A 72,089-nucleotide genomic window follows, 5' to 3' on the forward strand; every position below is an offset into this window, starting at 1 on the left:
TGGGAGTGTAAGCTGAATAAACCCTTTCCTCCCCAACTTGCTTCTTGGTCATGATGTTTGTGCAGGAATAGAAACTCTAAGACAAACATGTAAACATTTTTTTAATGTATAGCTATTACTTTAAATGGGTAAGAAATTACCAAGGAAACATCACCAAAGGATATATTACAAATTTTGGAAATAAAGTGTATGCTTACTGAAATAAAACTAAATTTGCTAGGAACAAATTCACAAAATGTGTTAATTTCTAGACTGATCACACGGAGAAAAATGATATAAAACAAAAATCCAGAAGCGTTTGGGAGATGTCTTAGTAGGTAAGGCATTTGCCCCACAAGTGTGATGACTGGAGGTCTTGTTCCTACAACCCTTGTGAATGCTGGATATCTACAATGGTTGCTTGTAATTCTAGTGCTTGCAAGGCAGAGACAAGATCCTGGAACAAGCTGGCTAAGTAGACTGACTCGGACTGCAAAGCTCTAGCTTTAAGAAAGCTTGCTGTAACATATAATGTGGAGAGTGATCCAGAAAGACAAGCAACATTTACCTCCCCCACATACATAAATGTATCCACACACATTTGAATATATGTAACACATTCACATACTGGGTAAACTTTTTAATATGCTTTTTAATTTGAATCACAGTCTCAAACATTCTATTGAGAATTTTTGTTATCTATGTTCATCAGAGAGATTGGTTTCTAATTTTCTGTTGTTGTTGAATCTTTTGTTTCAGTACCAAGTAATACTTGACTTCAATAAATGAGTTCAAACATTCTTTTTTCTCTATTTTATGGAATAATTTTAAGAGTATTGGCATTTGTTTTTCCTTAAAAGTATTATAGAGTTCTGAATTGTATCCTTTTTGCCCTGGGCTGTTATTAGTTGGTAGATATATTAATCATTACTTCTGTCTCTTGGGTTGATATGAATGCACTTAAACTATTTACTTCATTGTGATTACATTTTGGTAAGTTGTGTATATGTAGAAATCCATATACATGTTTAAAGTAGGCCCTTTTTGTCCAGCCATAGGCATTAATGTTTTCACCAAAAAACTTAAGATAGACAATTTATACTACTTTTGTTCTTGCATGGTAATTATGCAGAGTATAAAATTTTTGAGTAGCCCTTTCCTCATAACTTTGAATATTCTTTCCTGACATCTGTTTGGAAAAGGGAGTGTCTGCTAATAAAGTACTTACTATTACTTAGGCATAATGGCATTAGTCTACAATAACCCTAACAGTGAGAAGATGGAAACAGATGGTTTTCAATGGGTTGGTAGACAGTGAAGCTCCACGTCCAATTAAAGTCTCAAAAATAGGTGAAGTGATTAATAAAGACATCCAAAGACAGTCTTTGGCTTCCACATGCCTATCTATGGGCAACTTCACTGGCACACTCATACACACCCCCCACACACACACATGAGCAACTGGGTCTATTTAGTGTTGTTTGTATATTTGAATATATATGTATATATATATATGTATATATATATACATATATATACACATATATGTTTAGAGCTGACTGTAGAGAATTTTTAATTCAGCAGCATGGGAAGTGAAGTGACTTCTCTGTTTCTTTTCTCACTGTAACTACGCTGAATGAATCTTCTTTTAAATATTCAACTCAGAGTTTGCAATCTCCATAAAACATTATTTATATAAGATAAAATTTTATTTTAAACATTAAAAAATATCAAAATAAAAACCTTATTACATTAAAGAGGCCACTATAGTGAATGGCTGCATAGTAAGAAGAAGATGGAAGCATAGATACAAAGTAGGGATAAAAATCTAGAGAAAATGCAGTGATTTTTAAAAATAAAAATAGAAATAGAACACTTTGGGTAAAGTGTGCTTCAATAAATAAATAAATTTAAATACATTTTTAAATTAAAATTTTAAAAGATAGCTTTAACTTCTTTATTTAAAAATATAAAATTTAAACAATATATATCCAATCAAAATAACTTGATTACAAGAATTTTCTCAGAAATACAAAGTTCTACATTTTACCAATCTTCAAATGACTATTTATGGTTATGTTATACCACAGGCATTGAAACAAGAAAAGAAGAAAATGACCAAACCCATTGTATGAAGCTAGGAGAACATTGATAACAAACATGGAAAAATGAAATAGAAGAAAAGGAATTGATTGAACAAATCTCAGGAAAGGACTTAAACACAAAACTATAAGTGCAGTAAAAAGAGACTGGTAATATTATGGAAGGAATGTAATTTATCAGCTTGTATGTTAGTGAATTGTACAATAAGCAATGTGTGGGTAAGACTTACTGTTCCTTTTTAGATACCAGACACCTGTAGACATCTGCCTGAGCAAGAGTATAGCATGGACTCTTGTCAGCAGCAAGCCTTCTCGTGAAAATCTTTAGTGGACAAAAGTCCATGCTAAAGTGACCATGGTTACTTTTTTCCTATTAAATATAATTAGATTATTATTTCCTTAGTAGATTGGCATATATAGTAAAATAACTAATATAGGAAAGTATATATTTTACCTCTTCTTTTTTGACTATGACAACAATAGATAAATGAATCAAAGAAGTATTTAAACCACAAAAGAAGACATCATTAGTTGTCTCCATTATAGTCCATGAAGATATAAAACATGGTTAGCTTATCTGTAGTTCAGGAAGAAGAGAAAACGGTTATATTGATAGCTTTGGAGAGTTCTTTCTTCCTTTCTGAAATCAAAATCACTAGACAATGAAGTGGAAAAATGTTTTCTGGTGAAAATATTCTTCTCTATTTGTGCCCAGTCAAATTTTACAGAATAATATTTAATAAGTCCCTTTGGGATATTTTATCTACTTTCTTGATTCCTAAACATGCTTCCCAAAGCTGCTGTTGATCTTATTATCTGAACTTATTTTATGAATTATATTCCTTGTGGAGCCTTGAGCTACACACACACCTCTGTTTAAAGGAACAATGTTTGATGTGTATAGAAATGATTGCAACTTCCCATTAAAAACTGTTTAATGTATTTGGATGTTAGTAGGTATGGATGTTTTGAAGATCTTCAAATTATAAGTCAAGTGATTTCATTACATTGAAGGTACCCTGACCTAGAAGTCTTTGTATTGATTCTTGGATCTGTGCTCATAGACCACAGTGATTGAATACGGCATCAGTATCCTCACATCTTGTGATGAGTTTTTCTCCAGGGAAAACCAGAATTTAGCACAGTGACAGCCCTTTTTTTTTCTGAAAGGGCAAGGATGCAGTGTGTGTGGTGAGTGTTTTCTCCTTCCCTTTCCACGTTTTCAGAATATATTAGGAGTTGACTGAATGAATGGGAAAATAAAGTCAGCTCCTTTGAGAGAAAGTCCATCTCCAAGTATCTGCTCAGAAGAAAAGAATTTCCACACTAAGAGCTACTTGCTTCTCTCACTCTGTCTCCAACGTGTCTTCACATTCTTTCTCGTAAGTTTGAGAAAAGTTTCCTATATAGTCTAAACTTTATTTATTACAAAATTTCAGATAAAAAGAAAAAACTACAACTGAAAATGTCACTATTGCTATCTATTCTTTCTGAATTCCTGCTATTTATGAACTTAGTTACCAAGACAATCTGAAGGCTATCAACTCTCTATCAACACCTAATGTGGGTAATCTTTTTTGATGCTGTTGCTTTATTATTATTATTATTACAACTGTTAGGAAGCTTAGCTCTTTGAGAGATATGCTTATAAATTTTCCATTAGCTCATGAAATTCCTGAGAAATGGGCTAATGACACAGAACAAAAGCACCTTGGAGACTTTATTTTTTCATGTAAGACTACTTTTTTTGAAGTAAGCAGGAGAATTAGTGTGTGTGTGTGTGTGTGTGTGTGTGTGTGTGTGTGTGTGTGTGTGTGTGTGTTCGTTCATGCACACTTGTGTATCTTCTAACAAAAAGGTTATCTGTGCTGGCAAGGAGGGATGTCTCCTGTACTTGTTCCCATAACACATAGCAGAATATAGCGGATGTTCAGTAAATGTCTGTGCATTTTACAATTTGTGCTTTGGCCACCTGGAGATAGGAGCAATATAAATAGTGTTCACTGATCATTCTTTTTTATTTGACTCTGCATTCATAGTATAAGAACTTTGAAATATCTTACAATGAAAGTAGCTTACTAAAATATTTTAAACTTTGGGTGAAATTTATTTGAACATAAAAGTAATATTTTATCTTCATTGCTTCCAAAAGTTAAAGAAATACTGTATTGAAATAAATGATCACTGTACTATACACTTGATTAACTGAATCCTCTATTTGAATTAGCAACCCACTTCAACTTCTCCAATGATGCAGGAATCGTTCTTGAATAAGTGGGCAATTAACCTGTTATGCAATCAACCAACTTAAATAAATTTTAATCCTAGTAAAACAATCACCTTTGTGGGAGATGATTCCAGTAATCACAAGTCTGTCTCTTGGACTCAGATGATATTGTCTCTCAGTAATTTCCTGTATTTGACTTAAGGTAAAACAAAAATTTATCCTCTCTTGCTTACAAAACATTTCATATATCAAATATGATTGTGAAACATGTTGCGAGAAATTAAGTCATATTTTTTCTGGGATTACTATTTTAAAGGTGAAATTCACATGAACTCTAGACTAAAGAATGATATAGAGTCAAACAAGAAAGCTGCAGCAATGGTTTAATAGCTGCAGTTCAAAGCTCAGAAAACCTTCTCTCTGTCAAAAGGGATTTAAGCATCTAACCAGCCACAAAAGAAAATATGACTGTGTTAATAAAATAATTAATTTACATTGTCCTTAAGCAGTATACAGAAGATTCTTTAAATATGAATCTACAGTGAAAGCCTAAACTTTAATCTTTGATTCAGTCAACACTTTTAACTGAAAGCTTAAAAATATCATTAAATTATTCACATGGCAATTCTACTAATGAAACTGAGTAGAACAGCACAGAATAAAAGAGAATATGACACATGCACTGAACAATAATAGGATTCTAGAGGATATATATATATCCTCTATATAATTTTCTGAGTGTTCAGGGGACACATGCAGATAAAACAAAGCACAGATACAACAGAAACAATGATAACCCTATGTTTTCTAACCCCATGTTCATCTGTGGGCACAAAAGTGAAAAGACAGTGGTCCCTAGCCTAAATCCAGCTGGGGTTAAAACAAACTGCCAATCTGTCTCTGCCATCCAGTCTTATTCTGTTTCATTAGTACTGAAATCCATGAAAGTAAATATTAAAATTATAACATACTTTGCTTTTGTAAGTAAATTTGATAAAAGGATCATTGATAAACTCCTCACCCTCATTCCACATGAAAATGACTATACATGGCACATGTATACACCTGTCTGCTTCAACTGAACTGTACAGCCACCACCATGATGAGAACTTATTACCATGTTTTGATAAAAATCTGTTTGAACATGAAAGCAGTATTTGCTGAATAATGTATTATGATATTAGCATTTGCCTTATGAAATACCCATTTCCTTCTGATTCATTTGAAACAAATGAAAGCTTTTAATTTAGAGATTAACAAGTCAAGAATATTAGGAGGGTTTTCTTAAAAGCATTAACATAACACAAGTGTACTATCTAAATCCCAGCCTTGAACATTCACACTAGATTCAAACTCTCTTTCACAGGGAAATGGGGGGAAATCAGACCTTGATCACACAGTTCATCCTCCTGGGATTTCCTCTCAGCCCGAGGATGCAGATGCTCCTCTTTGCCCTCTTCTCCCTGTTCTATGCCTTCACCCTGCTGGGAAATGGGACCATCCTGGGACTTATCTGCCTGGACTCCAGACTCCACACTCCCATGTACTTCTTTCTGTCTCACCTGGCCATCGTTGACATTGCCTATGCCTGCAACACAGTGCCCCAGATGCTGGTAAACCTCATGGATCCAGCCAAGCCAATCTCTTTCGCTGGCTGCATGACACAGACCTTTCTCTTTTTGACGTTTGCACACACGGAATGTCTCCTACTGGTGGTGATGTCCTATGATCGATATGTAGCCATCTGCCACCCACTCCGATATACTGCTATCATGAGCTGGAGAGTTTGTGTTATCCTGGTGCTGACTTCCTGGATTTTAGGAGTACTCTTGGCCCTGGTCCATCTAGTATTGTTGTTACCATTACCCTTCTGCGGCTCACAAAAAGTGAATCACTTTTTCTGTGAAATTATAGCTGTTCTCAAACTTGCTTGTTCAGATACCCGCATCAATGAGTTAATGGTTTTGGCTGGGGCTGTGTCTGTGCTTGTCGGACCATTTTCTTCAATTGTAGTCTCTTATGCTCATATTCTGTGTGCCATCCTGAAGATTAAGTCACAGCAGGGGCGCCAGAAAGCCTTCTCCACTTGCTCCTCTCATCTCTGTGTTGTTGGACTCTTTTATGGTACAGCCATTGTCATGTACATTGGGCCTCAACACGGGAAGTCCAATGAGCAGAAGAAATATCTCTTGCTATTCCATAGCCTTTTTAATCCTATGCTCAACCCCCTGATCTATAGTCTGAGGAACAAAGAGGTCAAAAGTGCTCTGAAGAGGACACTCTTAAAGGAGGACACCTCTTGAGGATATTAAAGAGTAATGACCTTGCAAAGATATTAGAATTAGTTTCATTTAATATTGACCAGGACATGTAACTTGTTCATCCTATCCATTTTCTTCCAACAGCCTTCTCACACCTTCCAAGAACCTTCCTGTGTTTTATCTTTTTTACTCTTCAGATTGGTGGAGCACAAGCAACCCAAACATACATGGGCATGACAGTGCACGGGCTTTTAATGTGTCTAAAAGCAATCATCAGGGTTACCCAAGCTACCAACCCTGTGAGCTAAAACAGCTAAGAGCTTGAAAGATATACACACAGGTGCAATAGTGGTACAAAATGCTGCATCAGTCCCTGCAAGAAATGCTGCCTACAGTCTGCCTAGAGATGAAAGGAGGAAACTAGAATGTAATGGGAGTAAAGTGGGAGACAAAGATGCAAATCCGGTACTGTACAGTGCCTGATTTAACTATAGCCAAACACTAGAGGGATAGATTTTTTTCTTTTTAATTTTGTTGAAGATGCACAAAGCATCAGTTCATCAGAGTGAAAAATCCAAGGACAATAACTCCTGGGAGCCTTTCTCAAGATGAGGAATAAGACGTTTCATTACACCCTCTTCCAATGAGTGGGCCTTGCCTTCTCTCACAATGTAAAGTAGTGTGACCCTGACTTCAGTTTGTATTAATGTTGTGTTTTCTTTGACTTGATGCAAATGGATTGTAGATTCTTAAAGTATTCATTGTTTGAATCAACCTTCTTTCAACCATTGTTCTATTTGTCAGAGTTTTCCAGGACGAGTGAGGGCTTTGCTTGTTCATCTCCATTGCATTGTATAAACACATCACAGCATATTGATTCTGTTTGGGGGAGATCTTGGATCTGTCTACAGTGTAAGCTATGATAAATCAATGTTTTGTAAATACTGTTATATACATCTTTCAGAAGGCATTGTGTGTGTGTGTGTGTGTGTGTGTGTGTGTGTGTGAGAGAGAGAGAGAGAGACATGGAAGCACTGGGTAATGTGTACCCCAGACTTGAATCTTCTGTGCTATGAGTGCCCAATTGTCTGCCTATGATAGAATTACTGTCATTTACTCATGGTTTGAAATTGCATCACACTGAGCAGGAATTGGTAATGCAATAATGAGCTGATTGCTGCTTCTACCACATTTGCTGCCCCATTCACATGTCTAACTTTCTTTCAAGCAGAACAAACAAGTATAGGGTATGCATTTGTTGCATTGTGATTGATTTCATCTTCTTAATGAATGACAACAAAAATCTGGGGTACTAAGGAGAGTGAATTTTAAGATATTAAATTATATGTGATAGTGAAAGTATATGCTGGCTAGATTTATGTCATGTCATCTTAACACAAACTAAAGTCGCATGAGAGTAGGGCCTCTCAATTAAGAAAATGCCTTTTATAAGATCCAACTATAGGCAAGTCTGTAGGGCATGTTTTAAAAGTAGAGATTGATGGGGATAGCTAAACCCATTGTGGGTGGTGCCATGCCATTGCTGGTGGTTCTATGTTCTATAAGAAAGCAGGCTGAGCAAGCCAATAAGAAGCACCCCTCCATGTCTTCTGCATCAGATCCTGTCTCCAGGTTCCAGCTCTGTTTGAGTTCATATCCTGACTTCCTTCAATGATGAACAATGCCATTCAAGTACAAGCAAAATAAACACTTTCCTCCCCAACTTGCTATTTGGTCATGGTGCTTTGATGCACTTTGTTGTAAAAATAGAAAACCTAAGACAGTTTTGTTGTTGTTTTTAACATTTAGGTTAACAGTATTTTATCCTTGTTTGATATAATAAGCATGGAGAATAAAACTGGGCCTTGCATGTATGGGGCAAACACTCTACCACTGAGATATGCTCCTAGCTATAATCTCTTTTAAAGCTAACTTTATCCTTATCCCTATATTTATTTCCCTAGAAGATGTATTTGATTTAGATGAGGGTTGAGGGTTTTATGTTAACTTTGATATCTCTGAGCCCATTCTAGGACCTGTCTAGTCCTCTATCCTGTAGCATGCAGCTGTGAAAGTATGTTCTTCTATTGTACTTTGTCAATATCAACTGTACATTGTATAATGTCTGCCCCACCACACCCCTAAGTGACGCTATAAGTCTCTGGCCTCAGGTACAAAGCTTTTTCAATTGCAACTATGGCAATTCCTTTGAAGGGACTACCTTAATTTTCTTGCATGTCCAGTGCCACCTGAGAGCCCATGGGATAGTCTGATTTCCTTTCAGAAAACATAGAAGTAGTGAGAAGCTAGGAAAGCTGTCCCAAGTACTTTAATGTAACTGAAAGAGTTGCCACACCCGTGTGGGTCCTGGCTGGCTTTGTTGTGAAATAGCTTCTTTGCCTATTATCCATTGTCAGGAGTATAACTAGGTAATGGAGGGAAAGACGTCCTGTGCTTTCAAGTCCATTGTCATTATTTGCAGCAATTCTCTGACATTTAAAAACATCATGAGATACTATAATCCTCAGACCCAAAGAAGCTAAGAAACAGGGAAGGCCTTAGGGAGTATGATTGAATCTCACTCAAAAGGAAAATAAAATAAACATCAAAAATTGATGGAGGAAGTGAACAAGGCAGAATAGGGAACAGAGAGGATAACAGGACAGGATCAAGTGTTGGGAGCGGGGTGGGGGGGTGGGGTAGCAAAGGGCTTGGAGAAAACCAGAAATTGGTAAGGGGAGGCATAACTCTGGGTAGATGTGCTAGAGTCCTGGGACAGGGGAGGCTCCTGGGAGTCTATAGAATTGACTCTAGCTAACGCTCCTAGTAGTGGGGGACTAGGAAACTGAAATGGCCACCTCCTGTAGCCATAAGAGATTTTCATTGGTAGGGGGGGGACACAAACCCACCCACAAAACCTTTCACCCAAAATTTGTTCTGCCCACAAGATGGGCAGGAATAAAGATGGAACAGAGATAAAGGGAAGGGCCAATCAAAGATTGACTCACCATGTGATGCTTCCCATGGGAGAAAGTCAACTACTGACACTATTAATGATTCTCTGCTGTGCTTGCAGACAGCAGCCTAGCATAACTGTCCTCTCAGAGTCTTCAGTAGTTGATGGAAACAAGTGGAGAGAAACCACATCCAAACATTAGGCCAAGCTCTAGGAGTCTTGTAAACAAACAAATTCAGGCAAGGACTGAGGAAGTCGGAGGTGTCAAAGACACCACAAGAAGACCTAGAGTTAACTAACTGGGCCCATGGAGGCTCACTGAGAGTGAACCACCAACAAAAGAATATGCACGGCCTAGACCTACGACCCCTATAACTTTGTAGCAGATGTACAATTTGGTCTTCATGTGGGTTCTCTAACAATTGGAGTTGGGGACTGTCTCTGACTCTGTGGCCTGGCTTTGGATTCCATTCCCCTTGTTTGACTGCCTTGTCTGGCCTCAGCAGAAGAGGATGTGCTTAGTCCTGATGTGACTTGATGTGCCAGGGCAGGTTCATACCTGGGGGAGGGGAGCATCCCTTCTCTGAGGATAATGAGGGGAGGGAGTTTGTGAAGGTGGTATTTTGCAACCCCAAAGGAAGAACAACTATACCAACCAATCAGACTCCCCCAAACTCTTAGGGACTAAACCACCAATGAAAGAGTACACATGGAGGGATCCTTGGCTCCAGCTGCATATGTAGCAGAGGATGGCCTTATCATCAATGAGTGGGGACTCCCTTACCCCTGTGGAGGCTCAATGCCCCAACGTAGGGGAATTCTAGGGCACTAAGGCATGGGTGGGTGGGTTGGGGAGCACTCTCATAGAGGCAGGGGGAGGGTAAAGGGATAGGGGGTTTCAGAGGGGAAACTGGGAAGGGAGATAACATTTGAAATGTAAATAAAATAACCAATAAAAAAGGGGAGTGTAGAGTGAAATCAGAGTCAAAGGTCTTTCAGGAGACAAAGATCTCTACCATTAGATACCAGGAAGTATGCTTCATGTTTTGACTATAATTAAGGAATATATAAAGCAATGAAATTATTCTATAAAAGTATTAGCTGACAACATGAATATCATTTAAAATTTAAAGATAAAAGAACAAAGTTTTGAGAAATAAAAGGGAAAAGAGGAGGGGTAGAGATGAGGAAGCAAAAAAGGAGGAAAGACAAGACAAATTTAAAATAAATTAAAAAAATGTAAATTGTAATGCAAAAAGCACTAAAGCAGATTTCCTCTAGCTGAAAGCAGTATCCATGATGGGTATGTGTACCTATGATGCACTCATGATAGACAGTGTTCATTTCTCTTCTGTTTGTTTTGCTTGCAATTTGTGAAGACGTTGGGATCACAGGAAGAGTTTAACCCATCAATTTTTTTTTTTAAGATTCACAGAGAAAACCCTACTTTATCTATTTTCCTTGTTTTGTACTTTTGCTATGTATTAGACTTTTATACTCAGACCACCTGTGTTTCATAATTACCCCACATCTTTCCACTCTTCTATTTGAAACACTTCTACTAGTAGTTTTTACTTAATAATCTTATTTTCTGGACAGTGTGGTCTGCTATTAAATCAATCAATGCTTACCATATTCAAATTTCCTGTGTTGATGCCTTACAGAACCATTTAATTAATTATAAATGCTGAGGCTTTACCAATATATTATAACTTTTTTCAACACTTCTATATTTCTATTTTACTTACCATATCAATCACAGTTGTATTGAAGCTCTTGTATGGAATCTTACTGTTTTGTTATGTTTATTCTTATACCCACTCATGATTAGTTTGGCCATTCAGTCTACAAAAACCACAGTTGATACACCCTACTGGACCTGAAGATTCTCTGGCCACCAGAATCCCAGACTATGGCCCAAAGTCTTTCACAACTTCACATATTTTGAATGTTATGTTGTAAGGGATTTTCTATTGTAATGTCCCTCTTCAGATAGATGAGTCTTTGTTTTCATATTTCATATTTCATATTTCAATTTACAATTGAAGCAGACTGCTCATGTATGTAACACATGAATTTCATTTGTGGAATGTGCTCTTACCAAATTCCTCCATCAATCATGCAACAAGATTATAATTCCAAGTTCTTTTGTTTGTTTGTTTGTTTTTATTTTTGTTTTCTTTTATTACGTATTTTCCTCAATTACATTTCCAATGCTAGCCCAAAATTACTCCATACCATCCCCCCCACTCCCCTACCCACCCATTCCCACTTTTTGGCCCTGGAATTCCCCTGTACTGGGACATAAAAAGTTTGCGTGTCCAATGGGCCTCTCTTTCCAGTGATGGCCAACTAGGCCATTTTTTGATAAATATGCAGCTAGAGTCAAGAACTCCGGAGTACTGGTTAGTTCATAATGTTGTTGCACCTGCAGGGTTGCAAATCTCTTTAGCTCCTTGGAAACTTTCTCTAGCTCCTCCATTGTGGGCCCTGTGATCCATCCAATAGCTGACTGTGAGCATCCACTTCTGTGTTTGCTAGGCCCCGGCATAGTCTCACAAGAGACAGCTATATCAGGGTCCTTTCAGCAAACGCTTGCTAGTGTATGCAATGGTGTCATCGTTTGGAGGCTAATTATGGGATGGATCTCTGGAAATGGCAGTCTCTAGATGGTCCATCCTTTTGTCTCAGATCCAAACTTTGTCTCTGTAATTCCTTCCATGGGTGACTATTTCCAATTCTAAGAAGGGGCAAAGTGTCCACACTTTGGTCTTCATTCTTCTTCAGTTTCATGTGTTTTGCAAATTTTATCTTATATCTCGGGTATACTAAGATTCTGGGCTAATATCCACTTATCAGTGAGTACATATCGTTTGAGTTCTTTTGTGATTGTGTTACCTCACTCAGGATGATGCCCTCCAGGTCCAACCATTTGGCTAGGAATTTCATAAATTCATTCTTTTTAATAGCTGAGTAGTACTCCATTGTGTAAATGAACCACATTTTTGGTATCCATTCCTCTGTTGAGGGGCATCTGGGTTCTTTCCAGCTTCTGGCTATTATAAATAAGGCTGCTATGAACATAGTGGAGCATGTGTCCTTCTTACCGGTTGGGACATCTTCTGGATATATACCCAGGAGAGGTATTGCTGGATCCTCTGGTAGTACTATGTCCAATTTTCTGAGGAACCACCAGACTGATTTCCAGAGTGGTTGTACAAGCTTCCAATCCCACCAACAATTGAGGAGTGTTCCTCTTTCTCCACATCCTCGCCAGCATCTGCTGTCACCTGAATTTTTGATCTTAGCCATTCTGACTGGTGTGAGATGGACTCTCAGGGTTGTTTTGATTTGCATTTCTATGATGATTAAGGATGCTGAACATTTTTTCAGCTGCTTCTCAGCTATTCAGTATTCCTCAGGTGAGAATTCTTTGATTAGCTCTGAGCCACATTTTTTAATGGGGTTATTTGATTTTCTGGAGTCCACCTTCTTGAGTTCTTTATATATATTGGATATTAGTCCCTTATCTGATTAGGATAGGTAAAGATCCTTTCCCAATCTGTTGGTGGCCTTTTTGTCTTATTGACAGTGTCTTTTGCCTTGCAGAAGCTTTGCAGTTTCATGAGGTCCCATTTGTCATTTTTCGATCTTACAGCACAAGTCCTTGCTGTTCTATTCAGGAATTTTTCCCCTGTGCCCATCTCTTCGAGGCTTTTCCCCACTTTCTCCTCTATAAGTTTCAGTGTCTCTGGTTTTATGTGGAGTTCCTTGATCCACTTAGATTTGACCTTAGTACAAGGAGATAGGAATGGATTGTTTTGCATTCTTCTACATGATAACCACCAGTTGTGCCAGCAGCATTTGTTGAAAATGCTGTCTTTCTTCCACTGGATGGTTTTAGCTCCCTTGTCGAAGATCAAGTGATCATAGGTGTGTGGGTTCATTTCTGGGTCTTAAATTCTATTCCATTGGTCTACTTGTCTGTCACTATACCAGTACCATGCAGTTTTTATCACAATTGCTCTGTAGTACAGCTTTAGATCAGGCATGGTAATTCCACCAGAGGTTCTTTTATCCTTGAGAAGAGTTTTTGAGATCCTAGGTTTTTTGTTATTCCAGATGAATTTGCAAATTGCTCTTTCTAATTCGTTGAAGGTAATTCCAATTTCTAATTCACATCTCAGCCTGACTGAGAACCACCATGATCAGAACCACAAACGTTGTTGGCTCTCTCTTCAGGATTCATTGCATCTTTGATGAAAATACCACTTATGCTGATGGACTGGGAAGATTTTTATTGTTGAAAAATTAATGCTGTAAGATTTTAGTGAAAGACCAAGTATCATCCTCATAAAGTTTCTCTTTTTTGTTTTCACAGAATCTGACATGCTGAGGGATTATTATTATTAAAATATAATTATATCATATCCTCCTCCCTCCTTCCACTTTTCTACCACCAATCCTCCTATGCAACACTACTGGCTCTCTTTCTCTCAAACTCATACCATCTGGCTTCTTTTTCTTTAATTATTGTTATGCAAACACACACACACACACACACACACACACACACACACACACACACACACCAGACTGAGAATATTTGTACTTATATGCTATTTAAATTAATATGGACATGGGACCATCCAAGAAGAGCAAACTAACTTGAAACAATACAATTTAAAAGAGTTCTAAATTCTGATTTTAAACTTTGTACAAAGCCCAGCTATGGAAACTCTGTGGTATGTCACAGAGTAGATGTAGAGATCCGTGGCAAAGGACTGAAACAATAAAATTAAACTTGTCTACTTACAACCAGTGGATTTTCAGTTGTGAAGGATAATTTTACATATTGATTTGACTTGGCTAAATGGTACTAGAGAAATAGTTTTTCAGAGAGTATTTGTGAAGATGGGTCCCTATTAGATTAATAATTGAATTACTAGACTGAATAAACCCACAATATGAGTGAACCTCATCCAGTCCTTTCAGTAGGCAAGAGTATGTCAGAAAAGGTTGAGATTTTTCTGCCTGATGATGTTGGAGACATGGGTCTTCTCCAGCTTTTGGACTGACTCTGAGGACAAGATCTACAAGATTAGCTCCCCATGTCTACAGTAACTTATTCTTAAAAATCATGTCAGTTTCTGATAACCACTCATACTCTCCTAATGATAGATGATACATAGATAGATAGATAATAGATAGATAAAATGATAGATATAAGATAAATTGATAGATGATAGATGATTGATAGATAGATAGATAGATAGATAGATAGATAGATAGATAGATAGATAGATTAGATAGATAGATTATAGATGTCAGAGAGGTAATTAGATAGATAATTGACACATACTGAACTTCAAAATTACTTTTATAGAGATTGTCCTAGTATTGTTTTCTTTTTGCTGTTTTATTTTGTCTATTTGTTGGGGGGGGCATAACATACTCATGAAGTCAAAAGAAAACTTTGGGGAGTCAGTTCTCTTCTGCCATTTGGGAAAGTATCTAATTCAAGTCATCAGGCTTGACAAAAAGTGGCTTTACCTGTTGGGCCATCTCCTTAGCCCCAATCATTTATTAAGGACTCAATTAATGTGAACATTTGTGAATTTAAAATGTTCTCAGACATTGTTGCTGGGTTTTAACATGTTCTTTGTCATGTAATTTTGATCTAATATTGAAATGCTTACAATAGGTAAATTCAACACTGTAGCATAAATCTGCATATATACATCAGGGAAGGAAGGCAGAAACAATGTTTTAAAAGTGGGGCCAATCAAAAGAAAAATAAAAAAGCAAGCCTCCAAGTAGGAAATAAAACCCAATCTTTTTGATCTTTGAATAGAAATAAATATATGTGAAATGGAAACTTTTGATAATTGATGTGTCAATTAAACTTTTCATCAAGCTAAGTTTTCATTCTCCCAAGGGAGAACACAACCCTGCTATTGCCACCTTAACAAGCTCCATTGAGACACGTTTGTCACCCAGGAGATCTCAGCCTTCACAAAGATGGAATGGCAATGAAAGAGATGTGTAGGGGTGTTACAACTTCAGAGCCAGCAGGAACGAGTACAGTTTTGTACCACTGTTAGGGAAGGTATAGAATGGCAGGAAAATGCTCTGTGCTTTGCTGCCTCTACACCACAGGTATATTTCTGAGGATGGGCTAGTTGAGAAAGTTCAGTGGTGGAAAAGCTCTTAGGTGGAAAAGCTGCCAGTGTTCCTGCATCCCAGCACAGGCCACAGGCTGGGAGAACATCTAGGTCTCCTTTTTCTCCAGCCTGCGTCAGGAATAGCAATTTGGCTACAACTTCCTGTCTTTGTGAGTTTTCTGATTTTCAAGCCTAATGTGAAGAAAATACTGAGAATATTGTCTTCTTTTGTGTGAATCATTGTCTAGACACTGATGAAGATTTACAAGAAGGCAAAGCAGACAGTGGACAAGTTTTCAGATTTAGAAAAGACAAGGTGGTGCTCTTGGGAGCATGATGAGTCCCGCCCACAGTGAGAGCTGGTCCTACAGCCAAACAGAACATAGATTTGAGAGTTTATTTGTCTTGGTCACACTTAGAGGGATAGCTGGGCATGGTAGTGGTACCTGGATCAAGCTCCAAACTTAAAGTGCCTTAGAAGCAGCTCTTCTTGCTGCATCATCTGACAAATGAAGAGAGTCAATCTGAGGTGTTTTATAACTTCTTTTAAGTCATGTCTCTCATTTCTTCTATATAGACATTTTTCTCTACTCCATCTTAGAAATTTCTTCCAGACAGCAAAGTGAGAAAAAAGTAGGTCTCATTGCCCAGAAGGGTAGTATCAGTCAGTGCCCAAGAAACTTTTGTCACAATTTAATAAAAATATTCTTATTATTTCTTCTGGCAGCAGACTAGCCTACACAGGTGTCAGCTGAGCCAAACTGACTTCCTCCAGTGTCCCAGGTTTACTGTCCTACGTGAATGTCTTCATCCTGTGCAGAGCCTTAGAAGGTTAGTTCGGGTCCCCAAATCATTACCCCCATTTCTTAAACCCACAGAGTATGGCTGATGGCAATGTGCTCTATGACAGCATCAGTCTTTCCGATACATATTAAAATATTTTTTCTTTAAGTTCATTAAAATTCAAATGAATTTTTATTCTTTTAAGATTTATTTCTTCTTAATTTTTTATTATTTAAATGCATTTTGATAAATCAAACATAATAATTATTTTGAGAATCAAATAATACATTAAAATTGTTCAAATTTTATGTTCATATCCTTTTATACCCTAAAAACATCATTAATGAATATTACTATCCACAACTGAGGATCTTATATCTAATGTTAAATACAAAATTGTTTCAAAATATCCAAAATGTTCTTTTGGAGTTAAGCATAGTAAAAGAGCATTAAATATTTAAAATGAATCATTAAGAAATATATTCAAAAGCCCTTATATTATATCACCTGACATAGTGAGGTAGTATTTAAAATGTGTTATATATCTATGGACATTGTCTAATAATAAGTTTACTTTAAAAAAATCAGTGTTTCTAGGAGAGAAATTACTTTATCAGTGAGTATTTTAAAAGTTTCAAAATAGCAAAAACTCTTTGAAGTTAAACATTAAGAAAATGCTAATTTTAAGCACAGTAAGAAAGAGTACCAATAATATTTCCATGATGTCTGTAGACCATGATTTTAATATTTTCAGCTGTTTATATTCAAGAAACAGAACAGTTATTTTAGATATACTTCATTGTTATGTCTCCCTTTTCATTTCTTATTATATTAATTTGGATACTGTCTCTGAACACTCTGGTTAGTCTGGCTAAGGGTTATCTATTTTGTTGATTTTCTCAAAGAAATAGCTCCTGGCTTTGTTGATTGTTTGGTTCTTTTGTTTCTATTTGATTTGATTATTTCCTATGTCTACTCCTCTTGGGTGTATTTGCTTTTTATGTTCTAGAGCTTTCAGGTGTGTTGTCAAGATGCTCCTGTAAGCTCTCTTCAGTTTCTTTTTGGAGGCACTTAGAGCTATAAGTTTTCCTCCTACCTCTGCTTTCATTGTGTCTCATAAGTTTCAGTATGATGTGTCTTCATTTTCATTAAAATTTAAAAGGTCTCTAATTTATTTCTTTATTTCTTCCTTGACCAAGTTATCATTGAGTAGACCATTGTTTAGTTTTCATATGTATGTGTGCTTACCATTGTTTTGGTTGATATTTAAGACAAGACTTAGTCCATGGTGATCTGGGATTATTTCAATCTTTTTGTATCTGTTGAGGCCTGATTTATGACCGATTTTATGGTCAATTTTGGAGAAGATACCATGAGGTGCTGAGAAGAAGGTATATCCTTTTGCTTTAGGATGAAATGTTCTATAAATATCTGTTGGACCAATTTGTTTCATAACTTCTGTGTGTTTCACTGTGTCTCTGTTTAGTTTCTGTTTCCATGATCTGTCCATTGCTGAGAGTGGGGTGCTGAAGTCTCCCACTATTATTGTTTGGGGTATGATGTGTGCTTTTAGCTTTAGTAAGGTTTCTTTTAAGAATGTGCGTGTCTTTGCATTTGGAGCATAGAAATCCAGAATTTAGAGTTCATCTTGGTAGATTTTTCCTTTGATCAGAACGAAGTGTCCTTCCTTAACTTTTCTTGATAACTTTTGGTTGAGAGTTGATTTTATTCAATATTAGAATGGGTACTCCAGTTTGTTTCTTGGGACCATTTGCTTGGAAAATTGTTTTTCAACCATTTACTCTGAGGTAGTGTCTGCCTTTGTCACTGAGGTAGGTTTCCTGTATGCAGCAAAATGCTGGATCCTGTTTACATATCCAGTCTGATAGTCTACATATTTTTTTGGGAATTGAGTCCATTGATAGTTAGAGATATTAAGGAATAGTGATTGTTGCTTCTTGTTATTTTTGTTATTAGGAGTAGAATTATGTTTATGTGGTTATCTTATTTTGGGTTTGTTAAAAGATTACTTTCATGCTTTTTCTAGGGTGTAGTTTCCCTCCTTGTGTTGGTGTTTTCAATCTATTATCCTTTGTAGGGCTGGATTTATGGAAAGATTTTGACATGGTATATATTGTTTTTGCCATCTATGGTAATAGATGCTAGGTATAGTAGCCTGGGCTGGCATTTATGTTCTCTTGGGGTCTGTATGACATCTGCCTAGGATATTCTAGCTTTCATCGTCTCTGGTGAGAAGTCTGGTGTAGTTTTGATAGCTCTGCATTTATATGTTACTTGACCTTTTCCACTTACTGCTTTTAATATTCTCTTTGTTTAGTGCATTTGGTGTTTTGATTATTATGTGATGGGAGAAATTTTTTTTTCTGGCCCAGTCTATTTGGAGTTCTGTGGGCTTCTTATATGTTCATAGGCATCTCTTTCTTTAGGTTAGTAAAGTTTTCTTCTATAATTTTGTTGGAGATATTTACTGGCATTTGCGTTGGCAATTTTCCTTCCTTCTATACCTACTATTCCTAGGTTTGCTCTTCTCATTATGCTCTGGATTTCCTGGATGTTTTTGATTACGAACTTTTTGCTTTTTGCATTTTTTTAACTGTTGTGTCAATGTTTTCTATGGTATCTTCTGCACCTGAGATTCTCTCTTCTATTTCTTGTATTCTGTCGGTGATGTTTGCATCTATGACTCCTGTTCTCTTTCCTAGGTTTTCTAACTCCAGGGTTGTCTCTCTTTGTGATTGCTTCATTGTTTCTATTTCCATTTTTTTTATCTTGTATGGTTTTGTTCATTTCCTTTGCCTGTTTGATTGTGTTTGCCTGTAATTCTTTAAGGGATTTTTGTTTCCTCTTTAAGGGCTTCTAGCTTTTTACCTGGGTTCTCCTGTATTTCTTTAAGGGAGTTATTTATGTCCTTCTTAAAGTCCTCTATCACCATCATGAGACGTGATTTTAGATCTGAGTCTTGTTTTTTCTGGTATGATGGTGTATCCAGGACTTGTTATGGTGAGAGAATTGGGTTCTGATGATGCTAAGGAGCCTTGGTTTCTTTTGCTTATGGTCTTATGCTTGCCTCCTGCAATCTGATTCTCTCTAGTGCTACCTGCCTTGACTATATCTGACTGGAGGCTGTCTTTCATGTGATACAGGTTGTATCAGAACTCCTCAGAGTCAAACTGTCTGTGATTGTGTGATTCTGTAATCCTGTGATCTTGAGATTCTAGGTGTATCCAAGCTCCTGGGAGTCAAGCTGCCTCTGGGACCCTGAGATCCTGGTGTGACTAAGCTCCTGGGATCCTGTGGACCTGGGCGTGCGTGGTAGAGCACTTGGGAGTGGAGCTTTCTCTGGATGTTGTGGGACTGGCTGTGAAGTTGGTACCCAAAGTCTGCTGAGGGCACCTCTGATCCTATAATCCTGGGCCTGTTAGAGTGCCTGGGAGTGGGGCTTCCTCTGGGTGTTGTGGGACTGGATGTTGAGTTTGCGCCCAAGGTTGGCTCAGGGCACCAGTTGAAATCAGAAGGAACCTATGCCACTGGTTGGGTGGAGCTCCTGGGTGCCTGAGTCCCACTGGTCCCAGTTACTTCCAGTGTTGGGGCAGATGTTGTGTCCTGATCACCTCTGACCCTATGATCCTGGGTGTGTGTTAGAGCACTTGGGACTAGAGTTTCCTCTTGGGACTAGAGTTTCCTCTAAGTGTTGTGGGACTGGGTGAGGAGTTCGTGCCCAAGATCTGCTCAGGGCACTAGCCCAGATAAGAAGCATTTTTAGTTTTCTTTAAAGTAATCTTTGAAAAATATATACTGACAAATTAAATTAAAATATTATTCTTAGGATTTTCAAAGTGCAAAATGAGAATTCTGTCACCATTTGAAACATTATAGGGATAAGATATTTTCTATTTGAATTGTGTAAAATAAATGTTTGCTATTCTAGCATCTTAAAAATATATCACTTAGACAAGTTTGTGAGGGTTTGTTTTATTTACCAGAAATTTGTGTTTGTGTGGTGTTAGGTAGAGGCCAATTTAGTGTTCTTCCACATGAATTGTCAACTGGACATGTATTATAGTGATCATTTAGTACACAGAAGTCACTTTATTTGCAATTTAAAGACATTCATTTTACAGATAGGTTTTTTTGAGGAAATCTCTTCATTGTTTTTTCACCATTTCTCAATATGTAGTCCACATCTCCTCCTGTGGTCAACACCAGCCCCTGGCTTCAGGTAACCACATAATCCCCTGTTCTCAACAATCATCTGGACTCTGAAAGCTGAGCTCTAGGGGTCAGATCCCACTCACTTTCAAATCCACATTTGATGTTAGGAGGGGCTGTCTTACTCGAAATTCCTCTTCAACCGAGTGCTTGTTCTTTATCTAATACCCATGTTTCTGAAGCCAAGAAAAGTCAGAGATTATCTTGATCACTAATTCTCTTTCTTCCTACAACACTGTATTTAGTAGTATAAGTACCGTGAGAAAGCCTGGGAAGCGCTCCCAAAGCTTTCATTTCTGTGATGAACAGAGACCAGTGTTGGTAGCAATTGAAATAGACGTGTCTCCTTCTCTTCCCTTAGTTAGAGCCAATCCTTAAATTATTATGAAAATATTGTTATTATTATAAAATCTATAAAGAAAGACGGTATCATGGTTTTTCTGTGAAACAAGATAAATATTTTATAATGCTCAAAAGCTACCATTTTGAAATATCCCTAGAAACCAAATTTGCAAGTCAACATAAGAGATTGAACTAGAACTATGAATTACTGATTTTCACATCTGACATAATTCAAAATCAAAAATGAAAAATCCCTTTCTTTTGTCTTCCTTCTCGCTCTTTCAGCTCTGGAATTTCCTGTCTGACTACATTATAGGATTCATCTGTCATAAGAAGGTGAGGATGAACCAGACATGGATCACTGAGGTCATTCTACTGGGATTCCAGGTTGACCCCTCTCTGGAGATGCTCCTGTTTGGGCTGTTTTTGCTGTTCTACTGCCTCACGTTGATGGGAAATGGGATTATCCTGGGGCTCATCTGCCTGGATGCTAGGCTGCACACTCCCATGTACTTCTTCCTCTCACATCTGGCCATAGTTGACATGTCCTACGCCTCCAGCACTGCCCCTAAGATGCTGACAAATATGGTGATGCACCAAAAAAGCATCTCCTTTGCTTCATGCATACTTCAGACATTTTTGTATCTGGCTTTTGCAGTGACAGAGTGTTTGATTCTGGTAGTGATGTCATATGATCGCTTTGTAGCTATCTGTCATCCTTTGAAATACACACTGATCATGAGCTGGAGAGTATGCTCCATCCTGGCTGCTACTTGCTGGGTGTTTAGCTTCCTCTTGGCCTCACTCCATATCACGCTCATTCTAAGACTCCCATTCTGTGGGCCACAAAAAGTCAACCATTTTTTCTGTCAAATCATGTCAGTATTCAGATTAGCCTGTGCAGACACAAGACTCAATCAAGTCGTTCTTTTTGCAGGCTCTGTGATGGTCTTACTGGGGCCCCTGTGCTTGGTGTTAGTCTCCTATACACGAATCCTGGTGGCCATTCTCGGAATCCACTCAGGGGAGGGTCGCAGAAAGGCCTTCTCCACCTGTTCTTCCCACCTCTGTGTGGTTGGGCTCTTTTTTGGCTGTGCTATCGCCATGTACATGGCCCCCAAATCCAAGCATTCCCAAGAACAGAGAAAGATCCTGTCTTTGTTTTACAGCCTTTTCAACCCTATGCTCAACCCTCTGATCTACAGTTTGAGGAACACAGAGGTAAAAGGTGCCTTGAGACGAGTTCTTTGGAAACAGAGATCACTGTGAGGCTGTTTAAAAATTTTCCATGTCAGGCTAGTCAGTGGTGGTACTCACCTTCAATCCCAGTACTCAGGAGGCAGAGGCAGGCAGATCTGAATTTGAAGCTAGCCTGGTCCACAGAGTGAGTGCACAGACAGTCAAGGAGTCAAGGCTATACAAAGAGACACAAACATCAAAGATTTTTAAATCCTTTTAAGCCTTTTTAAGACTATGATGAACATGTACACTCAAACGCCTGTTCGTCTGCCACAGACCACCCCAGTCAGGTATGGCGGTCCCTGGAATGAGGGTCCTCGAAGCTAGGTGAGTAAGGATTCAGCGGTGACAAACAGAAACAAACACAGGCAGTTTGAATCTGAGTGGATTTTGCAGGTCTTAAGCAGGGGATTTTATACATTAAAAAACCAAACATTACATCTCTTAGAAACTATCCAGTGAAACTATCACAAATACCAACAAAAATCATTTGGCACGGAAAAGCACAAAAATCATCCAATCATTACAAATCTGAAACTATGTATTCAGTGACTCACAAACAAAACAGGTAACATCATTATAAATCATCAAAATATAACAATTCTAAAAGGATGTATTCAGTGGGGGCTGTCGTCTAAAGCTAGTTGCATATTTCTAGGAGCAGATAACTAAATCTTTAACAGTGCTCTTAACTGCTGAACTAACAATCTAGCCCCATGGTCAATTATTATTTAACATCTAGTGCCTGATTGTTTTATAAATCTTCAATATATAAATTTAAACTACTTTAATTTTTTTTAATTGAGGCTTTCTTTACCATATACCAAAACCCACCTCCCATGACACACGTGTAGCCATATAAAATTTTATTGTTTGGGAAAATCATAATAGTTTTGTAAAGTGTTGGTTTCCCTGGGGATAAGGTCATGTTAGTGGCCCCATATCTAGGGATGGTTTCTTACTCATTATTCTTACTTAAGATCTTGGCCTAGGCTACCAGAAACATGTAAATAAGAAAAGGAATAAGAGAAAACAAAACAGATAGATTGCCATGAGAACTATGGCTCAATATTTTTTCCCCAGCGAAGAGTTTCACAACCGGTTCCAGAAGGACTTCCTCTTTTGAGGTCAATCACCTCAGTCTGTGGAACTTGTCACACAGATCCTACTGGAGGTGGTCTGACATTATTCCTCGATTTCACTTTTCCCAGCCATTCTAATGAGTCTAGTTTAAAAAGACAGGAAGAAAAAAAGAAAACCTGTGAGCAAGCACACATTTGAGAACAAAGAAAAGTTGTAATTATGTACAAATGATATGATTGTACAATTATAATAAATCTGAAAGTATCTTCTGATAATTTACCAATATATAAAAAAATTAACAAAGTCACTTAATATAAAATTGAGGTCACTCCTTAGAACTTGATGCCGACAGCCTATTGCTGGACATCACATCGTTATGCCATAGAACACAGAAAACCAGGCTGGTGCTCACCTTCAAGCTTCATCCTTAGTGGGTGACTTTCATAGTACTGGAAGGTGCTATGCATGCTAATGAAGGATAAAAATGATCATCAGTCTCATCAGGATATGAGCCTTGAAAGTTACAGAAATACCAGACTGAATGGTGGCAAGTAATTTTATGATAGGAAAAAGGAAACTTTTTTTTATTGGATTTAAGGCTAAATATGAAATCACGCTTGGGAACTATAATCAGAGAATACTGTAGCCACAGCCATGTTTTTTGTTTTGTTTTGTTTTGTTTTTGGTTTTTGGTTTTTTTTTTGTTTGTTTGTTTTTGTTTTTGTTTTTGTTTGTTTTTTGTTTTGTTTTTTTTTTGCCAAAAGAAAAAAATCCACACCTGATGGGGCCATCAAGACCAAGAGCTTTTGGCTCTATACAGCATAAGCCTTAGGGAAAGCCTACCATTCTTATTCTATTAAATGGACATCGTGTTTTACAACTCCTATTGTCTTATTGCTATACCCATAGAACAGTCCCATTGCTCAATGCTCATCAAAGTTTCTTCTTGGAGAAGACGGTGATTATCACAGAGACTCACAATTGATTAATGTACAGAGAATAAGAGAGTATAGGATACTTAGTCCTAAGTCTCACATCTATATCAGAACCTTTGCATAGAAAAGAAATCATGTGAAAGTATAGGTAGGAATCATACATGACAGAGGTGTGATAGACTATTAGGGAACAGTGTTTTCTGGCAAAGCCACTGAGTTGTACACAGCAGTTAACAGCTGCTAGACAGCATGTAGAAGATCTTGGAAGACAAGTTAAAAAAATGCTCTCATGGAGAGAGAAGATGGGAGCTAACTAGATAGATAGGGAGCTATTTGCAGTTATTAGCAGCTGGGAGACAGAGTCAATTTTCTTTATGGTAAGTTGACCACCAAACAGTAAAGTACTCACATCCAAGGATATATGAGCAATACATAATGTACTACACAAATTTGGGTGGAAAGGGAAGGGGAAATAAATCTGTGGGAGTGGAAAAAGTGGGACATTTGATCAAAAGGCATTGTAAAAAAATTCTCAAAAAACTAATAAAAATGAGACTCTTGCAGTGAAATGAATTTTGTATATATGATACCTAAAAAATGACAAAGAACAAAATGTTAGTTCTTTATCCTGACCTGAAGCTCTCTTCCATCAGAAAGGAGCTTTTCCCAGAAGCCTCCCTCTCAGCATAGCTTTCCTTTAATTCCATTGCCTAAAGCAAAATGCAATGACAGTCTGTCACCCTAAATCACTTACCATCAAAGAAAATGAAAGCAAATAATTGGCATGGCTCTACCATGGTTTAAAACCCCTTTCTCCAGGCTCAGAGAGAAACATTTCTTTGATGACTACCTTACCCCTTTAGAAAATGAGTACAGAATCAATAAGAAAGTAGATGACCAGAGTGCAGACAGATGTCCATCAGCCTGTTAGTCCATAGAAGTCTTACTAAATTTTGTAAAGAAACAGCACCTTTAAATGAACAAACTTTCCCTTCCCTCAGTCATAGGGGCTGAATCAACAATCTCAACACAGGACACAACGGAGCTGTGGAGATGAGTTTATTCTTAAAAGTGCTTGGCACTTAAAAACATACACTGCTCTTTTGAAAGACCAGAGTTCACTTCTCAACACCCAACTCAAGTAGCTCATGGTTGCCTGTAATTCCATCTCAAGGTGATCATGGACTGGTTTTACCTTTCACAGGCACCTGAACTCAAGAGAACAGGCATTGTGTTTTAAAATCTCTGAATAGAAAAGTCACAGAGAAGGATGAGTGTGGGGACTCACACTTGTAATCTGGAGGCCTAGCAAAGGAGGATTACTGCAAATTTGAGGGCAGTCTTGGCTATAACGTGAGAGCCTGTCTAAAATATAACAGCAAAAAGTGAAACACAATGTTTTAAATTGTAATGGCTGCCCTCTCTGATTTAATGAAAGAAAGGTTTAATCAAGTCTATCTCTTTTAAATTTTACTCAGACTTTAAAATGGACTATGAATAAGAAAAATTTAATTAGAGCAAATATTCTTTCTCTGCTGTATTTATATACATATGTAGTTTCAAAATAATATGAAAAGTATTAAACTGTTCTTTTTTACAAAACATAAACTATCAATTTCTGTTGCATGTCTGATATTTCTTGAATGTCATGGAGATTTCTGGAATTCAGTTAGCCAAATACATGAGTTATCTGTTTAATTGCATAATTTACTGTCAAATGTGGAAAATGTGCTTTATATACCTCAAAGGAAAATTGTTTTCCAAAAATATTGTTGGATTGCCTATCTTTTAGCTGACTGTACTATTAAGTCTGTGTTTGGAGTAGTCTAAGATATTAAGTTTCAGTCTTGATATCTATTTCCTGGTATAGAGATCTGAATAAATCTTTAGGTATTTTGCTATACTGTGATGACTGTCTGTCAACCTGACTGGATTGAAAGATGCATAGAACACTACAGAATCACACTTCTGGGGGTATCAGAAGGGTGTCATTTCTACACATAATTAGATCATGAGGGTCTAACCTTAGCAATGGGTTGATACCTTGATATGGTCATATGATAGCATGACTGCAGGTGGTGAAGATTAGGTGGGAGGGCAACTAAAGGATGTGGGTCACTACAGATTAATTCTGGAAGTTGCATCTGATGTTGATTCAGCTTCACTCTCTGAATTCAGTTCCATGATATGAAGTCCTAACCTACCACACTTCTCCTGACACAAAGAACCTTAAATGAAACCTTTATCATTCTGTTGGATATTTAGTCACAGCAATGCAAAAGTAAGTGCTGTAATACTTCCCAGAATTCTGCCATGTGTATGTATTAAGAGGCCATTAAAAAATATTTTCCTAAATGTCGGTAGGTACAATGAGTATGCTAAAGGAGAGCTGAATCTTGGGAAAGAAATAGTGAGGAGCACAGCTTTCCTGCTAAGAGTGGAATATGGACAAAGAGAATATCTCTGTCAGTTGCACACTGGCTTATCCTCATAATGTAAACTGTGCCTAACCCTTCTTGGGCTGTGATAAACCTGTCAGGGATTCTACAGATGGCCAGTGTGAATAAGTCAACGCAGCAGCACAGCAAGGATGTGCTGTGGCCTTAATACAAATCTTACCTGTAGATAGGTACACTCTGGAAATGACTGATGCTATAGAAAGTGTCATGCCCTTGACATCCTTTAGTGTATAACAGATCACGCTTGGGAACTATGATCAGAGAATACTGTAGCCACAGCCATGGTTTCAATCTGAAATGTTCTAAAGGCTTGTGTTGTGAATATTTGTTCTCTAAATGGTGGAATTACTTGGATAGATTGTAGAACCTGTTTTGATATGATTTGGTGTTTGTTTTGATTTGTTATGTTTTTCAAGACATAATTTTTCTGTATACTCCTGACTTTTCTGGAACATGCACCGTAGACCATGCTGCCTCTCCGTCCAAGTCCTGGAATTAAATGATTAAACCAAAACCACCCCATAAATTTTTTTTCTTTTCTTTTCTTTTCTTTTCTTTTCTTTTCTTTTCTTTTCTTTTCTTTTCTTTTCTTTTCTTTTCTTTTCTTTTCTCTCCTCTCCTCTCCTCTCCTCCCCTCCCCTCCCCTCCCCTCCCCTCCCCTCCCCTCTCCTCTCCTCTCCTCTCCTCTCCTCTCCTCTCCTCTCCTCTCCTCTCCTCTCCTCTCCTCTCCTCCCTTCTCCTTTCCTCTCCTCTTCTTTCCCTTTCCTTTCCTTTCTTTTCTTTTTTTTTTTATTTTTATTTATTTATTTTTTTATTATTAGGTATTTTCCTCGTTTACATTTTTAATGCTATCCCAAAGGTCCCCCATACCCACCCCACCCAATCCCCTACCCACCCACTCCCCCTTTTTGGCCCTGGCGTTAACCTGTACTGGGGCATATAAAGTTTGCAAGTCCAATGGGCCTCTCTTTGCAGTGTAGGCCGACTAGGCCATCTTTTGATACATATGCAGCTAGAGTTAAGAGCTCCGGGGTACTGGTTAGTTCATAATGTTGTTCCACCTATAGGGTTGCAGATCCCTTTAGCTCCTTGGATACTTTCTCAAGCTCCTCCATTGGGGGCCCTGTGATCCATCCAATAGCTGACTGTGAGCATCTACTTATGTGTTTGCTAGGCCCCGGCATAGTCTCACAAGAGAGAGCTATATCTGGGTCCTCTCCCCTCCCCTCCCCTCCCCTCCCCTCCCCTCCCCTCCCCTCCCCTCCCCTCTCCTCTCCTCTTCTTTCCCTTTCCTTTCCTTTCTTTTCTTTTTTTCCTTCTTTGTTTCTTCCTCTATTCGTCCTCCCTACTATCCTCTTTTTTTCTTTTTTCTTTCTCTCTTCTCTCTCTCTTCCTTCCTTCTTTCTTTCTTTCTCTCTCTTTCTTCCTGTCTTTCTTAATTTCTTTCTTTCTTTCTTCCTTTCTGTATAGTGGATTTCTCTGTATAACACAGCTGTCCTGGAGAATGTGGAGACTTTAGGAATTGGGACTACATGGTAGAAGTAGGTTTTGGAGTCAAGCATTAGAAAGCCTTTGGTCAAAGCACACTGTTGCATGGTGTGCCACAACATGAGGAGCTATTGCAGGAACCCTGTACCCACAGCTGGACTGCCAACTTCATCTATCTCCTGTCATCATGTTTACTTGCTGTGCCTTTGTGGTACAGAACATTTTACAAAACATCATCAGGTTTCTCATCCATAAAAATAGACCTGTAAATAGGAAAGGCAGTTCTCAGCATTGCAGCATCCCCATTGTTGTTTATAATGTTTATTGTTTTCAAATATTCCACTGAAATACCTGTTGGTGAGTGTAATTTTAAAAGAAAAGGAAAAATAAAAAAAAAATGACTCAAGAACTACAAAGAAAGTGTGTGTATCACTATTTTTTTTTACCAGTTTGTAGAAATCTTGACCACATATAATCCCAAGATAACACTTTAAAACACAACTTAGTGGGACCACTGGGCTTGGTACTGGTCTCCTATACATGAATCCTGGTGGCCGCCCTGAGGATTCAGTCAGAAGAAGGACCCAGAAAATCCTCCTCCACCTCTTTCGCCCACCTCTGTGTGGTCAGGTTCCTCTTTGGTAATGGCATCATCATTTACCTGGCCCCCAAGATTCGGCGCCTTGAGGAGCAGCAGAAGACTCTTGCCCTGTTTTACAGCCTTTTTAATCCCATGCTGAACTCCCTAATCTACAGCCTGACAAATGCTGATGTCAAGGGTGCTGTGAAAAGATGCAGGGGAAGTAGAAGCACTGTGAGACACATCCTGGGAAGGAAATCCTTATAAAATTTGGTGCCCCTTATTTACTTTGCCCTTTAGTAGAATGAATGTTACCAGAAAATGGAACATTATGTACTCTTATTTAAAACCGAAGAACATGTAAAACTGAAGTTAGAAAAAAAGAAAGAAAGAGAGATACAAGAAAGAAATAGATAAATGAGTATGTTAATCATTTACTACACATGCATTCATAGAAAAGCATTTTTAAGCTTTAGAGGTAGGATCATGTTTGTGTGGCTATCTTCTTTTGGGTTTGTGGAAAGATTAATTTCTTGCTTTTTCTTGAGTATACCTTGTGTTGGACTTTTCCTTCAGTTATCCTCTGTAGGGTTGGATTAGTGGAAAAATATTGTTTAAATGTAGTTTAGTTAAGGAATATCTTAGTTTCTTCATCTATAGTAATTAAGAGTTTTGCTGGGCTGGCATTTTTGTTCAGTTAGGGTCTGTATAACATTTGCTCAAGATCTTTTGGTTTTTAAAGTCTCTGTTCAGAAGTCTGGTGTAAATCTGATAGACCTGCCTTTATATGTTACTTGACCCTTTTTCTCTTACCGTTTTTGATGTTCTTTCTTTGTTCTGTGCATTTGGTGTTTTAATTATTATATGACCTGAGGAATTTCTTTTCTGGTATGATCTGTTTGGTGTTCTGTAGGCTTCTTGTTTGTTTGTGGGCATCTCTTTCTTTTGGTTAGGGAAGTTTCCTTCTATAATTTTGTTGAAGATGTTTACTGGTCCTTTCAGTTGGGAATCTTTGCTTTCTTCTATACCTATTACTCTTGGGTTTGGTCTTTTTGTTGTATCCTGGATTTCGTTTTTGAGTTAGAAGCTTTTTGCTTTTTGTATTTTCTTTAACTGTTGTGTCAATGTCTTCTATGGTGTATTTTATGCTTGAGATTCTCTCTTCTATCTCTTGTATTCCGTTGTTGGTGATACTTGCTTCTTTGACTCCTGCTCTTTTTCCTAGGTTTCCCGTCGCCAGGGTTTCTCCCTTTGTATTTTCTTTCTATTATTATGTTTCTATTTCTATATTTTAGATCCTGTACAGTTCTATTTAATTCCTTCTCTTCTTTGATTATGTTTTCCTGTAAATTTTAAAGATATTTATGTATTTCTTCTTTAAGGCCTTCTACTTGTTAACCTGTGTTCTCCAGAATTTCTTTAGGGAAGCTAGTTATATCTTTATTGAAGTTCTCTATTATCTTCATGATAATTTCCTAGGGCTTAATTCATCATGAAATGTGTATACATAACTCCAATTATTGGGAAACAATCTACACTACTCAATAATAAATACTACAAATGTATTTATTTACCTATTAAATGCACACAATCACAAAATACACAAAAGTACCTTTATATTTTTTGCAGTTATTTTTAAGATTTATTTTAGAAAAATCTTATTAACAATACTTGCTATTAATATTTGTTTTGCAACTGGATAAAATATTACATTCCTTAACCTTAACAATTAAAGCTAGTTTACTGGTATAGTGGAAGAAAGAATTTACTCTGATAACAGATCAACATGCTCAACTATAAACCTTGTTATAAGATGGCAATCTTGAAGTGGTGCATGAAAATATGATGTGTAGAAGAAAAATATGGCAATGAAGGAAGAATGCTGACATTGTAAATATACTTTCTTAAACTGCATACAAAAACAAATAAATGAGGAAGCAGAAATAAAATTTTACTTTTGAGAGATAGAAAAAAGAAAGGTTTTTGAACACTTATCAGAGAAATTTCAACTCAAGATCAAATACATAACAAAACTGAGTTGCTTTTGAAAGTTGCTGATTATAGAACAGCAATGGCTTGTGCTGTAAGATCGAGAATCGATAAATGGGACCTCATAAAATTGCAAAGCTTCTGCAAGGCAAAAGACACCGTCAATAAGACAAAAAGACCACCAACAGATTGAGAAAGGATCTTTACCTATCCCAAATCTGATAGGGGACTAATATCCAATATATATAAAGAACTCAAGAAGGTGGACTCCAGAAAAATCAAATAACCCCATTAAAAATGGGCCTCAGAACTGAACAAAGAATTCTCACCTGAGGAATACCGAATGGCAGAGAAGCACCTGAAAAAATGTTCAACATCCTTAATCATCAGGGAAATGCAAATCAAAACAACCCTGAGATTCCACGTCACACCAGTCAGAATGGCTAAGATCAAAAATTCAGGTGACAGCAGATGCTGGCGAGGATGTGGAGAAAGAGGAACACTCCTCCATTGTTGGTGGGATTGCAAGCTTGTACAACCACTCTGGAAATCAGTCTGGTGGTTCCTCAGAAAATTGGACATAGTACTACCGGAGGATCCAGCAACACCTCTCCTGGGCATATATCCAGAAGCTGTCCCAACTGTTAAGGACACATGATCTGCTATGTTCATAGCAGCCTTATTTATAATAGCCAGAAGCTGGAAAGAACCCAGATGCCCCTCAACAGAGGAATGGATACAGAAAATGTGGTACATTTACACAATGGAGTACTACTCAGCTATTAAAAAGAATGAATTTATGAAATTCCTAGGCAAATGGATGGACCTGGAGGGCATCATCCTGAGTGAGGTAACCCAATCACAAAGGAACTCACACAATATGTACTCACTGATAAGTGGATATTAGCCCAGAAACTTAGGATACCAAAGATATAAGATACAATTTGCTAAACACATGAAACTCAAGAAGGACCAAGACCAAAGTGTGGACACTTTGCCTCTTCTTAAAATTGGGGACAAAACACCCATGGAAGGAGTTACAGAGACAAAATTTGGAGCTGTGACGAAAGGATGGACCAACTAGTGATTGCCATATCCAGGGATCCATCCCATAATCAGCTTCCAAACACTGACACCATTGCATATACTAGCAAGATTTTGCTGAAAGGACCCAGATATAGCTGTCTCTTGTGAGACTATGCTGGGGCCTAGCAAACACAGAAGTGGATGCTCACAGTCAGCTATTGGATGGGTCACAGGGCCCGCAAAGGAGGAGCTAGGGAAAGCACCCAAGGAGCTAAAGGGAACTGCAACCCTATAGGTGAAACAACAATATGAACTAACCAGTACCTTGGAGCTCTTGTCTCTAGCTGCATATGTATCAAAAGATGGCCTAGTCGGCCATCACTGCAAAGAGAGGCCCATTGGACTTGCAAACTTTATATGCCCCAGGGGAACTCCAGGGCCAAAAAGGGGGAGTGGGTGGGTAGTGGAGTAGGGGGGTGGGTATGGGGGACTTTTGGGATAGCATTGAAAATGTAAATGAGGAAAATACCTAATTAAAAAAAAGAAAGTTGCTGATTGTTTTGCTTCATATGGCCTCACCTCACTGTAGCTTTGGTTCTGAACACACAGTATGGTACATGCCATTACACCAAAAACATGTCAGTGAGAGCTTCCTGAATCCACAGATCTGAGACTATCATACATCATGTGTTACGGTTTTTATACTGTACAATATTTCAGCTCTTAGATTTTTTGTCTAAATATAGAAAAACTTAATCAGCATCTAAGTATCTCATTACTCAGTATCTAAGTATCAAATAAATATATCTTTGAATATTATCATGTTAGAATAAAAGTCTAAAATTTCTATTTTAGTTGCTTGCTTGAGTTTCATAAAAATAGTTACATAAACTTTGGCTTGAAACTAGAACAAAATTTCGAATGATTACTGGAATTATTCTGAACATGTATCTTCCAGTTTTGTACACATTTACAAAAAGCTATATTCTCAGTGAAGCCAACTGCAAAATCAAAATGCTAGTGAGCTCTTAAAAATATTGAAAAGCTCTGTGTTTTATGGTATCAAATATCCCAAGATTGAATTCTGTAATTTTTTTAAAAAAAATCTAATTAGTAATCAAATTTAGTTTTGTCTTTAAATAATGTAAGATTATATTTAAAATTTGTTTTAACCAATGTTTTCTATGATTTCTTATCAGTATATGTTTTATTTATGTAACTATTTTATGCACCAATTCACTGGATCATAAAATTTCTTAGATGCAAAGGAATAAAAGTGGAAAAGGTTCAATGAATCCAACTCTAGATCAGCTCAATTTTTCTGTAAACACACAAAGAAATGCACAAGTTTAAGAACTCCATTTTATGTCATAATTCATTTCTGGAGAAGTCATCTATAGGTATCATGTGAGTGAATGGGTGTGAATCTATTCTAATAAACCCTTTTTACAAAACAAATCTAATGGGACAGAAATATAAATTTTGGAGATAACCCTAGATTTAAAATCTAGTCTTGCCCCTCTTAATTCAAGTGAGATTCCATTATCACTCAGAAGAGCAAAGATAATCAGCGTCATTAAGAATGAATAAAGATTCACTTATCAATTATCACTTTGAAGCCACTCTGGTCTGGGGATTCTTTCCTTCAGATAACTTCTAAAACTTAACTGAATTTAATGGCCTATTTATTCACTGTACATGTATGTTGTTCATCTATTGTATTCTTCTTATTACCTAGCATAATAAATTTGACAGAATATCATATTTCATTTATTTTGTAATTTTAAACTTTTGCTATTTTTCTTCTTTTCTTATTATTTTTTTTTTAGATCCACTGACTTTAACTAGGACCGTTTACATGACCATGAACATGGAGTTATCTAATAGAGTCTGGTAGGGTCACTAGTGAGAAGTTATTTGAAGACACTGACTACTCTCTCCTTATAGTCTTTCATTAGCCAATAATTCAACTTGGATAGGTAGGTTCTCATTAGAAGTAGGTAATTATGAGCTCCCCTCCTATCTAAAACTGACTGTCGATAGGTCCAGTCTTAGACAAGCCCAGTGCAGGAAACTGAAACTGTTATAAGTTCATGACTACAGTGGCTGTATTATACTCAGAGACAGAACTTCACCTCTCTATGTTAAAGGTATTACTCCTTTTACACTCCTTGTGCAATTTTCCCTGAGTCTCTTGAAGGTGGCCTGTCTCTTTTTCTCTGCACCTCAGGCAGCTAAGAATCTTTTTTTTCTTTCTTTTTATTAGATATTTTCTTTATTTACATTTCAAATGTTCTCCCCTTTCTTTGTTTCCCCTCCAAAAATCCCCTCCCCCTCTCCCCTCCTGCTGCTCCCCAACCCACCAACTCTCATTTACAGTCCTGGCATTCCCTTATACTGGGGCATGGAACCTTCACAGGACCTTGAGCCTCTCCTCCCATTGATGACCGACTAGGCCATCCTCTGCTAAATAGACTGCTACAACCTCAAGTTCTACCATGTGTTCTATTTGATTGGTGGTTTAGTTCTAAGGAGCTCTGGGGGTACTGGTTAGTTCATATTGGTGTTCCTCCTATGGGGCTGCAGACCCGTTAACTCCTTGGGTACTTTCTCTAGCTCCATCATTGGGGCCCCAGTGCTCCATCCAATGGATGATTGTGAGCATCCACCTCTGTATTTGCCAGGCACTGGCAGAGGCTCTCAGGAGATAGCTATATCAGACTCCTGTCAGTAGGCTCTTGTTGGCATCTGCCATAGGTACTGGGTTTGGAGGTTGTTTATGGGATGGATCCCCAAGTGAGGCAGTCTCTGGATGGTCATTCCTTCAGTCACTTCTCTGAACTTTGTCTCTGTAAGTCCTCCCATGGGTATTTTGTTCCCCCTTCTAAGAAAGATTCTGAGCTTCTGGGCTCATATCCACTTATCAGTGAGTGAATATCATGTGTGTTCTTTTGTGATTAGGTTACCTCACTCAAGATGATATCCTCCAGATCCATCCATTTGTCTAAGAATTTCACAAATTCATTGTTTTTAATAGCTGAGAAGAATCCATTATATAAATGTACCATATTTTCTGTATCCATTCCTCTGTTGAGGGACATCTGGGTTCATTTCAGCTGCTTCCTATTATTAATAAGTGCTATGAACATAGTGGAGCATGTATTCTTATTATATTTTAGAGCACCTTCTGGTTATATGCACAGGAGATATATTGCTAGATCTTCCAGTAATACTATGTCCAATTTTCTGAGGAACTTCCAGACTTATTTCCAGAGTGGTTGTGCCAGCTTGCAATCCCACCAACAATGGAGGAGTGTTCCTCTTTCCCCACATACTCGACAGCATCTGCTGTCATCTGAGTTTTTGACCTTAGCCATTCTGACTGATGTGAGGTGGAATCTCAGGTTTGTTTTCATTTGCGTTTCCCTGATGATTAAGGATGTAGAATATTTTTATAGGTGCTTCTCAGCCCTTCGGTATCCCTCAGTTTAGAATTCTTTGTTTAGCTTTGTACTCCATTTTTAAAAGGATTATTTGGTTTTCTGGAGAAAAACTTCTTGAGTTATATGTATAGGATATTAGCCCCCTATCAGATTTAGGATTTGTAAAGATCTTTTCCCAACCTGTTGTTTGCCTTTTGTTCTTATTGACAGTGTCCTTTGCCTTACAGAAGCTTTGCAATTTTATGAGGTCCCATTTGTCGATTCTTGATCTTAGAGCACAAACCATTGCTGTTCTGTTCAGGAGTCTTTCCTCTGTGCCCATATCTTCAAGGCTCTTCCCCACTTTCTCCTCTATAATTTTCAGTGACCCTAGTTTTATGTAGAGTTCTTTGATCCACTTAGATTTGAGCTTTGTACAAGGAGATAGTAATGGGTCAATTTGCATTCTTCTACATGATAACCTCCAATTGAGCCAGCACCATTTGTTGAAGATGCTGTCTTCTTTTCACTGGATGTTTTTACATCCTTTGTCAAAGATTAAGTGACCATATGTGTGTGGGTGCATTTCTGGGTCTTCAATTCTATTCCATTGATCTACCCGTCTGTCACTGTACTGATACCATGCAGTTTTTAATCACAATTTCTCTGTAGTACAGCTTGAGGTCAGGCATGGTGATTCCACCAGAGCTTCTTTTACTGATGAGAATAGTTTTTACTCTCCTAGAATTTTTGTTATTCCAGATGAATTTGCAAATTGTCCTTTCTAACTCTGTGAAGAATTGAATTGGAATTTTGATGGGATTGCATTGAATCTGTAGATTGCTTTAGGCAGGATAGCCATTTTGACTACATTATCCTGCCAATCAGTGAGCATGGAAGATCTTTCCACCTTCTGAGATCTTCTTTGATTTCTTTCTTCAGAGACTTATCATACAGATCTTTCACTTCCTTAGTTAGAATCACACTAAGGTATTTTATGTTATTTGTTACTATTTTGAAGGGTGTTTTTTCCCTAATGTCTTTCTCAGCCTGTTTATCCTTTTTGTAGAAAAAGGCCACTGATTTGTTTGAGTTAATTTTCTATCCAGCTACTTCACTGAAGTTATCAGGTTTAGGAGTTCTCTGGTGAAATTTTTAGGGTCACTTATATATCCTATGATATCATCTGCAAATAGTGATTTTTGACTACTTTCTTTCTAATTTGTACTCCTTTGATCTCCTTTTGTTGTCTAATTGCTCTGGCTAGGACTTCAAGTACTATATTGAATAAGTAGGGAAATAGTGGGCAGCCTTGTCTAGTCCCTGATTTAGTGGGATTCCTTCAAGTTTCTCACCATTTAGTTTGATGTTGGCTACTGGTTTACTGTATATTGCTTGTATTATGTTTAGGTATGGACCTTGAATCCCTGATCTTTCCAAGACTTTTATGATGAAGTGGTTTTGGACTTTGTTGAATGCTTTCTCAGCATCTAATGAGATGATCATGTGTTTTTTTGTCTTTGAGTTTGTTTATATAGTGAATTATGTTGATGGATTTCCTTATATTGAACCATTCTTGCATCCCTGGGATGAAGCCTATTGATCATGTTGGTTGATCATTTTGATGTGTTCTTGGATTTGGTTTGCGAGAATTTTATTAAGTATTTTTGCTTCCACATACATAAGGGAAATCGGTTTGCAGTTCTCTTTCTTTGTTAGGTATTTGTGTGGTTTAGGTATCAGAGTAATTGTGGCTTCATAGAAGGAATTGGATAGAGTATCTTCTGTTTCTATTTTGTGGAATAGTTTTAGGAGTATTGGAATTAGGTCTTCTTTGAAGGTCTGATAGAACTCTGCACTAAACCCATCTGGTCCTGGACTTATTTTGGTTGGGAGACTATTAATGACTGTTTCTATTTCTTTAGGGGATATGGGACTGTTTAGATCATTAATCTGATATTGATTTAACTTTGATACCTGGTATCTGTCTAGAAAATTGTCCATTTCATCCAGATTTTCCAGTTTTGTTGAGCATAGGCCTTTGTAGTAGGATATGATAATTTTTTGGATTTCTTCAGATTCTGTTGTTATGTCCCTCCTTTCATTTCTGATTTTGTTAATTAGGATACTGTCCATGTGCCCTCTAGTTAGTCTGGCTAGGTGTTGATCCATCTTGTTGATTTTCTTAAAGAAACAGCTCCTTGTTTGCTTGATTATTTATATAGTTGTTTTTGTTTCCACTTGGTTAATTTCAGCCCTGGGTTGATTATTTCCTTCTGTCTACTTCTCTTTGGTGAAATTGCTTCCTTTTGTCCTAGAGCTTTCAGGTATGCTGTCAAGTTGCTAGTGTATATTCTCTTCAGCTTCTTTTTGGAGGCACTCAGAGCTGTGAGTTTTCCTCTTAGGACTCCTTGCATTGTGTCCGATAAGTTTGGGTATGTTTTGTCTTCATTTTCATTAAAATCTGAAAAGTTATTAATTTTTTTATTTCTTCCTTGATCATGTTATCATTGACTAGATTGTTGTTCAGCTTCCACGTGTATGTGAGTTTTCTTTTATTTATGTTTTTATTAAAAATCAGCCTTAGTCCTTGGTGATCCAATAGGGTGCATGAGATTATTTCAATATTTTTGTATCTGCTGAGGCCTGCTTGGTGACCGATTATATAGTCAATTTTGGAGAAGGTAACACGAGGTGCTAAGAAGAAGGTATAATTTTTTGTTTTAGGATGAAATGTTCTATAGATATCTGTTAAATCCACTTTTTTCATAACTTCCATTAGTTTCACTATGTCTCTATTTAGTTTCTGTTTCCATAATCTGTCCATTAATGAGAGCACGGTGTTGAAGTCTTCCACTATTATTGTGTGAGGTACAATGTGTGCTTTGAGTTTTCACAAAGTTTTTTTTAATGAATGTGAATGCCCTTGCATTTGTAGCATAGATGCTCAGAATTGAGAGTTCATCTTGGTAAATTTTAACTTTGATGAGTATGAAGTGTCCCTCCTTATCTTTTTTGATAAGTTTATGTTGAACATTTGATTTTATTTGATATTAGAATGGCTACTCCAGCTTTTTTCTTTGGGACTATTTGCTTGGAAAATTGTTTTCTAGCTTTTTACTCTAAGGTAATGTCTGTCTTTGTCACTGAGGTGTGTTTCCTGTATGCAGCAAAAAGTTGGGTCCTATTTACCTAACCAGTCTATTAGTCCATGTCTTTTTATTGGGGAATTGAGTCCATTGATATTAAGAGATATTAAGGAAAAGTCATTGTTGCTTCTGTTATTTTTGTTGGTAGAGTTGGAATTCTGCTCATGTGGCTGTCTTCTTTAGGCTTGTTGAAAGATTACTTTCTTGTTTTCTCTCGAGCTTAGTTTCCCACTTTGTGTTGAAGTTTTTCCTTTTTTATCTTGGAAGGGCTGGATTTGTGGAAAGATATTGTGTAAATTTGGTTTTGTCATGGAATACCTTGATTACCCCATTTATGGTAATTGAGAGTTTAGCTGGGTATAGTAGCCTGGGCTGGCATTTGTTTTCTCTTAGGGTCTGTATGACATCTACCCAGGATCTTTTTGCTTTCATAGTCTCTAGGGAGAAGTCAGGTGTAATTATGATAAGTCTGCCTTTATATGTTACTTGACCTTTTTCCCTTACTGCTTTTAATGTTCTTTGTGTGTTTTGTGCATTTGGTGTTTTTATTATTATGTGATGGGATGAATTTCGTTTCTGGTCCAACCTATTTGGAGTTCTGTACGCTTTTTCTATATTTATGGGCATCTCTTTTTTTAGGTTGGGGAATTTTTCTTCTATAATTTTGTTGAAGATATTTACTGGCTCTTTAAGTTGGAAATCTTCCTTCTCATTAATACATATTATCTTTAGGTTTGGTCTTTCCGTTGTGTCCTGGATTTCTTGGATGTTTTGGAGTAGGATCTTTTTGTACTTTGTATTTTCTTTGATTGTTGTGTCAATGTTTTCTATGGTATCTTCTGCACCTGAGATTCTCTCTTCTATCTCTTGTATTTTGTTGGATTGTTCTTGCATCCATGGCTCCTGACTTCTCTTCTAGGTTTTCTATTTCCAGAGTGTTCACCCTTTGTGATTTCTTTATTGTTTCTAGTTCCATTTTTAGAATCTGGATGGTTTTGTTCAATTCTTTCACCTAATTGGATGTGTTCTCCTGTATTTCTTTAAGGAAGTTATTTATTTCGTTCTTACAGTCCTCCATCATCATCATCATAAGACGTGACTTTAGATCCATATCTTGCTTTTCTGGTGTGATGGTGTATCCAGGACTTGCTGTGGTGTCAAGTAACCTTGGTTTCTGTTCTTATGCTTGCTTCCTGACATTTGATTATCTCAAGTGCTTGCTGCCCTCAGTATATTTGATTTGAGGCTGTCCTTCCTGTAATCCCAGTTGCTTCAGAACTCCTCAGAGTCTAGCGTTCTCTGTGATCCTGTGATTCTGGGATCCTGTGAACATGAGATTCTAGGTGTGTCAGAGTTCCTGGCAGTCAAGATTCCTCTGAGACCCTTAGATTGTGGTATGACCAAGCTCCTGGGATCCTGGAACCCTAAGATCCTGGGCATTTTAGAGTGCCTGGAAGTGGTACCTCCTCTGGGGTACCTTGGGGGTTTTTGCTGTGTTCAAAACCAAGGTAGACCAGCACAGACAAGAAGGAATCTGAGATGCTGGTTAGGCAGGTTTCCTGTGTCCCTGCTCATGCTGGCACAGGCCCCTCACTGTTGTTTTAGAATAGATGTTGTGTTCAACTCACCAGTGATCCTATCTTTGGCGTGCTAGGATACCTGAGGCATAGAAAATCCTCTGGGGACCGTGGGACCATCCACTGAGTTCATGCCCAAGGTGGCCTGGGGCTGGCGACAACTGGAAGGGAAATCTCTGTTTTCATAGCACAATATACAAAAAAGTTTTCTGATTATGGGTGAAAGCAACATTAGATATGAAAACTGGATGTCAATATAGTTAAAAATAGTTATAAATTGTCTTTTAAGACAATTATGTATGACCGCTATAACCATGGTTTTATGACCAAATTTTCAGTGCCAGGTATTTTAAATATCTCCCGCAGAGCAGACCAAGACCACTTAGAGAACCATTGGTTATCTCATAACAACCAAGTCACAACTGCATGTGGAGGCACACCTTTCCTTGTAGGTTGGTATTGTAAGTTCGTTGAAGCCTTTTTATCCCCTTATCCCCCTCCCCCCAAAAAATAGAACCATATAATAACACCTCATGTGTCCACAGTAAGCTGTCGTCATTATATAGTCCTCTGTAGAAGGCTTAAAATCTTCTTAAATCCACTTACATGATTTAGAAACAATATAAAACACCATCTTTAGTCCTTTGTGGGGTTTAATAAGTAATTTTTCTTTAATTTTCTTGTGGGAAATAATAACAAGAAAATTATGACAAGTAAAAAAGCAAAAATGCACCAGGCTAATCATGGCTACAAAGTGAGAACCTATTTTAAAAAATAGCAAGCACACCCTTGAATCATACATGAATCATATTAACTGCATTTTGGTCTAATAAGATGCCAGGAATATTCTCCTCAGAATAGGGAACAAAATACCCACAAAAGGAATATACCAAGAAATACCATGAAAGGAAAGACAGAGTTTGGAGCTAAGACAAAAGGATGGACTATCTAGAGACTACCCCACCCGGGGATCCATCCCATAATCAGCCACCAAACCCAGACACTATTGCATATGCCAACAAGATTTTGCTGAAGGGACCCTGATATAGCTGTCTCGTGTGAGGCTATGCCAGTGCCTGGCAAATGCAGAAGTGGATGCTTACAGTCATCTATAGGATGGAACACAGGGCCCCCAATGGAGGAGCTAGAGAAAGTACCCTAGGAGCTGAAAGAGGTCTGCAACCCTATAGGTGGAACAACAATATGAACTAACCAGTACCCCCAGAGATCATGTCTCTAGCTGCATATGTATCAGAAGATGGCCTAGCCAGCCATCATTGGGAAGAGAGGCTCCTAGGTCTTGCAAACTTTATATGCCCCAGAACAGGGGAAAGCCAGGGCCAAGAACTAGGAGTCAGTGGGTAGGGGAGCAGGGCAGGGGGCTATAGGGAACTTTTGGGATAGCATTCAAATGTAAATAAAGAAAATAAAGAGGGAAAAAGATCCTAGGAATAATTGCAAATGGATTCATGAGTGTGCTAAATGATTGAAACTTTAATTTTGTGTATATTTGTTTATCTTTACTGTCTGCCTATGTCTTGAATATATGTCTGGTATCACAGACATTTTATGACCAAAGAGGTCATAAAGATGCTTCAGATTCTCTAGAACTACTGATATAGGAAGTTGTGTGTCACCATGTAAGTGCTAGGAATTGAACACAGGTTTTCTGAAAAGGCAGGCAATACTCTTAACCACAGAGACATCATTATCCATGGACTGGGACTTTGAAGTCAGGTTAAGAGTGAAAGCTTCCATGGAAACACTGGAAAGAAGCAGAGGATAATTTCAACAAGAAGGACAGTGACCTGACACTTTTTAGCCACAATGATTATTTATAGTCAGAAATAACCCACTGGCTTCCTCTGAAATCCTTTACCCATACTCTACAAATGAAAGATATGAGTTTCATTGGAAGTTGTTCCTTCAACCATAGTTGGTATTGTACAAAACTTCCAAATAATAAAAATAGTATGTTGGGAAAAAAGAACTAAATTATGGATAGACATGTCAGAGTAAGTGCTGGAAAGATTTTATAATCATTTAAATTTACTGCTTAATGGGTGGGTGAGGTAGTTTGAATAAAATTGCCACTTAGGGTTAGAGAGATGGCTTAGTGGTTAAGAGCACTGACTGCTCTGCCAGAGGTCCTGAGTTCACTTCCCAGCAACCACACAGTGGCTTACGACTATCTGTAATGGGATCTGGTGTACTCTTCTAGTGTGTGTCTGAAGACAGCTGCAGTGTACTCATATGAATAAAAAATAAATAAATCTTTTTTTAAATGACTGCATAATCGCATTTATTTGAATGCTTGCTCCCCAGGCAATGGCAGCATATTAAAATATTAGAAGGATTTGAGAGGGGTAACCTTGTTAAAGGAAGTATGTTACTGGGGTTGGGCTATGAGTTCAAAAGTTTATTCCATATTCAGAGTATCTCTCTCTACCTCCAGATTAGTATGCAGTTCTCAGCTACTTTTCCAATATCTGCTTGCATGCAACCATGATTTCTGCCATGATAATAATGAATTAACCCTTTAAACTGAAAGCCAGCCCTTAATTATATTCTCTCTTTTTGTAAGAGATGCCTTGGTCATGGTGTGTCTTCACAGAAATAGAAAAGTGACTTAGACGTTGGGCAAGATTCATTTTATCCACAGACTTTAACTCAAGGTTGGAATGAATTGAGTGCTGTTCTGAATGTCAGACACATAGACAAAATAAAGGAAAAGGTTAGGTACATGGGAGTATCAACTTAAAATGTGATTATGATTTAAGATGCATGGAGTGGTTATTCTATATCACTTCCTATACTGGGACAAATTTATTTCTTTGGTGGCTTCTTGATAGGGTTCATGCAGCACCTAATAATGAAACGCCCATATCACAGCTGGCATCAGAGGGGGGAGCCATGTTAATATTGATAAAATACATATTGACAGACATGAACTTATGGAATACTTTGATGTTTTCTTCTAAATCAGAATCTATCTTCTGACTAATCTACATTATCTCTAATCCCAGGCCACCACAGATAATCCATCCCATAGGAATACTGAAAAACAAGCAAAACGACATGGGAAATGATGATATTGGTTCACAAGGGACATAGTTTTATCTCTAGAGAGAATGTTTTGGCTGATTCACCCAACCTTTGCATCATTATTTTTTGTCTGTAGGGACAGGTCTGAATGCAATGGGTGATAAGCAAAGTCTGCACCTGCAGAAGCAAGTACATCACAATAGTCAGAGCTCTGAATCTTGGCTTCCCCTAATGTGGTCCCTCTAGAGGGGAAGAGGCCACCTAAATCTATCTTACATTTGTCCTTTTCTATTTGAGGTTTCTTCTAAGCAGATGACTATACTTGAAAAAAAGATTGCAGCTTATGTCAAGGTAAGTAAATGTGCATTTTTTTGGTTTGGTTTAGTTTGGTTTGGCTTGGTTGGGTTTGGTTTTTCCTGAGAATTAGCTGCAGAAGAGAAGTGGGATAGATGTCAAATACTTGGCTTAAGATCATGGTGTTATGTCCAGCCCCAGCCAGTGCAGGACAAGAATCTTGAGCAGTGGTGTAGGATTCATTGCTCACCCCTTTGTGTCCATGATCACTCTGTCTTTCTCAAACTCTTCACCTACATCCAATGGATGCTCTTGAATGTATCAGGACTGTGCCAGGGAACAGTACTAGAAAATGTTAAGAGATGATTGATCTGATTAATGAACCTCAATGACTGTATGACAGGGGCATCTCCTATTGGATAAGTCACTGGAATCCGAAAAGTTTCAGGGTTCATTTGTTCTACAACTGATTCTACTACATTTGCTCACTGCTTCCCCTGTGCATCCCTGAAACATCATCATCTTCATAGTCCTCACATCATAGTGATGGAGATAGGTGTCTTTTCCCTCAGAGAACTCAGTGCCTGTTGGGGAAATCATACTTTTATATTCCTCATTTTAGGATAGAAGATATTAAAGACATAACACATTGCTTGCAGTTTTGGATATAGAAGCTACTTTTTATATCTCGATATGGGTATCAAATCTTTAATAATAATAATCACATTTAAGTATTTAGTTAATTAGTTAATTTAGTTAATTTAGATTGCACTTCTAATCATCTTGCTTCTTCATTCAAGTCTGTCGTCTTGTTCATACAATTAATGAAAATTAATGCCTATAAACCCCACAATGAGGAACAATTTAATGGCATTTCTTCTTCTTGGCTATCTCCTTTTCTGTTACCATGATAATTAAATTCAATTGACTCTAATGAAAGAGCAAAAATGGGAGAGAGAGAGAGAGAGAGAGAGAGAGAGAGAGAGAGAGAGAGAGAGAGAGAGAACTCATTTTATCAGGTCAGCTTTATAGTTTGTCCCATCTTCTCATCTTCCAGATGGGCGAACTAAGTCAAAAGGAGGCACAGAGAAATCACTAAGTTAGTGTTCACAAAGGCAGGACTTGATGGATTCAAGTTAAGGGAGAATAAGGCTAAAGTCTGTAAAAGCTCTCTGCTAATAATTAGTATAAAGACAATGTCAGAATTTGTCCATACATGAAAAGACTAGACAAATGTCTATTGCCCAGACTCTGTCTTTAATGAACTCTTGTTCTGAGACTTTGACTGACAAAACTTCTTCATTTGAGTCAATGTTAAATATTTAAATATATTTTCCCATTTATCCAAACTCTTTACTCTCCTGCCAAAATTGCACTTATAGTTTTAAATATATACTTTTTTATTACTGGAGTTTTGTCATTCACTTTACTCTTCAAATGTCTTCGTAATCATGATTTTAAAGCATAAATATAAGGACATAAATTGAAATAAATTTAGTTATTTAATTAAAATTTAGTATAAGCTAAAAGAAAAGTAATATGTTTGTGGAAGTCTTTGAGTAACAAGACAGTAGCATTGCACTTCCAATCATCTTGCTTCTTCATTCAAGTCTGTCCTCTTGTTCATACAATTAATGAAAATTAATGCTTATAAACCCCACAATGAGGAACAATTTAATGGCATTTCTTCTTCTTGGCCATCTCCTTTTCTGTTGCCGTATTTAGTACAATACAGTGAGGCTTAGAAAAAGAGGCTGTATTTCCTAATACATACCACTCAGGAACACATGAGGAAAGGAGGTCTGACAAATCTTTACATGGCTTTTAGTTACTGTCAGGATATGGTTTACTATTACTACAAAGTTACCATGTCATGGAAGTACACAGGAATGAGTCCTTGAAGATTTTTTTCTCTGGGTTGCTGAAGATGTTCTTTAGTAGCTATCTGGATGGAAACTCGAAGAAAACATGTCAGATACACAGTTATTAATCATTTCTCACTCAGGATAAAATTATCTGACTTTTTATTCTCTGCAACCTAAGATAAAGGTTCATAGCAACAAATAGAAGGTAAGGAAATGTCCACCATTCACTGTGTTTCTCTATCTTGGTTGGATTCACAGTTGAGTTTATTGGTGTGTCTGTTGTGTATGTGTTAGTTTGTGTGTGTGTGTTATGTTTGTGTTATGAGTGTGTGTATTGTGACTGTGTGTTGTGAGTATGTGCATGTGTTTTCACTGTTTGTGGCTATCACTGTGGACTCGTCTTTTCATTGTCTTTGCTACAAAAATCTTAAAAGTACAATTGATGCTGGCATACATATGGTTTAGATTGATTTATATGTGATAAAAATTATTTCACTAAGAACCTTCATGCCCCTATTTATGTCTGACTCTTGCTTATCAAAAATATATGTAAGATCTTGAACTTTAAGATATAAAATCACTTGTGTATACATGTCATCAAAGTTGAAATGAAACTGTCCAGGAAACTAAAGAGCCCTAATTGAGGTATCTCCCCCTACCCTGAAAAGATAGGGTCTCATTATGTAGCCCTGGCTGTCCTGGAACTCACTTTTTAGATCAGGCTGACCTTGAACTCACAGTGATCTGCTTCCAAAGAGCTAGGGTTAAAGGCATGTGCCACTGTGCCCTTCTATTCTGCCTGAAAAATGAGGCCTAATTTTAAGAGAGAAGGTAAAGAAAGGTATGAAGAAACAGTTTGCTCAAACTCCCTTATAAGTTGCATGAAAATGTCCTTAGAAAGCTTAGCACATACCATATACAATGAGCATAGCCCAATAAAAAGACTTATGTGAGAAGGCAGATTAATCTAATTGTGAATTCACACGAATCAAGCAATGTTATTAGGTTGCTTGCACTTTGACTCGTGAACTGTCTGAATGGCTGTGCTTGATGTAGCAGGGACCCAGCCATATCCCAAATAATGAACCTTTACAGACATAGAATAGCTGTTCCTCTGGAAGGCTCAGGAATGCCTTGTTGGACTTTTTCAACTTGAGTCAGCCTGAGCAAAGCAGCCCAGACACAGAAAGACAGATATCAACTGTAGGCCCTTGGTCCTGTGAAGGCTCGATGCCCCAGTGTAGGAGAATTTTAGGGTGGGGAGGTGGGTGGGAAAACACCATCATAGAAGCAGCGGGAGTGAGAGGGGTTAGGAGGTTTCTTGGGGGAAAACAGGAAAATGTGATAATATTTGAAATGTAAATAAAGAAAATATCCAATAAAAATTTTAAAAAATAATAAAGAAAAAAGAAAGGAAGAAAAAAAAATATTAGATACTTGTGAAAATATAATATTAAAAATAAGAAATTTGGAAACAAAATACCAAGATGTAAGAAAATATTTATTCTTGTTTAAATAAGAATATAAATAATATAAAATAACACAATATAAATAACTAATATCAAATATATACAAAGAACTCAAGAAGTTAGACTCCAGAGAAACAAAAACCTCTATTAAAAATGGCGTACAGAGCTAAAGAATTATCAGCCAGGCAGTGGTGATGCTCGTCTTTAATTAGAGCACTCAGGAAGCAGAGGCAGGCAGATTTCTGAGTTCGAGGCCAGCCTGGTCTACAAAGTGAGTTCCAGGACAGCCAGGGTTATAAAGAGAAACTCTGTCTAGAAAAACCAAAAAAAAAAAAAAAAAAATCAACTGAGGACTCAAATAGGAGAGAAGCAACTAAAGAAATGTTCCACATCCTTAGACTTCAGTGAAATGCAAATCAAAACAATCCTGGGATTCCACCTCTCACCAGTCAGAACGGCTAAAATCAAAAACTCAGGTGACAGCAGATGCTGGCGAGGATGTGGACAAAAAGGAACAGTCCTCCATTTTTGGTGGGATTGCACAGTGGTACAACCCCTCTGGAAATCAGTTTGCTGAATTTTTAGGAAATTAGACATTGTATTATCTGAGGACCCAGCTATTCCACTCCTGGAAATATACCCAGAAGATGCTACAACATGTAATAAGGACACATGTTCCACTATGTTCATAGAAGCCTTATTTATAATAGCCAGGAGCTGGAAAGAACCTAGATGTCCTTCAACAGAGGAATGGATACAGAAAATATGGTATTTTTACACAATGGAGTATAACTCATCTATTAAAAACGATGAATTCATGAAGTTCTTAGGCAAATGGATAGATCTAGAAAATATTCTGAGTGAGGTAACCCAATCCCAAAAGAACACACATGGTATGCACTCACTGATAAGTGGATATTAGCCCAAAAGCTCCAAATAACCAGGATACAATTCACAGACCACATGAAGCTCAAGAAGAAGGAAGGCCAAAGTTGGATACTTCGGTCCTTCTTAGAAGGAGAACAAAATACTCACAGGAGCAAATATGGAAATAAAGTTTAGACCCGGGACTAAGGGAAGGCCACCCACAGACTGTCTCACCTGGGAATTCATCTCATATACCGTTACCAAACCCAGACACTATCGTGGATGCTGAAAGGAGCCTGGTATGGCTCTCTCCTGAGAGGCCCTGGCTGAACCTTACAAATACAGAGGTGGATGTTAGCAGCCAACCATTGGACTGAATGCAGGGTTTCTAATAGAGGAGTTAGAGAAGAGACTGAAGATGTTGAAGAGGTTTGCAACCCCATAGGAAGAACAACAATATCAACCAACCAGACCCCGCAGAGCTCCCAGGGACTAAGCCATAAACAAAGGAGCACACATGGATCCAGCTGCATATGTAGCAGAGGATGGCCTTGTCATGCATCAATGGAATGAAGGTCCTTGGTCCTCGGAAGGCTGGATAGATGCCCCAGTGTAGGGGAATCGACGGTGGGGAGGTGGGAGTTGGTGGGTGGGTAGAGAACCACCCTCATGGAAGCAGGGGGAGGGAGGATGTCATAGCGTGTTTCTGCGAGGGAGGGAAACCAGGAAAGGGGATAACATTTGAAATGTAAATAAAGAAAGTACCCAATTAAAAAAAGAAAAAAAAAGTTCTCTAGGATGAATAAACCATTAATTTCAGCTGCTAGCATCCTTGTAAGTTTCTCAGGATGTATACGATAAAGAAAAGGTTTCGGCAAATTAATGGTGATGAGGAAGATCCTGTGAAAGAATTTGGTGGCCATCTAATTTGCCAAACTACAAAATCACTGAGGTCAAAAGATTGTGACCTACCAGAACATAAATTAGGCTTTGCCCTATATTGTTATATTAAGGGTAAGACACAAACAAGATGCAATTAAAATGAAGTCATTGTTTTACTGTTAATATGAACTGCTTCCCATTTTCAGTACTTTGTCTAACAAAATTTAGGACAAATGTTAAGCTATAGAGTCATGTGTCATGGAATGACAGGTTTTGCCTAAGAAGTACAAATTAGACAATTCTGTCATTGTGTGAGCATCACAGAGTATATCTATCATAGACTAAGATGCAATGACCTCATTAGGACAGATGACCTTATGGGACAATTACCTATATGAATTTCACTGCATGGTGTATAGCTATACTTAAGACATACCTATGTCTTCATTGTATATGCTCAAAGTATCCTTTAAATAATGATTAAATTGTGTATTGAATTTTGGTGAAGAAGCACACAGAACTCAAAATAGAACACCAGAATTGTACATAAAGACAGGAAAGTCGAGGAAAGGAAGTGAAAATAACTATTCCACTTTGCCAAAACTGTCTCTCTTCAAGTCATATGAGTGGTCAAGATATTCATACTGAAATGGAACCAGAAAATATGAATATCCTAAAACAATGCATGTGTTCATATTTGAATGAAACTCTTCTTACATGGAGCACACTAAAACACATTGTTCTGTGATAATATTAATCTTATATGCTGATATGAACATGTACATTCTTAGCTTTTTAAACATTTATCTATCTATCTATCTATCTATTTATTTATTGGAGTGCTTGTGGGGTGGGGTCTGTGTGCGCACACACATGCATGCATGTATGTGGATATGTTTCCAAAGTACATGTGTAAGTCAATGGACAACTTGTACATTTGGCTCTCTCTTTCCACCATATGATCCAGAAACTGAACTTAGGTTGTCACCCTTGGCAGCAAGGTCCATTAATCAGTGAGTTTTCTCACCAACCTTTTCTATCAGTGTCCTAAGACACAGCCAGACATTTTCTTCATTTTTATAACTGAAGAAAGGTAGCATAGCTGAAAACAAACCCCAAGGTTCCACCCTAGGTGATGCACTTCAAAATGTTTTCTCTATCATAATCATTAAATACTTTGTATCTCTAATTGTTTTACAGCTTTGACTTTTCAGTGTGAACAAAGTCTTTGTACAGGAGAATGAGAGCCAACCAGACATGGATCACAGAGGTAACTCTGCTGGGATTCCAAGCAGACCTGAGTGTGGAGTGTTTCCTCTTTGGGCTTTTCTCTCTGTTTTATTCCTTTACCCTTCTGGGGAATGGAATCATCCTTGTAGTAATCTGCCTGGACAACAGACTGCACATACCCATGTACTTCTTCCTCTCTCATCTGGCCATTGTTGACATGTCCTATGCTTCCAATAATGTCCCTAAGATGCTGGCAAATCTTGTAACTCAAAGAAGAACCATCTCCTTCATTCTGTGCATAATGCAAACATTCTTGTATCTGGCTTTTGCTTGCACAGAATGCCTGATTTTAGTGGTAATGTCCTATGATAGGTTTGTGGCCATCTGTCACCCCCTTCACTATACTGTCATCATGAGTTGGAAAGTGTGTACCATCCTGGCAGCTGTCTCCTGGATAGCTGGCTTCCTTTTGGCTCTGGTTCATTTGGTTCTCATCCTGAAGCTGCCTTTCTGTGGACCTCATGAAATCAATCACTTCTTCTGTGAAATCCTGTCTGTCCTCAAGCTGGCCTGTGCTGACACAACACTCAATCAAGTTGTTATCTTAGCAGCCTGTGTGTTCATCTTAGTGGGGCCCCTGTGCTTAGTGCTAGTCTCCTACACACGCATCCTGGTGACCATCCTGAGGATCCAGTCAGGGGAAGGTCGCAGAAAGGCCTTTTCCACCTGTTCCTCCCACCTCTGTGTGGTAGGGCTCTTCTTTGGCAGTGCCATTGTCATGTACATGGCCCCTAAATCCCAGCACCCTGAACTGCAGCAGAAGATCCTTTCCCTGTTTTACAGCCTTTTCAACCCTATGCTGAACCCCCTGATCTACTGCCTGAGGAATGCTGAGGTCAAGGGCGCCCTCCGGAGATCACTGTGGAAGGAGAGACCAATGTAAAAGACATCAAAGTATGATTTGGAGGGATAATTTTTCTTCCTGGTCTATATATTAGTCAGCATTCACTTGCCTTTTCTACTATAAATACTTCCTTAAAGCAGCATATTATAGACTATATATCTACATAGAGTTCTAAAACCCTGGCTAGTGAAGTCTGGGATAACAGCCCTATACCTCTTAGACTTAGGAACCAGAAACCATGGTATTCATATGATTGGTCTTAAATACTTACTGGTTAACACTGTGACATTGAGAAAGTTGCCCCATTCTTACCCACAATTATTTTTTTCACTATTTTTTTATTCATTTTATATCCCAATCTCAGCCTCTCTCCTTACAGACCCCCTACACACACACACACACAAACCCTCTCCCATTCCTCTCTCCTTTTCTGAGAAGAGGGAGGCCCCTTGGATATTACCCTACCCTGGCACATCAAGTTACTGTAGGACTAGGCACACCCATTCCCATTGAGGACAGATAAGGCAATCCTGTTAGGGGAACAGGATCCTTAGGTAGGCAGCAGATTCAGAAATAGCCCCTAGTCCAGTTGCTTGGGTACCCATATGTAGACCAACCTGCACTTCTGCTATATATATTCTGAGGCTCCTAGTTCTATCCTATAGTTGCTCTTTGGTTTGTGGTTCATTCTCTGAGAGCTCCCTAGGTTAGTTGATTCTGTTTAGTCTTCTTGTGGCTTCCCTACCCTCTTTCAGTCTTTTATCCTTCCCCCAACTCTTCCAGAAGACTCCTGAACTCTGGTTAATGTGTAGCTCTGGGTCTCTGTATCTGTTTCCATAGGCTGCTGCATACCCAAAGTTCTTTTTTCTTTATTTAAGTTTTATTGCATTATGATGAGAAAAGATACATAATTTCAATTTATCTGAATTTGTTAACATTTAAAAACGTATTTTGAGTAAATAGACTTGCATCACATTCTTCTTTGCCTTTTGTATTCCAACTTCTCCCAGAGACCCCCCCATTCAATACCTGCCATACCTTCCATTTTTTTTATTTTATCATAATTTTTAAAATTTATAAAACAGGTTAACAATGAGTATTATAAAAGTTGTTTGATATAAAACAACAATCAATTGAACTGTCTTATGTAGATGCTTGTCTATAGCAATACTGAAAATATATACGTTTTTCTCAATATAAATTTTAAATAACTTCATGTATAATATATTTTAAAATAATATATCACTATTAGTTTTTTTAATGAACATAAGTAGAAAAAGTGTTTTTGCTTGTTTGTCTGATTGATTGATTTTTAGTAGAGCTTAACATCTTGGCTCTTAATGTGGTACAAACTCAAAATAAGAACAATTTTTAGACATTGGAGTTCATTGTAATAAGGCTGTACTTCAATGTCCCTCACATCACCAAAGGATTTTACCTCCTAAGTAGCTAAGCTAAGAGTTGACAGTTAGGCTGCACCAAGGAATGAATTGTATGCACAATATTTGGATGAAAATGTCCTGTTATGGTCGAAACTATTTTACTTGAGTGATTGTCTTCATTCTCAGCCCACAGGGAACAGGTTACATTCATTTAAGAAATGGTGGGTATATTAAGATGTTCTATCCATGAAGTCACTCATCAGCAGTTTCAATGAAGGATGGTTCTGCTTGGAAGGTGGCACAGACTTTAGGTGATGGTAAGATAATGGTTCATTGGCTGCGATGATTTTGAAAAGCATTAAACTCAGAATAAGAAAGTCCTCTTCTTCAAAATTGATACAATAGTTATAAATATCAAGCAAAGCATTCACTCTCATTCTTTGTTGTTCTCTTACAAGCCTCCTCCCAAATTAATTTTCTACATTTCTTTTAGCTGTATGAATAATTTTGAAATATGTAAGCTGTTCTGAAAACTACAGTATAGTGTAAAAACATCAAATAAATAAACCTACTAATAGAGAGGCTGAGATAGGAAAAGCATGATTTCAAGACAATTATGTGGTACTCAGCAAGACACTGTCACATACAAATAAGCACAAAGTGTATATGGATTGTACAATATAGGACCTATTTCTCGAATTATCAAATTAGAGAGACCACTGGATGACAGCCAACAAGTTTCTAATTCCTCATATTTTTGTATTTCAATCGATTAGGATATGTTGGTAATATTAATTTTCATATTAAGAGATATTAAGGAAAAGTAATTGGTACTTCCTGTTATTTTTATTGTTAAAGGTGGAATTATGTTTGTGTGGGTTTGTTAAAAGTTTACTTTCATGCTTCTTCTAGGGTGTAGCTTCACTCCTTGTATTAATGTGTTCCACCAATTATCCATTGTAGGGCTGTAAATTTGGATTTGTCATGGAATATCTTGTTTTCTTTGTCTATGGTAATTGAGAGTTTTGTTGGGTATATTAGCCTGTACTGGCATTTCTGTTTTCTTAGGGTCTCTATGACATATGCCCAGGATCTTCTAGCTTTAATAGTCTCTGTTGAGAGGTCTGGTGTAATTCTGATAGGCCTGAATTTACATGTTGCTTGACCTTTTTCCCTTACTGCTTTTAAAATTCTTTCTTTGTTTAGTGTATTTGATGTTTTGATTATTATGTGTCTGGAGGAATTTCTTTTCTGTTCCAGTCTATTTGGAGTTCTGTAGGCTTCTTATATGTTCATGGGCATCTCTTTCTTTAGGTTAGGAAAGTTTTCTTATAAAAATTTTTTGAAGATATTTACAGGCCCTTTAAGTTGGGAATCTTCACTCTCTTCCATACCTATTATCCTTAGGTTTATTCTTTTCATTGTGTCCTGGATTTCCTGGATGTTTTGGGTTAGGAGGGTTTTGCTTTTTGCATTGTCTTTGACTGTTGTGTCAATGTTTTCTATGGTATCTTCTGCAGCTGAGAGTTTCTCTTCTACGGCTTGTATTCTGTTGGTGATGCTTGCATCTATGACTTCTGATCTCTTTTCTAGGTTTTCTAATTCCAGGGTTGTCACCCCTTGTGATGTCTTTATTGTTTCTAGGTCTGTTTTTTAGATCGTGAATGGTTTTGTTCAATTCCTTCCCCTATTTAAATGTGTCTTCCTGTAATTCTTTAAGAGATTTATGTGTTTCTACTTTACGGATTTCTAGATGTTTACCTGTATCTCTTAAAGGGAATTATTTATGTCCTTCTTAAAGTCTTCTATCATCATCACCACGAGAAGTGATTTTAGATCTGAATCTTGCTTTTCCAGTGTGTTGGGGTGTCTAGGACTTGCTATGGTGGAAGAATTGGGTTCTGATGATGCCAAGTAACCTTGGTTTCTGTTGCTTATGTTCTTTTTTTTAATATTTTTTATTACATATTTTCTTCAATTACATTTCCAATGCTATCCCAAAAGTCCTCCATACCCACTCCCCCAATCCCCTACCCTCCCCCCCCCACTCCCCTACACATCCATTCCCATTTTTTTGGCCCAGGCGTTCCCCTGTACTGGGGCATATAAAGTTTGCATGTCCAATGGGCATCTCTTTCCAGTGATGGCCGACTAGGCCATCTTTTGATACATGAACAGCTAAGTCAAGAGCTCCGGGGTACTGGTTAGTTCATAATGTTGTTCCACCTATAGGGTTGCAGATCCCTTTAGCTCATTGGGTACTTTCTCTAGCTCCTCCATTGGGTGCCCTGTGATCCATCCAATAGCTGACTGTGAGCATCCACTTCTGTGTTTGCTAGGCCTCGGCATAGTCTCACAAGAGACAGCTATATCTGGGTCCTTTCAGCAAAATCTTGCTAGTGTATGCAATGGTGTCAGCGTTTGGAAGCTGATTATGGGGTGGATCCCTGGATATGGCAGTCTCTAGATGGTCCATCCTTTCGTCACAGCTCCAAACTTTGTCTCTGTAACTCCTTCCATGGGTGTTTTGTTCCCAATTCTAAGGAGGGGAATAGTGTCCACACTTCAGTCTTCATTCTTCTTGAGTTTCATGTGTTTAGCAAATTGTATCTTATATCTTGGGTATCCTAAGTTTTGGGCTAATATCCACATATCAGTGAGTACATATTGTGTGAGTTCCTTTGTGAATGTGTTACCTCACTCAGGATGATGCCCTCCAGGTCCATCCATTTGCCTAGGAATTTCATAAATTCATTATTTTTAATAGCTGAGTAGTACTCCATTGTGTAAATGTACCACATTTTCTGTATCCATTCCTCTGTTGAGGGGCATCTGGGTTCTTTCCAGCTTCTGGCTATTATAAATAAGGCTACTATGAACATAGTGGAGCATGTGTCCTTCTTACCGGTTGGGACATCTTCTGGATATATGCTCAGGAGAGGTATTGCAGGATACTCCGGTAGTACTTTGTACAATTTTCTAAGGAACCGCCAGACTGATTTCCAGAGTGGTTGTACAAGCCTGCAATCCAACCAACAATGGAGGAGTGTTCCTCTTTCTCCACATCCACACCAGCATCTGCTGTCACCTGAATTTTTGATCTTAGCCATTCTGACTGGTGTGAGGTAGAATCTAAGGGTTGTTTTGATTTGCATTTCCCTGATGATTAAAGATGTTGAACATTTTTTCAGGTGCTTCTCTGCCATTCGGTATTCCTCAGGTGAGAATTCTTTGTTCAGTTCTGAGACCCATTTTTTAATGGGGTTATTTAATTTTCTGGAGTCCACGTTCTTGAGTTCTTTTTATATATTGGATATTAGTCCCCTATCTGATTTAGGGTAGGTAAAGATCCTTTTCCAGTCTGTTGGTGGTCTTTTTGTCTTATTGATGGTGTCTTTTGCCTTGCAGAAGCTTTGCAGTTTCATGAGGTCCCATTTGTCAATTCTCGATCTTACAGAACAAGCCATTGCTGTTCTATTCAGGAATTTTTCCCCTGTGCCCATATCTTCAAGGCTTTTCCCCACTTTCTCCTCTATAAGTTTCAGTGTCTCTGGTTTTATGTGAAGTTCCTTGATCCACTTAGATTTGACCTTAGTACAAGGAGATAGGAATGGATCAATTCGCATTCTTCTACGTGATATCAACCAGTTGTGCCAGCACCATTTGTTGAAAATGCTGTCTTCAACTGGATGGTTTTAGCTCCCTTGTCGAAGATCAAGTGACCATAGGTGTGTGGGTTCATTTCTGGGTCTACAATTCTATTCCATTGGTCTACTTCTCTGTCACTTTACCAATACCACGCAGTTTTTATTACAATTGCTCTGTGGTAAAGCTTTAGGTCAGGCATGGTAATTCCACCAGAGGTTCTTTTATCGTTAAGAGGAGTTTTTGCTATCCTAGGTTTTTTGTTATTCCAGATGAATTTGCAGATTGCTCTTTCTAATTCGTTGAAGAATTGAGTTGGAATTTTGATGGGGATTGCATTGAATCTGTAGATTGTTTTTGGCAAGATAGCCATTTTTACAATGTTGATCCTGCCAATCCATGAGCATGAGAGATCTTTCCATCTTCTGAGATCTTCTTAATTTCTTTCTTCAGAGATTTGAAGTTTTTATTATACAGATCTTTCACTTCCTTAGTTAGAGTCACGCCAAAATATTTTATATTATTTGTGACTATTGAGAAGGGTGTTGTTTCCCTAATTTCTTTCTCAGCCTGTTTATTCTTTGTGTAGATAAAGGCCATTGACTTGTTTAAGTTAATTTTATATCCAGCTACTTCACCAAAGCTGTTTATCAGGTTTAGGAGTTCTCTGGTGGAATTTTTAGGGTCACTTATATATACTATCATATCATCTTCAAAAAGTGATATTTTGACTTCATCTTTTCCAATTTGTATCCCCTTGATCTCCTTTTGTTGTCGAATTGCTCTGGCTAGGGCTTCAAGTACAATGTTGAATAGGTATGGGGAGAGTGGACAGCCTTGTCTAGTCCCTGATTTTAGTGGGATTCCTTCAAGCTTCTCACCATTTACTTTGATGTTGACTACTGGTTTGCTGTAGATTGCTTTTATCATGTTTAGGTATGGGCCTTGAATTCCTGATCTTTCCAAGACTTTTATCATGAATGGGTGTTGGATCTTGTCGAATGATTTTTACGCATCTAATGAGATGATCATGTGGTTTTTGTCTTGGAGTTTGTTTATATAATGGATTACGTTGATGGATTTCTGTATACTAAACCATCCCTGCATCCCTGGAATAAAACCTACTTGGTCAGAATGGATGATTGTTTTAATGTGTTCTTGGATTCAGTTAGTGAGAAATTTTCGAGTATTTTTGCATCAATATTCATAAGGGAAATTGGTCTGAAGTTCCCTACCTTTGTTGGATCTTTCTGTTGTTTAGGTATAAGAGTAATTGTGGCTTCATAGAATGAGTTGGGTAGAGTACCTTCTACTTCTATTTTGTGGAATAGTTTGTGCAGAACTGGGATTAGATCTTCTTTGAAGGTCTGGTAGAACTCTGCACTAAACCCATCTGGTCCTGGGCTTTTTTTGGCTGGGAGACTATTAATGACTGCTTCTATTTTTTTAGGGGATATGGGACTGTTTAGATTGTTAACTTGATCCTGATTTAACTTTGGTACCTGGTATCTGTCTAGAAATGTTTCCATTTCGTCCAGGTTTTCCAGTTTTGTTGAGTATAGCCTTTTGTAGAAGGATCTGATGGTGTTTTGGATTTCTTCAGGATCTGTTGTTATGTCTCCCTTTTCATTTCTGATTTTGTTAATTAGGATGTTTTCCCTGTGCCCTCTAGTGAGTCTAGCTACGGGCTTATCTATCTTGTTGATTTTCTCAAAGAACCAACTCCTCGTTTGGTTAATTCTTTGAATAGTTCTTCTTGTTTCCACTTGGTTGATTTCACCCCTGAGTTTGATTATTTCCTGCCGTCTACTCCTCTTGGGTGAATTTTATTCCTTTTCTTCTAGAGCTTTTAGATGTGTTGTCTAGCTGCTAGTGTGTGCTCTCTCCAGTTTCTTTATGGAGGCACTCAGAGCTATGAGTTTCCCTCTTAGAAATGCTTTCATTGTGTCCCATACGTTTGGGTATGTTGTGGCTTCATTTTCATTAAACTCTAAAAAGTCTTTAATTTCTTTCTTTATTCCATCCTTGACCAAGGTATCATTGAGAAGAGTGTTATTCAGTTTCCCCGTGAATGTTGGCTTTCCATTATTTATGTTGTTATTGAAGATCAGCCTTAGTCCATGGTGGTCTGATAACATGCATGGCACAATTTCAATATTTTTGTATCTGTTGAGGCCTGTTTTATGACCAATTATATGGTCAATTTTGGAGAAGGTCCCATGAGGTGCTGAGAAGAAGATATATCCTTTTGTTTTAGGATAAAATGTTCTGTAGATATCTGTTAAGTCCATTTGTTTCATAACTTCTGTTAGTTTCACTGTGTCCCTGTTTAGTTTCTGTTTCCACGATCTGTCCATTGATGAAAATGGTGTGTTGAAGTCTCCCACTATTATTGTGTGAGGTGCAATGTGTGCTTTGAGCTTTACTAAAGTGTCTTTAATGAATGTGGCTGCCCTTGCATTTGGGGCATAGATATTCAGAATTGAGAGTTCCTCTTGGACGATTTTTCCTTTGATGAATATGAAGTGTCCCTCCTTGTCTTTTTTGATAACTTCGGGTTGGAAGTCGATTTTATTAGATATCAGAATGGCTACTCCAGCTTGTTTCTTCAGACCATTTGCTTGGAAAATTATTTTCCAGCCTTTCACTCTGAGGTAGTGTCTGTCTTTTTCCCTGAGATGGGTTTCCTGTAAGCAGCAGAATGTTGGGTCCTGTTTGTGTAGCCAGTCTGTTAGTTTATGTCTTTTTATTGGGGAATTGAGTTCATTGATATTAAGAGATATTAAGGAAAAGTAATTGTTGCTTCCTTTTATTTTTGTTGTTAGAGTTGGCATTCTTTTCTTGTGGCAGTCTTCTTTTTGTTTCGTTGAGGGATTACTTTCTTGCTTTTTCTAGGGCATGATTTCCGTCCTTGTATTTTTTTTTCTGTTATTATCCTTTGAAGGGCTGGATTGTTGGAAAGATAATGTGTGAATTTGGTATTGTCGTGGAATACTTTGGTTTCTCCATCTATGGTAATGTGGAACAACAATATGAACTAACCAGTACCCCGGAGCTCTTGTCTCTAGCTGCATATGTATCAAGAGATGGCCTAGTCAGCCATCACTGGAAAGAGAGGCCCTTTGGACTTGCAAACTTTATATGTCCCAGTACAGGGGAACGCCAGGGCCAAAAAGCGGGAGTGGGTGGGTAGGGGATTGGGGGGTGGGTATGGGGGACTTTTGGGATAGCATTGGAAATGTAAACGAGGAAAATACCTAATTAAAAAAAATGTAACTTACAATAAATGTTAAATTAAGTCTTTGAGTCAAGGCAGATCTGAAAAGGACTGATTAAGTAGTATGAAGCAGTATTTTGCTCTCACTTCCTTTGCCATTAAATAGCTTCAAAAATAAAGACATTCACACTGAGAACCAAAAAAAAAAAAAAAATCATTTAGTACTTACTGTAATCTAAGGCCCATTTGTAAAGGAATGCTGAATGTTTCTGGAATTCCTTTTGAGATTGCAGATATCACTAAAGGAGGTATGATAAGAATTCAGATCCCAGAGGCCTTGCAAACTATGATTCAACTGTGGTTTTAGGTTTAGAGGACATCTCATCCTCCTCTTATCATGAACTGAAAGTGTCCTCAGTGAATTTTCCTCAGACCTTGGGGCTATCATGTGAGAACTCAGAAATGTCTTCCAGGCCTCTACAATGAAAGAGCTACACAGATACAGGTTTTAGATATCAGCCAGAAAGTGAGTGCTGGAAAGAGTCAGAGAAAGCAGCATGACTATTAATCCATTCAAAAGATGTTGTGTTGTACTCCTGATGGGTACCGTGCTTTGCATATTGAAGGAGCTGCCTTATGACTAGGTGTTTGTCCTCACCCCTAGAAAATCAGTGTGTTCAGTCTCATGTTAAAACATTGTAGGGCCTTTCATAGTTTCTGAAAGACTCAAAGGATTCCCTGCCTTGAGGACAAATTTTTGAAGACTGAAGAGATTGTATTTCTCCTGATGCTGAATAATGTTGGATAGTCAAGAAAAAGACATAGATGTGTGATATGTAGTGTTCAAATATTTGTGTCATAAGGATTCACATACATTTCTTCATGTGAGCTTGTTTGGAGTCTTTGACCCACATACAGATTGAAAGACTGCTGTCTGAATCAGGATTGTTCCTTGAGTTATTGTTCAAGAACAAAAAGTGAAAATAGCAGTGTTTTACTTTATAGTACTCACTTGTATTATCACCAGTCAAACCTTTATGCTGAGGAACTATGAGAAATAATAGCAAGCAATAGAAAAGAGCAAAATATGGAGGATCTCTAATTGAGCAAAAGTAGTACCCATTTAGTCTCTAAGTATGAAAGCACCCCCATCTTCACATGGAGTCAGAACTTCAAGTGACTCAGGTTGCTCAGATCAAGGTGTTATATGTGCACACGCTGTGTTTTTCCTCTCTTTGAACTGTAGTTAGGACAGTTAAAACCATGAAATCTTATGTTTTCATTCAGTGAAAATGGTTATGATAAGTTGTCCTTTTATAATTATTTGAGTGAACTAAAAATCTGTTTCCTCTCTGTTGTATATTCCCTGTCAGCAGGATATACTTCTATATTACAGTAGTGTATATTTGAAATATACTTTGCAAAATAAAGACTACCTGCATTACAAATGTCATGTATTTGGAAAGAAATTCTTACTCTGTAGACAGAAATGTTTTGACCTCATGTGTCTGGGGACATTAGTCTTTTGCCAAATCCTGAGATGAATAAGCCTTGCAGTCATAACCAGCAATATGTGGTTCCCAATGATTTGCCTGTCTTCACTGCACAGCCATGGGGACTTCTTCATATACCATCACACACTGTGACATTGTCATTGCAGTCAGGACTCAGCATGGACATGAGGGCCCCTGCTCAGTTTCTTGGGATCTTGTTGCTCTGATTTCCAGGTAAAATGAATTAAAATGGAAATTTCACTGTGATTAGTGTTGACTGTCATTTGGGAAATGTTCTCTTTTATCATACTTACTGATGTGGATATTCATTATGTCTCCACTCCTAGGTATCAGATGTGACATCCAGATGAGCCAGTATACATCCTATGTGCCTGCCTCTCTGGGAGACAGAGTCAGTCTCACTTGCAGGACAAGTCAGGACCATTGGGAGTCATTTAAGCTGTGTCCAGAAGAAACCAGGGAAACCTAAGCCCCTGATCTATGGTGCAACCAACCAGGTAGATGGAGTTTCATCAAGGTTCAGTGCCCAGGGATCTGGGATAGATTATTCTCTCACCATAAGCAGCCTGGAGTCTGATGATACAGGAATCTACTTCTGTCAACAGGCTAAGGAGTCTCCTCCCACAGTGATAGAAGCCATAACATAAACCTAATGAAAACATAAGTGAGAGGCTTGGCTGCCCCATTTGCTTCTCCTCCTGAATCACCCACTCTACGTATTTCTCAGATGTCACAAGCAACATTTGATAGTAAATCAAGAAGGAAATACTTGAGAAAATCCACTACTGAAAGACTGGGGGATTTGCTCATTAAAACAGAATCATTAGAATGATAAGATCTTTAAATTTCACCATAGCTAGGGGGAAAGTTACTTTAAAAATACAGAAGAATATCCCAAAATACTTACTTTAATTTTCATAGATGTAAAGTTTGAAGCAAAGGGATATTATCAGGACTTTTGTGAAAGGTAGATATTTAGTGGTTTCTAACTTTTGTCAACATGGATAACCAAGGACAGCTAAATTCAAAAGAAAAAGTGGGAAAGAACACTGAAAATCTTGGAGGAGGTAGTAGGAAGAGCTAGAGAGATGGCAAAACAGGTAACAGTACTGGCTGGTCTTGCAGAGGACCTGGACTCACTTCTTAGCATGCACTTGGTAGTTCACAACCATTTATAGCTCCAGCTTTATGGATTCTGCTGACTCCTTTTGACTTTCCAGGGCATAGGCATGCACATTGTCATGCATAAACCCAAGTAGAACCACTCTTATCCATAAAATTAAATAAAAACAACCTTAGAAACTAAAAAAAAAAAAGCAGAATAGCAAGAGGAAGCCGAAATAATACAGAGTAGAAGTATAAAACAACCTGTTATTCAAGCAAGACCGCTATTGGTGGGACTCAGTGATGGGAGCACCATAGGCTAAACCAGACAGCTTTGCATCCCTACTCACAGGAAAGCTTATACTCCTTAACACCATTGATGGCACTAAATGTTTCAGTGATTCTTCTGGCTTGGCAGGCTGGAACTTAAGGAAAAGCATACTCAGAGACTATTCTAGTCTGTAGAACTAGAGAAAGGAAACAAAACAAATCAGGGAGCCAGAATCAACTATCCACTGATAGTCTCCTGGACAGCAAAACAGCTAGATTTGGATATGCTGAGAAGCAGTGTCAGCAGGAGGATCAGGTCATGGGTGACACAGAGGTTAGGGGAATCATGTATCCTGAGAAAGATTAAACACTCTTATTGAGCATGAGTGTAGAGACTTAGTTCAATGAACTGCTTAGCTTCTGCTGCTCCATCCCAGTGGTGTGCTCTCTGCAGGAATGTTAACCCAAGTACAGAAAATTACCTGATTCATACAATATTGTTTTCTACATTGTGCTGTGCTCTTGGGAAAGATTTGGAAGCTTTGAGACCCTATGGCACATGTTTAGGTTCATTAAGATATACCATTCTAGTGCAGATATTTTTTTTTTAACTTATACCCCGAATCCTTTGGACTGGTATTGTGTGTGTATATCATACTGTGGGAGGAAATTGTCTATAGTAAACACAGTGCTGTGTGACAGCAGACACTTGACTGACCAGAACTTTGTAACAGCAAAAGATAAGAGTTTTTAAAAGTTCACCACCCCAAATAGGAAGATTCCACTATGAGAACTGGAAAAAATTCCCTCCAAATTTTTGTCTCTTTTTATTCGACCTTTTAAATATATTTTAATATTATATTTACTTTTATATTGCTAGCTTTTTCCTTTTTTTTGTTCTTTCATGCGATACATCCCAACTACAGTTTTCACCCCTGCCCTCTCACCAGCTTTTCCATGGACCCTCTCTTCCACGTCCAGTGCTTCACTTGCCCTCAGAAAAGAACAGCACCCCCAATATGAATCAAAAAATGGAATAACATAATGCAGTGATACTAGGTTCAATACCTCATATTAATGTAGGATGAGGCAATTCAGTAGGAGGAAAAGAGTAGGCAATGGAGTCAGAGACACCCACAATACTACTGTTAGGAGTCCTCCAATACTTCAAGCTAAACAAGCAACATATATGCAAAGAATCAGGTGAATACATGTATTCAGACTTTGTGATTGCTGCTTCATCTCTGTGAGCCTCTATGAAGCCCTGCATACTTGATTCTGTGGGCCATGTTCTCTGGATTCCTTGCTACCCAGTTTTCCTCAATCCTTTCTTTCTTCTGCTGGGTTCCCCAAGTTCGGCATAATGTTTGGGTGTGCATCTCTTCATGTGCTTTTATAATCTGCCATAAGAAATCTCTCTAATGATGATAGGCTATGCACAGATATGAGTACAACAGAATATCATTAGGAATAATTTCATTTACACTTTCCTTTTGGACCAGTAATTTTTGGTTGTGTTCTAGCTTTCTGGGCTATCTAGCTTCCCTTCCTGCTGTTCCAGATAGTATTAGGTACAGAATTCCTTCTGTGGCATTGACCTTAAGGGAGACTAGTCATTAGTTGGTCACTCTCACATGTTCCAAGCCATCATTGGGTCCTCACTGCATATTTTGTAGTCAGGGCATGATTTAGGTAAAATACTTTGTGGAGAGTTGATGTCTCAGCTTTACCACTGAAAGCTCTTCCTGGTTACAGAAGATGGCTGGCTCAAACTCCATATACTCCATTACTAGGAGTCCTTGCTATGGTCACCCTTATATGTTCCAGAAAGTTTCCTCTGCCCTAGATTTCCATATGGTCTCCCAAGGATGGGACTTTCCCATCTATTTGCTTACAAATTTCATGAATCTATTTTGTTACTTACATTTGAGCAATAACTCTATTGTGTAAATGTGACACAATTTCTTTATTCTTTCTTCAGTTGATGGGCATCTACGTTGTTTCCAGTTTGTGGGTATTATGAATGATGTCACTGTGAACATAGTTGAGCCAGTGTCCTTAAGACAGGATGGAGCATTCCTTTATGTATGTCGATCAGAGGTATGTATAGGTGGGTCTTTTGGTAAGTTTATTGCCAATTTTCTGAGAAGCTACCATATTGATTTCCATAGTGGCTGTTTAAGTTTGTACTCCTACCAGTAACAGAGGAGTGTCTTCCTTCCTACGTTTTCCCCAGCATGAGTGGTACTTATGTAATTGATCTTTGTCATTCTGATAGTTATAAAATAGAACATCAAAGTAGTTTGGATTTGCATTTCCCTGATCAATAAAGACATTGAACATTTATTTATGTGTTTGTTAGTCAATTTTATAACTCTATGAAAAATTTTGTTTAGATCTGAATCCCATTTTTATTCAGATTGCTTGGTTTGTTGATATCTAGTTTCTTGAGTTCTTTTGGCTTTTTTGAGTTATTAGTCTTCTATTGGATGTGGAGTAGATGAAAACCTTTCCCCAGTACATAGGCTGCTGTTCTCTGTCTTATTGGTAGTGTCCTTTGCCTTATAAAAGCTTTTCAGTTTCATGAGGTCCCACTTATTAATTGTTGATATTAGTGTCTGTGCTATAGGTGTTGTATTTAGGCACTTAACCCCTGTGCTGCTGATGTATTTAGGCTATGCCCTACTTTCTCTTCCGTCAGGTTCAGTGTATCTGGACTTATGTTGAGTTCTTTCTCTATGTGAATTTGAGTTTTTTTCTGGGTAATAAATATAGATCTATTTACATTCATATATATATATATATATATATATATATATATATATATATAGAGAGAGAGAGAGAGAGAGAGAGAGAGAGAATTAGAATTAGATAAGCATAATATGTTGAATATGATTTTATAGTATATTTTTGGCTACTTTAAAAATGTAAGGTGTTTGCACTTACATTTGGGTCTGCATCCATATTTTTAGATTATAGTCGAAGAATGATTCTACTGAGTAGCTGTGAAGTACCATCATATCTAGGTTACTATCTCCAAATGAATACCAGGAAATTGAGGGTTACAAAAATGTATTTCTCTGAGTTACTAAGAGAGTATATCTAGTTTGTGTTCACCTACATGGAGGCCTCTGTGAACTTGTATTCCATTGTTTTATAAATGTATCACAGAGGCTTAAGTGGGGAAAATATTCTTATTCAAAGGCAGCAAGAATGCAACATAATGTAATTTTTTTATTGAAGAAAACTATGAATGGAAATAGGATTCCTAGCATTTAATAAGGTAAAAATGTGAAACTTCCTGTTAACTTTCTTTATATCCTCCCTGATGAGCCTTTCTTTTTTTTTTTTTTCCATATTGAGGTATTGTATTTCAATTAATTTTCTCTCTTTTTAGATAACTCTATTTGATGTGTCCTGTTGAGCACAAAGTTTGAGTAATGTTCCCCTTTATTGGGTCTCCTGATGACCTATCTATGCTGACTCTTTACAGCAGTGTTCTTCTAAGGAGGAAAGGTGAGAGCCAAGATCCTGGCCTGGAAGCAGGCTAAGAGGTTGGCTCCCAGACTGCTGAAACTGTGTATTGTAGTGTTTTTGTTGTTGTTGTTGTTGCTTTTTGTTTTTTTTTTCTTTTTAGCTTGTTGTAGCATTTTTTTAATTAGGTATTTTCTTCATTTACATTTCCAATGCTATCCCAAAAGTTCCCCATGCCCCCCCTGACTCCCCTACCCACCCACTCCCACTTCTTGGCCCTGGCATTCCCCTGTACTGAGGCATATAAAGTTTGCAAGACCAATGGGCCTCTCTTCCCAATGATGGCTGACTAGGCCATCTTCTCCTACATATGCAGCTAGAAACACTAGCTCCAGGGGGTACTGGTTAGTTCATATTGTTGTTCCACCTATAGGGTTGCAGACCCCTTTTGCTCCTTGGGTACTTTCTCTAGCCCCTCCATTGGGGGCCCTGTGATCCATCCAATAGCTGACTGTGAGCATCCACTTCTATGTTTGTTACGCCCCGGCATAGTCTCACAAGAGACAGCTATATCTGGGTCCTTTCAGCAAAATCTTGCTAGTGTATGCAATGGTGTCATCGTTTGGAGGCTGATTATGGGATGGATCCCCAGGTATGGCAGTCTCTAGAAGGTGCATCCTTTCTGATGAGCCTTTCTTAAGAAGCTGTTCTTAATAATTGTGTATAGGAAGCAAGGGATAACTCTGAGGGTAGTCAGATTATTTTCTATTGTGATTAAAAAAATACTGTTTTCTCGTATGAGAAAAACCATAATCCAAAGCAACTTGAAGAGAAAAGGAAGTCAGCTTATAGTTTTATCTCCCATGAAGGAAACTAAGGGCAGGACATACAGCAGGACACGTTCTAGGAGGCAGGAACTGAAGCAGAGGCCGTAAAGAATGCTGCTTATTGCCTTACTCTCCATAGTTTGCTCTGCTTAATTTCTTTCTTTTTTATTAGATGTTTACTTCATTTACATTTCAAATGTTATCCCCTTTCCTAGTTTCCTCCCGAAAATCCCCTAAACCCTCCCTCCTCCTACTCCCCAACCCACCCACTCCCACTTCCTGGCCCTGGCATTCCCCTATACTGGGCCATATAATCTTCATAAGACCAAGGGTCTCTCCTCCCATTGATGGCCAGCTAGGCCATCCTCTGCTACATATGCTGCTAGAGACATGAACTCTGGGGATACTGGTTAGTTCATTTTGTTGTTTCTCCTATAGGGTTGCATACCCCTTCAGCTCCTTGGGTACTTTCTCTAACTCCTTCATCGCGGACCCTGTGATCCATCCAATAGATGACTATGAGCATCCACTTCTCTATTTGCCAGCCACTGGCATAGTCTCAGAGTAGACAGCTATATCAGGGTCCTGTCAGCAAAATCTTGTTGGTATATGCAATAATGCCTGGGTTTGGTGGTTGTTTATGGGATGGATCCAAGCTACTTAATTTCTTAAGCAACTCAGGCCTTTGTGGTCAGGTGGTGCCACTGTTAACCTCATGTTGGTCCTTAGCACATCTATTATTAATTCAGACAATCTCACCACAGACATTCCAGCTACCAAGCCAAACAGCCTGATGTTTTCCCTAGACCAACATTGCAGGGAGGACTGACTCCCTTCAGTTGTGTCTGTCTTTCATGTGTATGCATTGGAATGAACTAATATTCGTACATACAAACACATAATAAACACATGTAAAAATATCTTCTTACTGACATTTTCCTCCTCTTTCTAGGATATATAAGTTTGTATTCATTCAATGTAATCCCATATTCTGTTCCTTCTGTTTTCATTTATGATGTACTCTGCAAGCATAGCAAAGTAACACTAATAGAGCAGGGATTGGTGTTTGCCCATGGGATGTGTCTCGTTGTCCTGATTATTAGTTGGCCATTCTGTCAGTCTCTGATCTTGTTTTGTTTGCCATATACCATATGCTGAATCCCTCTTTAGGTCAGTCTATAAAATTCGAGTTTCTTGTTTCTTCTCAAATTGGAAATGAAGGTATTTCAGGACTGAGGGCATAACACACCTCATATTTCTCTACTATGACTACTTTCTTTCATTTAAATCACTGTCTCATTGATCACACATATTAGGAGACCCTATAAACATAATACATCTTAAATGGAACAAAATAAGTCAAGAAACAGGATATGGTGAATAGGGAAGTGATTATTAGGTTGTGGATGAATAACTATGATCAAAAGACACCTAAGAAGTTCTCAAGGAATCAATAATGAAAAGAAAAAAGAACATTGCTTTTATTAGGTTTAGGTATGGGCCTTGAATTCCTGATCTCTCCAATACTTTACCATCCAGGGGTGTTGTATCTTGTCAAAGGCTTTTACTGCTGGTAAGGAGATGATCATATGATTTTTTTCTTTGAGTTTGTTTATGTAGTTGATTACATTAAGGGATTTTCATATATTAATCCAACCTTGCATCCCTGGGATGAAGCCTACTTGATTATTGTGAGGAGTGGGTGTGGCGGCAGTCCCAAAGGTGCCAGGGACTGCAGCTAAGTCATATGACTTGCACCTGACTTCCTCATATAAGCCACAAACATCTTGAGAGCTGCGCAGGTGTACCAGGATTCTGGTGAATCCATTTTGATGGAGATATGCCCCTGCTGCCCTGATTAGCTGAAGCTGCGTGCCTGGTGAGGTGGCGTGGCCTGCTGTGCGTGGATGGGAACTGAGAGTATAAAAGAGTAAGAGGCCCAGGGTTCGGAGGAGATATAAACAAGGGAAATCTAAACAAGGGAGATATAAAAAAGGGAGATATAAACAGGGGAGATATGAACAAGAAGAAACAGAACTGAATAAATGTGTGCAGAAGGATCCTGTTGCAGCATCATTCTTCCTGGCCAGTTGGGCTCGCGCAAGAAGTGGTGCCGAAACCCGGGACCCGGGACCCAGGACCCAGGACAAGGGACAAGAAACATCTTCAGGCACGAGCGAAGACCCCCTGCTACAGGTAGGATTCAGAACTGCATCATGGGGAAGGAGTGGTTAATAAAGGTTCCTGTAAAACAGACTGTTGAGAAGGATCCGGCGTGGATTCAGAACTCTTCAGCTGGGGAATGGTAGTGGTAAGTCTCCCAAATTGATCCCCGGGTTAAAGGGGAATATTTTTAAGAGAAAGAAGAAAGATGAGGACTGAATAAACTGTTGTTAGAAGGACTGGTGGTCTTGTTGTTCTTACTGGTCGAGAGTGGACGCGACAATTGGTGGCCCGTACGGGGACCCGACTCCCCCACTGAGTTCAGAACTTTCAGCAGTCAGTGGTTGCTGGCAGGGTAAGTTCACGGTGAGTGAAACTTATGACCCCAGGAGTTTGGGAAGGACCTCGGATAAAATAGAGGCAAGCATAAAGTTGCCAGGAAGCAGGCACAAAGTAAAAGTGAAACTATGGGGACAAGTTAAGGTTCCTGGCTTTGAGACAAGTTAAGGTTCCTGGTTTTGGGACAAGTTAAGGAACTATGATAACCTCAGTGTAGTGATCAATAGATCCTCGCTGTGTAGTTATGCTTTTTTCTCCCATTGACCCTTTGTGGGTAGGTCTGATAGTTTTGGTCTTGTTTGTTCTGATATATGGACTCTGTTACTGTTTGAAACTGTGTGTAGAGGCAGTCAAGACAGGTCAGAAAATCCTTACAGAGCAACAAGAGAGTATGTCAGAAGAGGAGAAGGGCTTAAAAAGAAAAAGGAAAAAGAAAGGAGACACAGTGGCTCAAGTAGAGGCCTTGAATAGACACTGCATGACGCCATCCAATTGGGCAGGCTTGGTGAAGGCATGCCTTTCACCTGGGCAGTATTTAGATCAGAAAGCCTTCCTTATTGAATTTGCAAACGAACAGGCAGCTGCTAATGCTGTTGCAGGAAATCCAGCATGGGATAGGGATATGCTGCTTGGTCAAGGTCGATTTGCACAAAAACAAACAGGATATCCACTGCAGGTGTTTGAGCAGGTGAATCAGATTGCCATAAGGGCATGGAAATCATTGCCTAGCAGAGGGGAAGTTAGTGAAAACTTGACTCTCGTATTGACTCCCCAGATGGACACACAGGTGATTGAGGTTATGGTCTCATTACCACGAGGTATTGTGTCCATCCCCCCTGGGGATCGACCAGATCAGGTGTTGACATGGGCAAGAGGGTCTGTTTGTGTGTTTCCACAGGACCAGACGGAACCTCTTTGGGTGCTGGAGATTGGTGAGACGCTGCAAGAATGAGGCTCCTGATCCAGTTGCCGCTGTGGATGTGGTGGATGGTCCCACAAGCACAAAAGATGGAGCCGAGATGGGAGATCCTTTCGGTGTTCCAGAAGCCAATACCAGCTCAACATGATGTTCAAATTTTCCCATGCCTTTTTGATCCCTGAATTCCCCTTAAAGAGATAGCCCCTCTGGCTATCTATCCCTTGCTTCAGGGAAGATGAGTGGGGATGAGGGCCCTGGGATTTATGCTTGTTATAGTGTGTGTGTTGAGTGTTTGGCACATGTGTTAAGTGCAGCGTGTGCAGGCCCACACTTTCGCCATGGTAGCGTAGGCTTTTGCTGCAGTGGAGGCGGGACAATCTCCTCAGATTCGGTTTGCCGCTCTAAAAGAAATTATGCTGCGTTATGCCGTGGGGTGTGAGGCTAAGCACTGCACAGAGGATAGCTTGCTGTTGGCATCCTGTGGAAGGCATGTCTAATTGCATGAAGGTTCAGTGTCCTAGTTCCCTTCCCCCAGGAAAAACGACATGGGAGCTGGACAAGGCCTCTCTGGGTGATGAGCCCAAGGGATGGTTTTGTGTAGGGCCCCTATGCTTGCACACTGGGGATCAGACCTCTTCTTTCACCCATGAGGCTTGCTTGCAGCAATTAAGATCTGGCCATAGATTAATCAACATCCTGGCCTTTTGATGCACCTGCTGCAAGCAAAACACAATCTCCCCAGGTGTGGCTTGGCATGATAGAGAGGTAGTCAGTGATAAGACTCCCTGGGCATGTCACCAACCTAAGACAGGGATCAAACCAATGCTGTTTGTCTCCCAAGGACAGGTAAGGGGCATGGCTGCGGGGAGCTATCTACAGACATTCTCTCTGCCAAAAAAGAAAAAAGGGAGAGATGTGAGGAGCGGGTGTGGCGGCAGTCCCAAAGGTGCCAGGGACTGCAGCTAAGTCATATGACTTGCACCTGACTTCCTCATATAAGCCACAAACATCTTGAGAGCTGCGCAGGTGTACCAGGATACTGGTGAATCCATTTTGATGGAGATATGCCCCTGCTGCCCTGATTAGCTGAAGCTGCGTGCCTGGTGAGGTGGCGTGGCCTGCTGTGCGTGGATGGGAACTGAGAGTATAAAAGAGTGAGAGGCCCAGGGTTCGGGGGAGATATAAACAAGGGAGATATAAACAAGGGAGATATAAACAAGGGAGATATAAACAGGAGAGATATAAACAAGGGAGATATATAGAGAAAGAAGAAACAGGACTGAATAAACGTGTGCAGAAGGATCCTGTTGCAGCGTCGTTCTTCCTGGCCAGTTGGGTGCGCGCAAGAGATTATGTTGAATAATGGTTTGGATGTGTTCTTGGATTCGGTTTGCAAGAATTTTATTGAATATTTTTGCATCGATATTCATAAGCGAGATTAAAGTTCTCTTTTTTAATTGGGTCCTTCTGTGGTTTAGGTATCAGAGTAATCATGGCTTCATAAAATGAGATAGGTAGTGTTCCTTCTGTTTCTATTATATGGAATAATTTTAGGAATATTGGTTTCAGATCTCTGAAGGTCTGCTAGAATTCTGCACTAAATTCATCTGGCCCTGGGCTTTTTTTAGATGGGAGGTTTTTAATGATTTCTTCTATTTTCTTATGCGATATTGATTTGTTTAGATAGTTTACCTGCTTGGTATCTGTCTAGAAAACCACCAATTTATCTAGATTTTCCAGTTTTGTTGAGTATAGGTTTTTATAGTAGGATCGAATCATTTTTTGAAATTCCTCTGTTTCTATTGTTATGCCTCCCTTTTCATTTCTGATTTTGTCAATTTGAATACTGCCTCTTGGCCCTTTAGTTAGTTTGGTTAGGGGTTTATCTATCTTGTTGATTCTTTCAAAGGACAAACTTTTGGTTTTGCTGATTCTTTTTATTGTTTGTTTCTATTTGGTTGATTTCAGCCCTGAGTATGTCTATTTCCTGTCTTCTACTCCTCTTGAGTGAGTTTGCTTCTTTTTGTAATAGAATTCTCAGGTGTGCTGTTAAGTTGTTAGTGTAAGATCTCTCCAGTTTCTTTACCAGGGCACTTTGTGCTATAAACTTTCATCTTAGCACTGCTTTCATTGTATGGGTATGATGTGTCAAAATTATCATTAAATTCCAGGAAATCTTTAATTTCTTTATTTCTTCCCTGGCCAAGTATCGTTGATTAAAGAGTTGTTCAGTTTCCACGTGTATGTGGGCATACCAGCCTTAGGCCATGGTGATCTGATAGGATGCATGGTATTATTTCAATCTTCTTGTATCTGTTGTATCTGTTGTATGGTCGATTTTGGAGAAGGTACCATAAGGCACTGAATAGAAGATGTATTCTTTTGTTTTAGGGTGAAAAACTAAAAAGTGGATTTTAGCCAAAAAAAAAAAAAAGTAAAGTAAAAGATACCCAAGATACAGTCTACAGAACTCAAAAAGATGAGCAAACTGAAGGAAGGGCCCAAGTGAGGATGCCTCAGTTCCACTTAGGAGAGAGAAGAAAGCAATCACAACTGGAGAGGGAGAGTGGGACCTGGATGGGAAAGTAGACAGATGGCAGCAGGGGAAAGGGGGTGGAGAGGCGAAACTGATCAGGTATTAGGTGAGGGAAAAGGACTGTTTCAATCCAGGCTCAGAAAAAATACATT

The 72,089-nt window shown here is 38.3% G+C and overlaps 3 protein-coding genes and 1 pseudogene across 3 annotated transcripts; all 4 read left to right on the plus strand.

Annotated features, from left to right (window-relative positions):
* The first annotated feature begins 5,678 nt into the window (after window positions 1-5,678).
* Olfr447 (olfactory receptor 447) lies at window positions 5,679-6,611 on the plus strand. The gene has a single exon (NM_146988.1). The coding sequence runs from the start codon at window positions 5,679-5,681 to the stop codon at window positions 6,609-6,611; it is 933 nt and encodes a 310-aa protein (NP_667199.1).
* A 14,775-nt stretch (window positions 6,612-21,386) lies between these two features.
* On the plus strand, window positions 21,387-22,313 carry Olfr446 (olfactory receptor 446). Its single transcript, NM_146295.1, has one exon. The coding sequence runs from the start codon at window positions 21,387-21,389 to the stop codon at window positions 22,311-22,313; it is 927 nt and encodes a 308-aa protein (NP_666407.1).
* Window positions 28,226-29,095, plus strand: Olrf445-ps1 (olfactory receptor 445, pseudogene 1; annotated as a pseudogene).
* Window positions 49,654-50,586, plus strand: Olfr444 (olfactory receptor 444). Its single transcript, NM_146656.1, has one exon. It carries the CDS (start codon window positions 49,654-49,656, stop codon window positions 50,584-50,586), a length of 933 nt encoding a protein of 310 aa, NP_666867.1.
* Window positions 50,587-72,089: the final 21,503 nt, after the last annotated feature.

This window comes from Mus musculus, chromosome 6 (assembly GCF_000001635.26).
Source record: "Mus musculus strain C57BL/6J chromosome 6, GRCm38.p6 C57BL/6J".
Classification (NCBI taxonomy): Eukaryota; Metazoa; Chordata; class Mammalia; order Rodentia; family Muridae; genus Mus; species Mus musculus.

What these genes read in the sequence shown, in the direction of transcription:
- Olfr447 (NM_146988.1), top strand. Translation starts at nt 5,679, where the DNA reads ATGGGGGGAAATCAGACCTTGATCACACAGTTCATCCTCCTGGGATTT.
- Olfr446 (NM_146295.1), top strand. Translation starts at nt 21,387, where the DNA reads ATGAACCAGACATGGATCACTGAGGTCATTCTACTGGGATTCCAGGTT.
- Olfr444 (NM_146656.1), top strand. Translation starts at nt 49,654, where the DNA reads ATGAGAGCCAACCAGACATGGATCACAGAGGTAACTCTGCTGGGATTC.